At 49.2% G+C, this 52,607-nt stretch overlaps 1 long non-coding RNA gene across 8 annotated transcripts, besides 7 other annotated features; it reads right to left on the minus strand.

Annotated features, from left to right (window-relative positions):
• Window positions 4,266-4,917: an enhancer, noted in NCBI's record as "H3K4me1 hESC enhancer chr11:76308371-76309022 (GRCh37/hg19 assembly coordinates)". NCBI's record gives its function as "activates a minimal SCP1, AML or CMV promoter by ChIP-STARR-seq in naive H9 embryonic stem cells {active_cell/tissue: H9 hESC(naive)}" and the evidence as "EXISTENCE:reporter gene assay evidence [ECO:0000049][PMID:30033119]".
• Window positions 5,548-5,627: a silencer, noted in NCBI's record as "silent region_3783". NCBI's record gives its function as "represses an Ori minimal core promoter by ATAC-STARR-seq in GM12878 lymphoblastoid cells {active_cell/tissue: GM12878}" and the evidence as "EXISTENCE:reporter gene assay evidence [ECO:0000049][PMID:35858748]".
• Window positions 10,702-11,203: an enhancer, noted in NCBI's record as "H3K4me1 hESC enhancer chr11:76314807-76315308 (GRCh37/hg19 assembly coordinates)". NCBI's record gives its function as "activates a minimal SCP1, AML or CMV promoter by ChIP-STARR-seq in naive H9 embryonic stem cells {active_cell/tissue: H9 hESC(naive)}" and the evidence as "EXISTENCE:reporter gene assay evidence [ECO:0000049][PMID:30033119]".
• Window positions 14,296-37,361, minus strand: LINC02757 (long intergenic non-protein coding RNA 2757). 8 transcript variants are annotated; one of them, NR_187243.1, is made up of 5 exons: window positions 37,134-37,361; window positions 35,343-35,420; window positions 34,678-34,740; window positions 33,512-33,654; window positions 14,296-15,177 (listed from the first exon to the last, which is right to left on the minus strand). It is a non-coding gene; the product is annotated as a long intergenic non-protein coding RNA 2757 (long non-coding RNA). The 8 variants fall into 8 exon arrangements; NR_187242.1 differs by having other exon boundaries at window positions 33,512-34,164; NR_187244.1 differs by lacking the exon at window positions 34,678-34,740 and adding an exon at window positions 32,807-32,969 and having other exon boundaries at window positions 33,512-34,164; window positions 37,130-37,361.
• Window positions 15,731-16,429: an enhancer, noted in NCBI's record as "H3K27ac-H3K4me1 hESC enhancer chr11:76319836-76320534 (GRCh37/hg19 assembly coordinates)". NCBI's record gives its function as "activates a minimal SCP1, AML or CMV promoter by ChIP-STARR-seq in primed H9 embryonic stem cells {active_cell/tissue: H9 hESC(primed)}" and the evidence as "EXISTENCE:reporter gene assay evidence [ECO:0000049][PMID:30033119]".
• Window positions 36,426-36,785: an enhancer, noted in NCBI's record as "active region_5292". NCBI's record gives its function as "activates an Ori minimal core promoter by ATAC-STARR-seq in GM12878 lymphoblastoid cells {active_cell/tissue: GM12878}" and the evidence as "EXISTENCE:reporter gene assay evidence [ECO:0000049][PMID:35858748]".
• Window positions 37,244-37,538: an enhancer, noted in NCBI's record as "tiled region #5087; K562 Activating DNase matched - State 8:EnhW". NCBI's record gives its function as "activates a minimal TATA promoter and a strong SV40 promoter by Sharpr-MPRA in K562 cells {active_cell/tissue: K562}" and the evidence as "EXISTENCE:reporter gene assay evidence [ECO:0000049][PMID:27701403]".
• Window positions 44,485-44,804: an enhancer, noted in NCBI's record as "active region_5293". NCBI's record gives its function as "activates an Ori minimal core promoter by ATAC-STARR-seq in GM12878 lymphoblastoid cells {active_cell/tissue: GM12878}" and the evidence as "EXISTENCE:reporter gene assay evidence [ECO:0000049][PMID:35858748]".

The following is a 52,607-nucleotide window of genomic DNA, read 5'->3' on the forward strand; positions in this document are numbered from 1 at the left end:
AAGTGGTGGTTTGGTAATCCCCACGTCTCCCACAGCCACCACCTGGGAATGACCCTCCTCTCTCAGGTACAGCCCAGGTCCACAGGCACCTCTTTACCTTGGGTGTGGCACTGGGGACAAAGCCTCTTTGTTGTATTGTTTGCCCCCACCTGACCCCGCCCTCAGCAGCTTGGATCTGGGGCATACTTGTGGCAACTGTGCCAGCCAAGTGTGGGGTTGCTGATGAGGCAGCAGAGCCCATGTGTCCACAGACTTAGCATGCAGCTCCCAGCCCTCCCTGCACAGCAGATCCACTTGGAAGCTTATAAAAAATATCCCAGTGCCAAACAGAACTACAGACAAAGACCACATGATTATCTCAATAGATGCAGGAAAGGCCTTTGATAAAATTTAACATCACTTCATGGTAAAAACTCTCAATAAACTAGGTATTGAAGGAACATACCTCAAACTAATAAGAGCCATCTATGACGAGTCACAGCCAATATCATACTGAATGGGCAAAAGCTGGAAGCATTCCCCTTGAAAACCAACACAAGACAATGTGCCAGGGCAATCAGGCAAGAGAAAGAAATAAAGGTATTCAAATAGGAAGAGAGGAAGTCAAGCTATCTTTGTCTGCAGACGATATGATCCTATATCTAGAAAAACCCATCATCTCAGCCCCAAAGCTTCTTAAGCTGATAAGCAACTTCAGCAAAGTCTCAGGATACAAAATTAATTTGCAAAAATCACAAGCATCCCTATCCACCAAAAACAGGCAAGCCAAGAGCCAAATCACGAAGGAACTCCCATTCACAATTGCCACAGACAGAATAAAATACCTAGGAATACAGCTAACAAGGGAAGTGAAAGAACTCTTCAAGGAGAACTACAAACCACTGCTCAAAGAAATCAGAGATGGTGGTCGGGCACAGTGGCTCACACCTGTAATCCTAGCACTTTGGGAGGCTGAGGTGGGTGGATAATTTGAGGTCAGGAGTTCGAGACCAGTCTGGCCAACATGGTGAAACCCATCTCTACTAAAAATACAAAAATTAGCCAGGCATGGTGGTGGGTGCCTGTAATCCCAGCTACTTGGGAGGCTGAGGCAGGAGAATCTCTCGAACCCGGGAGGCAGAGGTTGCAGTGAGCCAAGATCGTGCCATTGCACTCCAGCCTGGGCAACAGAGCAAGACTCTCTCAAAAAAAAAAAAAAAAAAAAAAAAGAAGAAGAAAAGAAAGAAAGAAAGAAAAGATGACAAAAACAAAAACAAAAAAATGAAAAAACATTCCATGCTCATGGATAGGAAGAATCAATATCATGAAAATGGCCATACTGCCCAAAGCAATTTATAGATTCAGTGCTACTCCCATTAAACTACCACTGACATTCTTCACAGAACTAGAAAAAACTATTTTAAAATTCATATGGAAACAAAAAAGAGACTGAATAGTCAAGACAATTCTAAGCAAAAAGAACAAAGATGGAGGCATCACGCTACCTAACTTCAAACTATACTACAAGGCTACAGTAGCCAAAACAGCATGGTACTGGTACAAGAACAGACACACAGACCAGTGGAACAGAATATAGAACCCAGAAATAAGACTGCAAACCTACAACCACCTGATCTTCAACAAACCTGACAAAAACAAGCAATGAGGAAATGATTCTCTATTTAATAAATGGTGCTGGGAGAACTGGCTAGACATATGCAGAAAATTAAAACTGGATCTCTTCCTTACATCATATATAAAAATCAAACCAAGATGGATAAAAGACTTAAATGTGAACCCCAAAACTATAAAAACTCTAGAAGAAAACCTAGGCAATATCATTCAGGACATAGGCACGGGAAAAGACCTCATGATGAAGACACCAAAAGCAATTGCAACAACAGCAAAAATTGACAAATGGAATCTAACTAAACTAAAGAGTTTTTGCACAGCAAAAGAAACTGTTATCAGAGTAAACAGACAACCCACAGAATGGGAGAAAATTTTTGCAATCTGTCCATCTGACAAAGGTCAATATCCAGCATCTATAAAAAACTTAAATTTACAAGAAAAAAACAACCCCATTAAAAAGTGGGGAAAGGACATGAACAGACACTTCTCAAAAGAAGACATACATGTAGCCAACAAACATATGAAAAAAATCTCAACATCACTGATCATCAGAGAAATGCAAATCAAAACCACAATGAGATACCATCTCACAGCAGTCAGAATGGCTAATTAAAAAGTCAAAAAACAACAGATACTGGCGAGGTTGTGGAGATAAAGGAACACATTTACACTGTTGGTGGGAATGTAAGTTAGTTCAACCATTGCAGAAGACAGTGTGGCCATTCCTCAAAGACCTAGAAGCAGAAATACCACTTGACGCAGCAGTCCCATTACTGCGTATATACGCAAAGGAATATGAATCATTCTATTATAAAGGTACATTAACACATATGTTCATTGCAGCACTATTCACAACAGTAAAGACATGGAATCAACCTAAATGCCATCAATAATAGACTGAATAAAGAAAATATGGTACATATACACCATGGAATACTATGTAGCCATAAAAAGGAATGAGAACATGTCTTTTGCAGGGGCATGGATGGCACTGGAAGCTATCATTCTCAGCAAACTAATGCAGAAACAGAAAACCAAACACTGCATGTTCTCATTTATAAGTGGGAGTTAAATGATGAGAACACATGGACACACACTGGGGCCTGTCGGAGGCTGGAGGATGGGAGAAGGGACAGCTTCAGGAAGAATAACTAATGGATGCTAGCTTAATACTTAGGTGATGAGATGATCTGTACAGCAAATCATCGTGACACACGTTTACCTATGTAACAAACCTGCACATCCTGCACATGTGCCCCTGAACTGAAAATAAAAGTTGGAAAAAAAAATCCCAATGTCAGGGTCTCACCCCAGACCAATTAAACCAGAGTCTCTCAGGATGGGGCCCAGGCACTGGTATTTTATGAAGACTTGTTACTGGATTCCTATTTTTTATTTTTATTTTTTTGAGACAGGGTTTTGCTCTTGTTGCCCAGGCTGGAGTGCAGTGGCGTGATCTCAGCTTATCGCAACCTCTGCCTCCCGGGTTCCAGCGATTCTCCTGTCTCAGCCTCCCGAGTAGCTGGGATTACAGGCATGCGCCACCATGCCCGGCTAATTTTTTGTGTTTTAGTAGAGACAGGGTTTCTCCATGTTGGTCAGGTTGGTCTCGAACTCGCCACCTCAGGTGATCTGCCTGCCTCGGCCTCCCAAAGTGCTGGGATTACAGGCATGAGCTGCTGTGCCCGGCCGTTATCGGATTATTTGTGCAGCCAGGTCCACCTCAGTGGACCATAATGCAGTCCTAATGGTCATGGCAGCAGGGCCTGGCCTGCACAGTAATTTGCACTGATCCTCCACCCTCCCTGCACCCCAACAGGTTTTATATTATCTCATGTCATGGGTTGAATCACATCCACAAAAATTCAAACGTTGAAATCCTGACCCCCAGAGCCTCAGAATGTGACCTTTTCGGAGATGGGATCTTTACAGAGGTCATCCAGGTAAAATGAGGTCATCAGAGTAGGCCTTTGTCCAATAAAACTGTCCTTGTAGGAAGGGGAAATTTGGAGACAGACACACAGGGAGAACCCTGTGTGAAAACGGAGGCAGAGACTGGAGTGATGCTCTCACAGGCCACAGGACGCGGAGGACTGCCAGCGAGCACCAGGAGGCAGGGAGAGGCGCAGGATGGGCGCTTCCTCTCAGCTCTCGGGAGGAAGCCCCTGGTGACATCTGGACCTTGGGCTGCAGCCTCCAGAACTCTGAGAGGACACCTCCCTGTCGTTTCTGCCCAGTGTGTGGCACTGTGCTATGGCAGCCCTGGCAAATGGATCCATCTCCTTTTTACTGATGAGTACAGCCAGGGTTGGGAAGTCACTCCCGTGAGCACGGTGGCCTCGCTGGCTGGAACTTGTTGCTCAGCCACCTCTTAAATGCCGATCCCCACCTCCACCTCCCCATTCCATCCTCCATCCAGAGCCCTCAGCTCTTCAGGCATTCATCATTTATGCACCTTTGAGGCAGGCAATGCTCCAAGCACAGGGCCCAGCAGAGAAACAAACAAACAAACAAACAAGCAAGCAAGCAAACAACAGACACCATTCCTCCACGTGGGGAACAAACAATAAGGAAGGTGAGTGACAGGTTAATAGTATGTTCCATGGTATACGTTCCACAGGGAAACTGAGGCACAGAGGGGGATAGGGAGTGTGGAATGGTGGACTTTTAAACAGGGCGGTTTGGGAAGGCTCACTGGGAAGGCACCCTCCTGGTCACTGCCCCTTCCCACACTGTAGCCCACTCCATGGAGGCCTCCCAGGCCCTCCCTGCCCAGGCTCTCTACCCAGTATCTCCCCCAGGACTTAAACTGCCCAACCCCAACTCAGCCTCCCCCATGTGCTCCCCACAACACATCCCAGCAAATGCCACCACCATCCATCTGCTTAGTATTCAAACCAGAAACCTGGATGCAAATTAGACCTCCCCAACTCTTGCCCTCACTCCATCTGGCCCTGGGAACTAGAGGTGCTCCCTTCATGAGTGCGGGAGACGCAAGCTTGGTTCCCCCTCCGGTCGGGCAGAGCACCCCAGTGGCAGGGGAGCGGGGACGGCTGTTTCCATAACTGGACCCAGTGGCCATGTCTAATCCCCTGTACAGACTCTGTCCTCTGCCTTCAGAGCCCATGGTCAGGCCCTGAGCCCTGCAAACCCACCTCCTCCTCTGTACCCACCAAATGCTGTGCCCCTCCCAGGGGCCTTCCTTGCCTTGACCAGTGAGAGCCAGTGGATGCCATGGACCAAGGCCCAGCAGCAGTCAGGGAACCCAGTCCCACCCCTTTCTGGACCTTCGTGTCCTCATCTGTAGAATGGGCAAAATTCCTGCCAGGCTGACCCTCAGGAAATCTTGGCTGAGTCAGTGGATGTGAACGGTGCTGCTCTGGGTGGTGTGGACACGTGGACCAGCTGGGGTGAGGGGCAGCCAGGGTGGGAAGCTGTGTGGGTTAATGTGGACCAGCCAGAGGCAGCACCTGTGACCCATGCACATGCGTGTGTCCATGGGAATGGGGAGGGGGAAAAGCCACGTTCTAGGTGGGCTCACCTGGCACCACCCACACCAGTCTGTGACAGGGCAAGATGAAGGAGAAAGAGGCTGCTGCTACCCACCTGCCTGCCTGCCCACTTCCTCCCTGACTCCTGCATGAAGAAAGGTGGCTGAGGGACTCCCCTAAATGTGCCAACCCTCACTGGGCAAGCCTGGGGCTGGGAAGACGTGTGAGGTCAGCAGTCCTGGGGTGGGGGGCCTTCCTTTGCTCCTCTGTGCCCCTGGGGTAGGGTGGGCTGCAGCATCATCTCAGTGCTGGGGGGTGACTAGCTCCCATCCTGCTAGGAGACTTTGTGCCAGCCACCCGGCTCCTCTGAGTTGACTCCCTCATCTACCTAACAGGGGTGATCATGCTGCCTTGGGTGGTGTTGAGAAGACTAAATGATACATGACACTTGGTCCCAGGACCCTCTTGTGACCTCTGGGTCCTGGCACCACTCACTGAGGTTTGCCCCTTGGCTCCTTCAGCATCCTCAAGTCACCCCTAGAGGTCTCTCTAACTGTGCGCTCCAGCTTAGTAGCCACCAGCCGCACGCGGCTACTGGGCATCTGAAATGTGGCTGGTCTGAAACGAGCTGTGCTGTGGGTGGAAAAGACACACCAGGTTTCAACAATACAAAAAAAAAAAAATGAAATACAACATTCATAATTTTTAATACTGATTACATGTTGAAAGGATAATATTTTGATATATTAAGTTAAATATATTATTAAAATTAAGTTCACTTGTTTCTTTTTACTTTCTTAATGTAGCTACTGGAGAAATGTCATTACATCCGAGTCTCACATTCTGTTTTATTGGATGGCCCTGCTCCAGAACCTTGGAAAGGCCACTTCCAGGGCATCTTCCTGGTGGCTCCCAGGAAAAGCAGCCCCTGGGATTTCCAGCAGCTGCTGAAGAATGTCTGCTCCCCTGGTGGCCCCAGGCTGCAGAACACACTCGCTGTGGCCTCACCCGCTCCCCACCCTTTCCCGCACATCCCATAGCCTCCCAGGAAGCTTAGACTCAGCTAAGGGACCCTCCCTGCTGCCCCCACCATGAGGGTAGCCAACAAAGCCTGCGGCCCCCTCCCCCAGCTGCTAAGAACCTCATAGCTGTATGGGAATTACCCTGGCGTCACTTTCTCCTTCCCAGCAGACCCCAGGGATGTGGCTTCCTTGCCCCAGGCCCTGAGTCACCCGCAAGGAATCCCCTCTCCTCTGGAGAGGGTTCTGCGGGCAGGAGGCAGCCTCTGTGGTCCTGAGGAGCATGGCTTCAGGAGTCAGAGAGACCTGGAGGTGAGTCCGGGCGCTGCCTCGTGCTCACCGTGTGGCTGGGGTAAGCCCCTCCTGTCTGCACCTCAACTTCCTCACTTATGAAATGGGCGTAATCACCGCGCCCACCTCATAGAGCTGTAGGGATGTCATCGAGGCATGGCGCTCTGCACAGCTCTTGGTTTGTAGTAAACAGCAGTTGTTAAAGGACCTGAAAGAGTTAGGGATGTGGCCTTTGACCTCAGGCTCACTAGGCCAGCCACAGAGAGGAGGCAGGTGCCAAGGTGGTGGGCCAGGGAAGGGTGGGGAGCAAGTGAGGCAGGAAGGAGGCAGGGGGATGGTAGCTCCCTTTCAGGCCTCAGGCTCTATGTAGCCCAACAGATAGCCCGGCTGGCCCATTTTCAGATGAGGAAAGTGAGGCTCTTAAAAGTGAAGCGACTTCCCCAAGGCTAGTGCTGGGGATTGATTTGGGGGCTACCTGTATCCAAGGCCTGTGTTCTCTCTGCCATCCTGTATTGTGAAGTTTGAGAGGAGTTTCTGGAGGAAATAAACACAAAATGGTTTGAGAAGAAGTTTGAGCTAATATAGTCCCTTTCCTGCAGGTGGTTTTGAGCCTTTGAAAGAAAGTATCCACAACTCCTGTCCTAAATCTCATCCCTGCAAAGCCAACCTTGACCCAAGGGCTTGGGTGCAGGTAGTTCATTCGGGAGGTGATGCCAGGCAACAGTGAGAAACGGAGAAGTGGGAAAGGGAGGGAGAAAACCCAGGAAGGTGGCTTCGATGAGCGGGTTACCACTGTGGGCACCTGGGCTCCATCCTGCTGGGCACCCTAGGAGCTGGAGTATAGAACACACATCATCAGAATCTCAAACTCAAGAGCTGGACGTTGGGGTGTTTGTCCACTTTTCATTCCCTGAGATTGAGGATTGCCCGTGAGGGTGTTGGGTCTCTGGCACATCCCTGCACAGGCTGAACAAGGTCCTTTGGTGCTGGAAGAAGCCCTTGGGTAGACAGACGGAGAGGAGAGAAGGGAAACAGGCGCTTGAGGCTGGGAGCGGGGCTGGCATGGGCAGATTATCCACAGAGTTGGCTCAGCCCCACTCCCGCCTCTGAAGAAAAGCATTCAAATAACACAATGACATTCATCACAGTTAATACTGATATAATTTCTATTGTTTATAATACATTTAACAGTAGAAATATATTATTATAATGATATATTTCTATATTATATTGATATAGAAATATAAGATATTAATATTAACACTAAATATTATATTAAATTAATATTAATATATTATATTTATATATTAATGTATTTCTATTGTGTGTGTGTGTGTGTGTGTGTGTGTATATATATATATATATATATATATATAAAAAATTTAGAAATAACCTAAATATCCAGTAAGAGGGGATTGGCTTAGTAAACTACGGTGCATCAAAAAGACAGAATATTCTGCAGCCAAAAATGAAGACTCTGTTGCTACATGGAAAGGTGCTTGGGAAAGAATATTAATTAAAACATGGTGCGTGCACACACTTCCCACCGTGGAAGGTGCTGTGGTCTGAGTGTTTGTGACCCCCAAAATTCATATGTTGAAACTTAATCCTCAGTGTGTTGGAATTAAGGGCTGGGGTACCTGGGAAGTGACGAGGTCTTTTTTTTTTTTTTTTTTTTTTTTGAGATGGAGTTTTGCTCTGTTGCCCAGGCTGGAGTGCAGTGGCACGATCTTGGCTCACTTCAACCTCTGCTTCCCAGGTTCAAGTGATTCTCCCACCTCAGCCTCCCGAGTAGCTGGGATTACAGGTGTGCACCACCATGCCCTGCTACTTTTGTATTTTTAGTAGAGATGGGTTTCACCATGTTGGCCAGGCTGGTCTCAAACTCCTGACCTCAAGTGATTCACCCGTCTCGGCCTCCTAAAGTGTTGGGATTACAGGCGTGAGCCACTGCACCTAGCCTGTGACCAGGTCTTGCGAGTAGAGCCCTTGTGAATGGGATCAGTGTCCTGACAAGAGAGGCCTGAGGGAGCTTGTTTGTCTCTCCCGCCATGTGAGATGCAGTGACAAGGCAGCAGCTATGAAGCATGGGCTGTCGTGAGACGCTGACTGGATCTGTTGGCACCTCCAGCTTGGACTTCCCAGACTCCAGAACCATGAGCAATATATTTTCATTGTTTACAAATTGTCCAGTATTTTCTGCAGCCAAAAGAGATTAGGACGGAAGGTGAGGGCTCTAGCAGAGAAACAGAACCAGTAAGAGGTACACATTAAGAGATGCGCTGCTAGGAATTGGCTTATATAGTTGTGGGCTAGGCTGGTCCAAAATTCATAACGCAGGCTGTCAGGAAGGGCAGGCTAGAATCCTAAGCCAAAGTTGCTGTCCACAGGTGGAATCTCTCCTTCTTCAGGCCTCTGCTCTGCTCTTAAAGGCCTTCACTTGATTGAATCAAGCCCGCCCAGATTGTGTGGGATAATCTCCTTACTTAAAGTCAGTTGATTTGGACTTTACTTCTACTAAAAACCTCCACAGCAACACCCAGATCAGTGTTTGAATGATGAGGACTGCAGCCTAGCCAAGTTGACACTTAAAACTGACCATCACAGAAGGTATATGGAGCTGCTGTCAGAGTGCTAGTGACAAAACTCACTTACTTAAAACTGATCATCACAGAAGGTGTATGGAGCTGCTGTCAGAGTGCTAGTGACAAAACTCACTTACTTAAAACTGACCATCACAGAAGGTGTATGGAGCTGCTGTCAGAGTGCTAGTGACAAAACTCACTTACTTAAAACTGACCATCACAGAAGGTGCATGGAGCTGCTGTCAGAGTGCTAGTGACAAAACTCACTTTGCGACCAGAGTCTGGCTCCTTCTGAGGCAGGGTCTGGGCTCACCTGAGACCACGGAGGTGAGCGAAGCCTCCAGCGGCATCCAGCTGGTACCAATCTATCCTGAGGCTTGATCTTTCCAGAGCCTCTGCCCCTGCCAGCAGATGTCGGGCAGCCAGGGCGGGGACCACTTTCTCTCCTGCAACCTTGGCCCCAGTGCTTATCACTTCTGGGCACAGTGCCTGCACTGACACAGCGCAGCCCTCTTCCTTCCTCCCCTCCTGGGCCTCCTGGGGCTGGGTGGGAAAGGCTGTGGGGAGGGGAGGTGGTGGCAGAGACAAGGCCTGAACACATGGATCCCATCAGTGACTTCACTCGGACTGGCCGTCACTAGACTTTCCCTGGCCTGGGTGAAGGTCTGGCTGAGGCTGACCTCGCCCTAGGTGTGGGATTTACACAGCCTCCAGCCTCCCAGGAAGATCCGAGGCAAAGGGGAAAGTGCTTCAGGATATGATTGACTGTTACCTTGGGCAAGTCCCTGGCCCTCTCTGCGCTCTCTGGTCTCCACTCACTGACGTGGGAAATGTTTGATGATGCCATTGGCCTTAATCTATTTGTGCTGCTATGACAAAATAATATATACTGGATGGCTTATAAGCAACAGAAACTTATATCTCACAGTTCCAAAGACTGGGAAGTTCAAGAGCAAGGTGCCAGCAGACTTGGTGTCTGGTGAGGGCTCACTCTTTGCTTCATGGATGGCACCTTCTAGCCATGTTCTCATGTGGTGGAAGGAGCTGGCTAGCTCTCTGCAGTCTCTTTATAAAGACACCAATCCCAATCCAATATAATCACCCCCGAAGCCCCCACCTCCTAATAGCATCACCTTGGTGGTTAGGATTTCAACATATGAAATTTGGGGGGACATGAACATTCTGGTCACAGCACCAGTGTTAGCCTCTGTGTATCGTGGGGTTAGTAATCAGAATCGAACTGCCCAAAGGAGGGCTGTGTGGATGTGGGGGCTGGGCCAAGTGGCATGAGCTGGAGCAGCTGGCTTGGGGTAGGGGGTACTTATGTCTGGAGTCTGATCTGCCCTTGTTGGCCTCAGGAGCCTTGTGCCACAGTCCTGGGATGAGCCCGCTAGACCCCTGGACCCTGTAGTATCCACCTCTGAGGCATCAGTGCCCAGCCCAGGGTCTGGCATAAAGGGGGCTCTCAGTGAGTAGGAAAGAAAGAACGGGAGAGAGAGGGGAGAGAGAGGAAGGGAGGAAGGGAAGAAGGAAAGGGTAAGACAAAGAGAGATTGAAAGAAAGAAAGAAAGAGAAAAGGGAAGGAGGGATGGAGGGAGGGAGGTGGGGAGACGGAGGGGAAAAGGACAGGGACTGCAGGAGTGGATGCGTGAAGGAAAGAATGAGACAGATGACCAGGCGGGTGGGTGACAGAGGCAGCAGCCATCTCCTCTGTGGCCCAGTTTTACTGCTGGCTCAAAATGTGCCACTGGATGGGCCTTTAGTGATCTCCAAAACAGCCCTTTCTATAGAAGAAGGAGCTGAGGCTCAGAGCGGAGAAAGGATACTTGAAGTCATGTGCAGAATAGAGGCAGGGACAGACGGGGGCTCTCATCTCATCTCAGGCTCATGGTCCTCCTCTTCCCACCTCCCAAGATCACCCTCAGAGAAATGGTTTCCTAGAGCCAAGTGGGGAGGTGACTGGAAGGTGGGCCCTGGAGAGGAGACCAGGGACAAAGGCCCCTTGGTCCAGGACGGAGGCCTGAAGGAGGGTGTCCTCGAGCCAGGTGTGCAGGTCTGGGTCCCTGCTCCGGGAGGAGGCAGCTGAGGCTGGCCAGGCCAGTGGGCAAGAGCTAACCGTTCTGGTATGACCATGGCTGCCCCAGGACCACTGCTATGGTGGGGACCACCTGGGCCGAGACTCCCCCTGTTCCACTGGTCTCACCAGCTCCTGCTGTGCTGGCATGTTCTGAGCCATGTTCTCTCTCTCTTTTCACACTGTCCCGCCCCCATCCCTGTTCTCCCTCCCTTTTACTCTGTCCTCTCTGGTGTCACATTGTGGAGTTTGGTGTCTGCTCCCCCCGCCTCTCCCTGAGGATCCAACTCTCAGCGCCCGCCTCTCTCCCACCTGCTCCCTGTCTGTGCACGCCATCGGCTCTGCCTCCTGCTGCTGTCAGCCGCAGCCCGCCTCTTGCTTTCAGTCAGTTCCTGTCTTGCTCTGCTCTGTCCTGGTGTCTCCCTCTGTCTCTCTCTGTCTCCTCCTGTCTCTGATGTTCTCTCTGCCTCCATCTCACTCTCCCTCTTTTCAAGTCACTAAAGCCTTGGCAGCCAGTTCTGGGCAGCACATCCCTCTTTCCTTCCCACCCCCATCTTGCCTACCTCTGGTAACAATTACTCTGGGCTGGGACGGAATCTTTCAGTGCCCCAGACAGACCTACAGACAGCACATGGGGACCAGATGGTGACAGATTCCCCAAGAAACTAACCACTTCAGCCAAGGGAGCAGGAGCCCCCAGGAAGGGTGAAGCCAGCTCAAGAGCAAAGACCTACAGTCCTGCAGCTGCCCCGGGACCCCCTAGAGCTACAGCCAGGGCTACTCTTCCCACTGAGCTGAAAGGCGTATGGGTGGGCCCAGACCCCCAAGCGCAGACACCGGCAGCAACCTAAGGCAGAGAAGGCCCCCCCAGAAACCACGTTGTCCTGCCCTGACCAGCCTGGAAACCTTCACACCCTGGCAGCGACCTTCTCAAGGTCACCAGTGACTGGGCAATCGACCAAAAGGCCTGAGTCTGAATCTGGGATGTGTTCCCAGGAGTGGGAGCCACATGATCTGGGATCTAGGCCCAGCTGCACCACATCCTGGCTGTGGGACTTTAGGCAAGTCACTGAACCTCTCAATGTCTTTGCCTGTACATCAGAAATAATAGTAGCACTTGTCTCAAGGATTGATAGGAGGATTCATGAGTTAATATGCATAAAGCACAAGCACAGAGCCTGGCCAGAGGGAGGGTTCAGTCAATGATAAATAATCCATCCACACATAATAGTTACATTATTATTATTAATCTTCCTAAATACAGCTCAGCTCAAGCCACTCCCTACTCATAAACCTACTGTGGATCCCCACTGTCCTACTGAATAAAGTCCAAGTGTTATAGTAGGTAGCTAATCGGACATGAGCAGGGCAGGAGAGGGCCCCTCCCAGGGAATGTCTGGTGATCATCAGATGACGGTCAGGTGGTTGTTAAACTGTCTCTCTAAAATAATAACTGGGCACACCCAGCACCAGGGAAAGGCAGTCTCCCAAAAAATAGAAAACACTTGATCCTGGTAGTCAGCAGCTTCCTGATAAGATCTCAGGAGTTGGGCAGGTGGGCCTAAGCATGCACACTGAGAGGCAAAATGGTGGAGTTCAACTGGTATTTGGCCTTCCTCTAGGAACACTCGACTGGTGAGGGAAGAATAGCTCAAGTGAGCATGCACACAACTTCAGTAAACACATTATGCATGCGGCCCCTCTCAAGCGCTGGTGGGCCACTGTGCATGCAGACAGCCCACCTCAAGGAAAAATCGAGGGAGGGGAGATGCAAAACCCCAGAAGCATGCCAAGGTATAAAACCTCGGGGTCAAAGGTCAAAGGTCAAGCCAGGCACTTGGACCTCTTGAGCCCTCTGCCAAGTGTACTTTACTTCCTTTTGTTCCGACTCTAAAACTTTTTAATAAACTTTCACTCCTGCTCTAAAACTTGCTTCTGCCTCTCCCTCTGCCTTATGCCCTCTCGGTTGAGAATTCTTTCTTCTGAGGAGGCAAGAGCTGATAGTACTGCAGACCCATATGGATCCGCTGCTGTTAACACAAGCACGCTCTAGTTGTCAGTTTCCTGTCCCCATCTTGCTCAGCTTCGTCCAGCCAGCGTCTCTCTCTTGGCATGGAGGCCTTTGTGCATTTGCCCCCAGGACCCTGCCCACTCCGGCGGCCAGCCCCTTCTCACTCTTCTGCTGCAAACTTCTCATTATCTATCTCTTTAGCGTGGCCATGCCCCAGGGCTCAGTCCTTCACTGCTTCTTTCCATCCGCCCCCTCCCTTGGCTGTCTCAGGCAGGCCCGTGGCCCTCAGCGTCGTGGGGATACAGAAGCCGCCCACATCGCAATATCCAGCCTGGCCTCTCCTTGGACTCCTCCCCATGGCCAGCCCGTTCTCTCCTTGCTTTTCACACTTTAAGCCAGAACTCGTGATCTGCTTCCCAAGCCTTTTCCTCCCCCGTCTTTTCAAGTTCCCATTACGCAGGCTGAGGACCAGGCAGTCACTCTGGAATCTTCCCTGTCTCTCACCCGCCACGTCCAAAATATCAGCAAATCCTGTGGGCTCAGGCTTCAGAAATATACCCAGAAGCCACTCTAAGCCGCCACGAGCGCCTCTGGCTGGTCCTCGCCTGCCACCTTCCCTCTCCAGACCTCTCCTCTTAGCAGCCTGCAGGACCCCTTTCAAAAGCAAAACGTGGTGTTTACATGTCTGCATTTGTTGAAACCAAAGAACTGTACACTAGGAAGGGTGTGTTTTACTGAATGTAAATTATATGTTAATTTTCAAAATGGAACAAAAAAAGTGAAACAGCTTGTGTCACCCCTCCTCAAAACCTGCGTAATGACTCCATCTAAATCTTTTTTTTTTTTTTTTGAGACAGCGTCTCACTCTGTTGCCCAGGCTGGAGTGCAGTGGCACGATCTTGGCTCACTGCAACCTCAGCCTCCCAGGTTCAAGCGATTCTCCTGCCTCAGCCTCCTGAGCAGCTGGGACTACAGGCACGCATCACCATGCCTGGCTAATTTTTGTATTTTTAGTAGAGACGGGGTTTCCCCATGTTGGCCAGGCTGCTCTCAAACTCCTGATCGCAAGTGATCTGCCCGCCTCAGCCTCCCAAAGTGCTGGGATTACAGGTGTGAGCCAGGCCCCATCTCACTCTTTGTAACAGTCTATAAGGCTCTATATCAGTGTTTCTCAAACTGTGGACCATGACCATTTAGTAGCCCAGGAAATCAATTTGAAGATCATTACTCATGTTATTTTTTAATGAAACAGAATAAAATAAAATAAAATATATCAGAGTGCACACATATAGTTTATCTCAGTTGTATGTTTATATGTGGATATCTGTCTTGGATTGCCATATAAAACTGATTTCTTATGGAAGATGTAATCAATAAAAATTAAAAGCCGCTGCTCAGCATGGTCTGCCCCCCAGGCCCATCACCCCCTTCCTTTCTCTCTCACCCTCACTCTGCCACAGCCCTACCAGCTCCACACTGTTCCTACACCCCTTGGGGCACACTCCTGCCTCAGGGCCTTTGCACTGGCTGATCTCTCTGCCTGGAACATTCTTCCCCCCATATCCCTCTCTCATTTCCTTCAGGACTTGGCTCAAAGGAAAGAGAAACTTCCAAATGGGCCTGTTTAAAACAGCGCCCCCATTCCCAAGGTTCTCATAGTTCCCTTGTATCACTTTATTTTCTTCACAGCACTATGACTACTTGGAGTATTGTACATTTGTTTATTTGTCCCTTTCTCTCCATGAGAATGTCAGCTCCATGTGGGCAGGGACTGTGTCATTTTGTGTCCGGAATTGGTGGGTTCTTGGTCTCATTGACTTCAAGAATGAAGCTGCGGACCCTCGCGGTGAGTGTTACAGCTCTTAAGGTGGCGCATCTGGAGTCTATCCCTTCTGATGTTCAGATGTGTTCGGAGTTTCTTCCTTCGGGTGGGTTCGTGGTCTCGCTGGCTCAGGAGTGAAGCTGCAGACCTTCGCAGTGAGTGTTACAGCTCTTAAGGCAGCGGGTCTGGAGTTGTTCGTTCCTCCCGGTGGGTTCACGGTCTCGCTGGGCTCAGGAGTGAAGCTGCAGATCTTCGCAGTGAGCGTTACAGCTCCTAAAAGCAGAGTGGACCCAAAGAGTGAGCAGTAGCAAGATTTATTGCAAAGAGCGAAAGAACAAAGCTTCCACATTGCGGAAGGGGACCCGAGCGGGTTGCCAATGCTGGCTTGGGCAGCCTGCTTTTATTGTCTTATCTGGCCCCACCCACATCCTGCTGATTGGTAGAGCCCGAGTGGCCTGTTTTCTCAGCGCGCTGATTGGTGCGTTTACAATCCCTGAGCTAGATACAAAGGTTCTCCATGTCCCCATCAGATTAGTTAGATACAGAGTTTCGACACACAGGTTCTCCAAGGCCCCACCAGAGCAGCTAGATACAGAGTGTCGATTGGTGCATTCAGAAACCTTGAGCTAAACACAGGGTGCTGATTGGTGTGTTCACAAACCTTGAGCTAGATGCAGAGTGCCGATTGGTGTATTTACAATCCTTGAGCTAGACATAAAGGTTCTCCAAGGCCCCACCAGAGCAGCTAGATACAGAGTGTCGACTGGTGCACTCACAAACCTTGAGCTAAACACAGGGTGCTGACTGGTGTATTTACAATCCCTGAGCTAGATAGAAAGACTCTCCACATCCTCACCAGAGCAGCTAGATACAGAGTGTCGATTGGTGCACTCACAAACCCTGAGCTAAACACAGGGTGCTGATTGGTGTATTTACAATCCCTGAGCTAGATATAAAGACTCTCCACGTCCCCACCAGACTCAGGAGCCCAGCTGGCTTCACCTAGTGGATCCTGCACCAGGGCTGCAGGTGGAGCTGCCTGCCAGTCACGTGCTGTGTGCTCGCATTCCTCAGCCCTTGGGTGGTCGATGGGACTGGGCGCCGTGGAGCAGGGAGTGATGCTCGTTGGGGAGGCTCGGGCTGCACAGGAGCCCATGGAGTGGGTGGGAGGCTCAGGCATGGCAGGCTGCAGGTCCCGAGCCCTGCCCCGCAGGAAGGCAACTAAGGCTCGGTGAGAAATCGAGTGCAGCACCGGTGGGCTGGCACTGCTGGGGGACCCAGTACACCCTCCGCAGCCACTGGCCCGGGTGCTAAGTCCCTCATTGCCCGGGGCCAGCAGGGCTGGCCGGCTACTCCGAGTGCCGGGCCTGCCAAGCCCACGCCCACCCGGAACTCCAGCTGGCCCGCAAGCGCCGCACGCAGCCCTGGTTCCCGCTCGCACCTCTCCCTCCACACCTCCCTGCAAGCTGAGGGAGTGGGCTCCAGCCTTGGCCAGCCCATAAAGGGGCTCCCACAGTGCAGCGGCGGGCCAAAGGGCTCCTCAAGTGCCGCCAAAGTGGGAGCCCAGGCAGAGGAGGCGCCGAGAGCGAGCGAGGGCTGTGAGGACTGCCAGCACGCTGTCACCTCTCAATTTGTGCTCTTTGTTGTATCCCAGTGCCTAGAATACTGCTAGAATAAATACCATTCTTGGTTTAATGAAACATACAGTCTGGTTAAGATGGCCTCCTGCAGTTCTCTTTAAATGGTAAAACTCCTAGAAGATCTACGGAAAGGAGAGAGGGCCCACTGGGGAATCCGTCGGGGTTCATTGGCCTGGTGAGCTTTGAACATCCTCTGGATTCATCAGGAACTGGCTTTTCCGTGTTCTGGAATGCCTCTGCTGAGATTTCCTATTGTCCTGCTGGGATCCTGGTGGTCTCTGCAGAACCCCTGGGCCTGGGCCCTGCTGAAGTAAACAACACGGAAATGCTGTGGTTGGGATGTTTTGTTCCAGTTGCCAAGACTTGTGGGCTGAGAGCTCCCGCTGAGACAAAACAGAGGAACCTGAACCAGATGGATGGCAGCTTCCCCACTTGCAGGAGAGGGAGGCCTCCTTGCACGGGAGGCTGCCCTGCTGGTTTGGAAGCCAGCCTTGCCACAGTGCCCCATCCCGTTGGCAGCAGTCAGGAACCCCACTCAGGAGCCTACACCTGCCTCAGAGGCAACTGACTTTTTGGGGAAGGATAGGGCAGGGAGAGGGGACCACACCATCAATAGCTCCAGGTTCAGGGCGAGTTCCCTTTACCAAAATGCTCTTATTCCCCCCAAATGGTGAATCAGAGGCTCAGACCCCTGGGAGAGCCCACTGAGATCATGAAATAGAATCCCATTTCATGGCCAGGAAAACTGAGGGCCAGATAGGGAAGTGACATCCTCAGAATCACACAGCAAGCTGAGGCTAGGGCCTCATCTGCCAACCATCGACCTGGGGGCTTTTTGAACCAAGTAAAGTTACAGGATGGACAAGCTTGAACCAGGGACAGAAAGCACTGAAGCATGGCCACTTACGCATGGGCCCACAGCACCAGAGGCCTTCACGGCCAAGGCGGCCTTTGACTCTTCATAGATGGGCTGGATTTCAACAGATGAAGAAGGCATTCCTGGGTGGGTGGGTTGAGGGGAGAATGGGTTATGTCATTTCAGATGTGGAGAGTTTGTTTGGGGCATGATGTGGAGCAGTGTGGCTATTGTTCAGGTTGAGTGTGTAGGGTGGGGGAGAAGTGGGAGATGAGGCTCAGGCCTTATTTTGACAGTCAGTGGTTACCCTGATGCACATTGGAATAATGTGGGACCAGTGACTTAATGCTTGGAGGGGATCAGGGAACACAGGAGTGTACCTGGAAGGTTTCCATCCAGACCATCCCCTGCCCTTCTCCCTCCGCTCGCCTTGCCCCTCACCCGGGCAGCGCTGTCCCTGAACACAGGTGGCTGCCTCTCCTTGCCAAGTGCTGATGCTATTTTAGGATGCAGAACCTGCCAGCTGAGTAGGGCTCCACCTCCTGCAGGGATGCTGGTGGGTGGGGGAGGGGGTGGCTGGGAAGCAGGAGCAGGGCCTGGGAAAACAGGCCATCAAAGCTGCTGGGCAATTCCCTCCGGCCATGGAGAGGAGAGGGCTGCAGGGTCACAACAGATGGCTAAATATAGAGACACTCGGAGGTGGAAGTGGTTCCTGCCACCCGCAGGGGGCCGTCCAGTTCCTTCTCATGGGGCAGGGAACCAGTGTGTTTGTGAGACTGAGCCCCAAGTGCTGGCCCAGCCTGAGGCTGGATCAGGCACTTGGAGGACCTCAGTCTGGATTTGGTGTCAGATATTTATCTACAGCTGGGGTCATGGCTTGTGTTACCCACTGTATTATTCCATTCATTATCTATTAGGCTCTGACTCTGGGCTAGGACTTGTGATTGGAGCTCTGGCTCAGAGGTCCCTGCTCTTAGGAACAGATGCTTTCCTGGGAAGATAAACTTGTAAATGGCCAACCGTCTGTGGGTAAATGCGATAAGGACTCACCTAGAGCATCAACATCCAGCCACTAGAATGCAAGCTCCCTGAAGGAGGGATTTTTGTATGATTGCTTCACTGCTATATACCCAGCAACCCCTAGATCAGTGCCTGGCACATAATAGGCCCTCAATAATATCTGTTAACTAGCAGAATGAATGGCTCCACCCAGAGAATCTGAGCAGGCTTTATGAAGGGGTGGCCTGGGGCTGGCTCTTGAAGAAAGTATAGAATCTTGAGCTAATCCATCGGGATGAGCCTATCAGACAAACATAGCTGCATTGCAAAGACACGAGAATGTGTGATGTATTCAGGAACATTAGACTTAGTTTTACGTAAGCGCCAAGGTGGAAGGAAGACTGGAACAGATCCCAAGGGGCTGTGAATGTGGCCAAAAACCCTATTATATACCCTAGAGGTGTCCAAAATGGGGTGCAAAGTGATCCATTCATATAGAAAAAACATTCTAGAACTTTTTTTTGTGTGACAGGATCTTGTTCTGTTGTGCAGGCTGAAGTGCAGTGGCACCATCTTGGCTCACTGCAGCCTCAACCTCCCAGGTTCAAGCAATCCTCCTGCCTCAGCTCCTCAAGTAGCTGGAATTACAGGAATGTGCCACCATGCCCAGCTAGTTTTTTTTTTTTTTTTTTAGTAGAAGCAGGGTTTTGCCATGTTGCCCAAGCTGGTCTTGAACTCCTGAGCTCAAGCAATCTGCACATCTCAACCTCCCAAAATGCCATGATTACAGGTGTGAGTCACAGCCTGGCCGAAAATTCTAGAACTTCTATTTATATTTTACCTTCTAAAAAAAGGAAGAAAAATTCAAGCTCTACTAATATTTATTAAGTAGGCTGACATTGGTGCCCTCACCTTGTTCACACCATAGTAGGTCATATGTCCAGCATGGGTTTGGCTGACCATGACGTTGCCATCCCACTGCAACACCTTCAGTGAGCCTGCCACAGGATGTCATCGAGGCACTTCATTTTATAAAAACAGTCATTAAATCATAGCATCTTATCAAAGCGTCTTAACAGAATAAGTGGCTGCAAAAACCTTTTGTACCATACAGAAACTTGCTGGTTATCTCACAGCAAAATACTTAAAAGAGTTATACCTTGAAGATGAGCTTTGCCTTTTTTTCCTTCCTTCCTTCCTTCCTTCCTCTCTCTCTTTCTTTCCTCTTTCCTTTTCTTTATTTTTTTATTTTATTTTTTTTCATTTTTGAGACGGTCTCGCTTTATCACCTAGGCTAGAGTGCAGTGGTGCCATCCCAGCTCACTGCAACCTCTGCCTCTCGGGTTCAAGCAATTCTTCTGCCTCGGCGTCCTGAGTAGCTGGGATTCTGGCTAATTTTTATATTTTTAGTAGAGATAGGGTTTTGCCATTTTGGCCAGGCTGGTCTCGAACTCCTGACCTCAAGTGATCCACCTGCCTCAGCCTCTCAAAGTGCTGGGATTACAGGTGTGAGCCACGGCACCTGGCAGAAATTTGCCTTTTTCTTCTACGAAAAGACAAATGATCCAAATGTGCTGGCTCCTTCTGTGACAATTAGGGGATGCTATCCAGCAGATGCTAAAATGAATGAATACATAGCAGAGGTAAAGGTGACATTTTAAGATTGAATAAGAAAGTAACTGCTTTGGAAACAAAGTCACCCTATAGGGAGAACACTTTGCTGAATAAAATCTTGAGATGATTTTGTTGCTGAAGTTCAGTGTGTTTTGAACTCATTTGTCAAAAATATTAAAAAGTAACACCTTCGGGAGGCGGAGTTTGCAGTGAGCCGAGATTGTGCCACTGCGCTCCAGCCTGGGCAACAAAGTGAGACTCCATCTCAAAAAAAAAAAAAAAAAAAAGTAACACCTTCAACAGGTTGGCATCAGTTAAGCCAAATTCCAACCAAAAGCCTGTGCACAGAATTGAAAATTGCACCTTGTGATTAGTAAGTGCAGTCAAGAATGCACATCCTCCACGTGGCACTTCAGCTCTTTGTGAGATATATTTTTTCAACTATAATAACCATTAAGCCAAGTGAAAAGATACATGGAATTTAGTACCAGATTCTCAAGTGAGTGTACCACTTTATTAATGCAAGATTTTATTTAAAAATGAAGCATACTTAATGGCAATTTTTAGTAATAATGTATTTAGTCAGAGCAAAAGGCTTTTTAATACCATTAAATAAAGTGAAAATAAAACTTTTAAAATTATATTATTTATTTAATCTTTCTCTCATTCTTTTTCCAGTGTCTATTATTGGCGTATGTTTTCAAATTTATCCAAGCATTTCTGTGGCAGCATATGTATATAATTTATAAATAAGCATATGCATATATTGGATTGATGGTATGCATTTTTTTTTTTTACTGATAGGAGGATGAGATTCAGCCACAGCTGAGTGTGATGGGCAAGCTAGGGAGGAGCTCAGGAGGTGAGGGCCAGGATCCACTTGAGGCCATCTCCGAAACTGGAGGCCAGGAGTCTAGAGGTTTCACAGGGACCCTCTTGGAGACTCCTATTGGGGCCAGGGGTCTACGGTCTAGAGGAGAGGCTGGGCATCAATCTGGACACAGCCCAGGAGGCAGCCAGAGCTGGGCCCAAGGTCGAAGATGAGGAAGAGTGGAGGAGGGGGTTCCAGAGGCTTTTGGGAGAAGGCAGAAGTAAGTGCAGGCTGTGGTGATGGATGGGATGAGAGGGTGAGGAGAGCATGGGAGGCACCCTTGCTGCTGCCCGAGACCCTGTAGCATGTGTGAGGGTGATGGAAGTGTCCTCACTGAGATGGGGCATGATGTGGAGGGGAAGGAGCAGTTTTCCAGGGGCAGTTCAGTTTTAGGTATGGTCTGGATCCATGCAGGGTCCCTGCTGGAGAAATCAAGAGACCAGGGGCTCAGGGAGAGAGAGAAGCCAAGGATTCAACTTCCTCTCTATTCTCCCCACAGTGTTACATGTCCCCAAAGGCACAGACAGGGCCTTCTCCTGCCCTATTCTCCTCTTACAGCCCCGCTGAGCCAGGGAGAGCTCACCATAAGTGCTCAATGCCAGCAGCCAGCTTGGGGTGGGCAAGGGCCCAGGTCCCAGGCCACAGAGCCTGAAGGTCGCCCTGGTAACAGGCCCTGTTATGATGCTTCAGGGAGCCAGGGGGCTGTTAGTCAGAGCCATGCAGGAAGGGGCCGTTATATCCCCTCCTGCCCTGGAGTCCTGGCGGGCCAAATCTGGACACGCCTGGGAGTGGTCCAAGGACTGGTCATTGTCTGGCCTGGCCCTGGCTGCCAGTCAAAGGGGACAGCTTGGTCCCACAGAGGCTCCCAGTGGGGATCTGGGTCCAAAAATCAGTCTACTGTCCATTAACAAACCATGATAGGGATGACAGGCAAATCAGACCTGATCCTCGGTAGGGGAAGAGGGGATCCTGTCTGTCACGTGAGATGGGTTATCAGAGGTGGCACCAGCACAGCTCGGGCTCAGCCTTCCAGACACGCCTCAGCCCTTGACGCAGTCCCCTTGGGAGCTCCCTGCACTGATGCCAGTGAGATGGCCAGGGTTCCCATATTTCAGGACTCCTTGTGGGGATCGCTTCAGAGCCACAGGGGAAAGGCAGCCCCTTCTGACCCGGCTGGAATATTCCAGCATACCTTGAGATAGACAGTCCCTTTTTTTCCTGGGCCTCAGTGTCCTTGCGGTATGTCAGCAGACTGCTCAGGGCACCTGCCCCTGCAAGCCCCCACTGTGTCCACACCGAGCCGCGCCCATGCCACATGGCCTCACTGTCACATCTTTGCATGTGCTGCCCTGTCTGCAGGGGATGTCCTCTCCCTTGGGCTTGCCCGTATCATCCTGTCCATCCTTCCCATGGCCTTGCTCTAACGTCACTTCCGGGCTGGTGAGTTTGATCCTTCTGTTGCGGGACCTGTGACTAAGGCAGCGGGAGGCCCGGGGCCCAGCCCTCCATGAGCAGGCCTCCTTCACCCCTCCCTAAGAGTGGGAGAACCCACTGGATCACTGTCTCCAGGCAGGGGTCCCTTCCCTGCTGTGCCCATCCCCCCAACACACACACACACACACACACACACACACACACACACACACACACACAGATGTCCTCTGGGCATCCCCAGGGGAAGATGCAGAGTCTCAGGACTGGCATGCCCCCTACTCGCTGCACAGACTCAGCGGAGCCACGTCCCCTCCTGGAGTCTCCATTTCCCATTGGTAGAAGGAGGGCAGTAAGTGACCAACAGGGGCACACACCACGGCAGAGCTAGTACCCGTGCTCTGATTACGTTTAAGGAATTGTTACTTTTATTGTAAATGTGGGCATCTCTTGTTGGCTCTTTTAGGCTGTTTGATTAATAATTGTGGGTCACACCCCACTCCCCTTGACTCTCCTGTGGGTTGGAGGGGCTGAAGCAGGGTGGGGATGGGAGGCCAGTCCCCCCAGGAACCTGCCCCTCAGCATGAATGTCAGGAAGCTCAGCAGCAACAGCAGGGCAGACCTGAATCACTCAGCCCTTTCCAGCCCCAGGGAGCTCTGATAATAGACCCGGGAGCCCTTCCAAGAAGCAGCCTAGGGTACAGGCACAGGCAAACAGGCCCCATTTGGAATCCTGCCACTGCACGCCCCTGCCTTCTTCCTGGTCCTCCCTCCAAGAATCTTATTGTTCACAATCACAACTGTCTCTGCCCGCCCTGTGGTTCCCTCTGCCACATGCTTGTTCAAGTTGTTCCTGGACTGCCTTCTCCAGCCTTCTGGGCCCAGCCACTGCCTCCAGGAAGTGCTCCTGGGTTCCTCCACCTGGAAAGGACCTTTTCCTCAGCACCGTGTGGGTGTCACTTTAAAGGTCCCAAATAAGGGCTCCAACTCAGGGTGCACTGCGGACCAGGGGCTGGGCCCTTCACCAGCACCATCACATTTCCGTCTATTTACAGACGAGGCAACTGAGGCTCACATAGGCTACATAACTTGCCCTTGATAATTTGCAAAGCCAGGATTCAAGACAAGGTGACACAGAAGCCCGTGCAGTTTCTGCAAACCCCAAGTACACTCCCACATCCATACCCTACCTGAGTGAAGACAATGAGGTTAATGTCCTGAAGGAAAGCTGAGCTTTAAAAAAAATCAAAACAAACCCGAAGTTGCCAGTGACTCTCCTAAGTTCTTTTCTCCAAACTGCTAATGTTAGACACCTCTTTTTCCAGGAGAAGTATATTTCCTAAAACAAGGCGCTGTCAGTGAACTCAAAGACCCCGGAGGAAGACAGAAGTCAACTATCTCCTCTTTCATGACCCTGGGTCTGCTTCCTCATGGGGGACCCTTTTGGCAGCTCCTGTTGGGCCGAGCTGACAACATTCCCAGTGCTAGGGACAGTAATAATCACTGTCCCATTCACGTGATAACTCCAAGATGGACAGAAAGCTAAGGTCTTTGCCTCAGTTCATCCTTACAACAATCCAGTGATGTGGGTACTGTTGTCCTATGTCACTGGGCTGGGGGGTAGGGGGAAACTGAGGCTCAGAGAGGCTGGTCAGTGACCTGATAGACCTGCCTAAGGTTCATGTTCTTAACCTTCCAACCGGGGACCTCCCCTCCCTTCCTTTCCCAGGGCAGTCCCTCCCGCTATGGCCAGGGGTCCTCTGCCTGGGGGAAGCATTAAGGCTCTTGCCAGGGACCTGCATAGTGGGTGGGCCTCCCTCAGGGTTTTCCCTTTTCCAGGGGCCACAGAACTTGGCTGACCTCAGCACCTCGTGGGCTGGCCCTGCCCCTGTGCTCACATGAACTGTGGCACCCTACTAGCGTATTGGCAGCTAGGAAGGACAGAGCCTGGACTTGGAGTCAAGAGCCTGGGGTTTGAATCTGTGCTCTGCCACTCGTTTGCCATGACCTTGGATGAGTTGCTCACCTCTGTAAGCCTCTGAGGGAGTGTCTACCAGGTGAAATGAGGGCACTGGGGGGACAGGAGCGGGAGCACAGTGGGCCTTGCTGGATGTGAGCTGGGTCTGAGAGGGGTGGAGGGGTGGGTGAGAGGAAGCTTGGCCCAGGAGATGGGGCCATTCCAGGTCTAGATCTGGAAGCCGAGGATGAGGGGCATGAAAGCAAGGATGTGCTGTGCTCATCCATGCAGGGAACTTTAGGGAGCACCCCCCTTCCTGTGGGTAGAAAAAGAAAGAGCTTTCCCCTTTGGAATTCGCCCCTCTGTCTCCCCCCACACCACAAGACACAGACCTCCAGCATTTGGGCTGAATTAAGAGCGTCAGACATCAGCTGCTTCTGAATCACGGGCTGCTCCAAGCCAGGAGAGCATGTAGGGCATATCCTGAAGGGAGGTTTTCACACTGTGTCCAACAGGCTCTGGAGGACTTTGGGGGTGCCCCAGATGAGGGGCCTCTGGGCCCCACCCTACCTTCTCTCACACATGTCCCTTTATTATCTTTACAAACTGGGTTCCTTTTATTTCAAGTAAAGAGTGGGGTCTGCATCCAAATAGAGAAACAGAGAAAAACCACCCCTGGATCCAAGGCTCTCATTTTACAGAGTTCAGGAGAAGTCACACAGCCAGACAGTGGGAGGGTGGGATTAGAATCCTGTCTGCCCGGCTCACACATGCATGCATGCCTTTATTCACTAACTAATTCAAAAATAGGTATCAAATGCCCTCCCTGTGCCACGCATGATGCTGACCAGGAGGATTTTGTGGAAGCCAAAATAGACAGCGTCCCTATTCTCACAGTTCACAGTCTAAGAAGATGACACTGATTAATAACAGCTCACACATTGGCACTTATTACCATATGCCATGTCCTTTACATATATGGACTCTTGTGATTACCCTATGAGATTAGTAAGTCCTCAGTTTGCAGAGGAGGAAATTGAGGTACTGATAGGTGAAACAATATGCCTAGGGCCAGGCTGCTAGAAAGCAGCAGAGCTGGGATTTGAACCTTGACTATCTGGCTCCAGAGTATGTGTTCATTTCTACTCCATTATATAGATCAGTGTGATTTAGAACCTATGGTGTTATCTATGTGTTTTACATATATACAGGGGAACCTGGGTAAGCTGAGGTCAGGGTAGGGAGAAGTGCCAGCAAAGGCTTCCCTGAGGAAGTGATGTTGTTTTAAAATGGAAGGACAACATTTACAGGCAATTGATTTTCAACAATGGTGTCAAGACCATTCAGTAGTGTTTGCAATAAAAGATGCTGGGACAATTGGATATCCACATGAAAAAAAATGAGTCTGATCCTCTACCTCACACCATATACCAACATTAACTGAAAATATATTGAAGGCCTAAATGTAAGAACTAAAAATAGAAACTCCTAGAAACTTAGAAGAAACTAAGACTCTATACAACTCTTAAAACTAAAAGACACTAAAACTCTATAAAACTCTAAAAACTTAGAAGAAAACATGGTTGTAAATCTTTGTGACTTTGGATTAGGCACTGGTTTCTAGGATATAATACCAAAAGCACAAACAACAACAGAGAAAAAAATGCATCATATATCATCAAAATTAAAAACTTTCATGCTTCAAAGAATACCACCAAGAAAGTAAAAACAAAACTCACAGAATGAGAAAAAACTTTGCAAATCATGTGTCCAGAAAGAGACTTGTATCTAGAATATATAAAGAACATTTACAACTCAATAATAAAAAGACAAATAAACCAATTAAAAATGGGCAAAGGCTCTGGATAGAGCCTCTAAAGAATAAGTACAAATGGCCAATAAGCACATGAAAAGCTGCTCACCATCACTAGCCATCAGAGAAATGCTGTAATGAAATACCACTTCATTGAGGAGCCCCTCTGCCTGGCCACCACCCCATCTGGGAGGTGTACCGAACAGCTCATTGAGAACGGGCCATGATGACAATGGCGGTTTTGTGGAATAGAAAGGGGGGAAAGGTGGGGAAAAGATTGAGAAATCGGATGGTTGCCGTGTCTGTGTAGAAAGAGGTAGACATGGGAGACTTCATTTTGTTCTGTACTAAGAAAAATTCTTCTGCCTTGGGATCCTGTTGATCTGTGACCTTACCCCCAACCCTGTGCTCTCTGAAACATGTGCTGTATCCACTCAGGGTTGAATGGATTAAGGGCGGTGCAAGATGTGCTTTGTTAAACAGATGCTTGAAGGCAGCATGCTCCTTAAGAGTCATCACCACTCCCTAATCTCAAGTACCCAGGGACACAAACACGGCGGAAGGCCGCAGGGTCCTCTGTCTAGGAAAACCAGAGACCCTTGTTCACTTGTTTATCTGCTGACCTTCCCTCCACTATTGTCCTGTGACCCTGCCAAATCCCCCTCTGCGAGAAACACCCAAGAATGATCAATTAAAAAAAAAAAAAGAAAGAAAAATCTACTTCTGGAGAAACAAATTACCTTCCCATCTCTTTTGTCAGGAAACTCTGGATGATGTACTGAACAAAACAGGGAATAACCTAACAGAGAGGAAGACAGGGATTTTAGGAAACCGGAGATCACACAGGAAGGAGGTAAAGGGAAATCCCAGGATGATGGCAAAGGGAAGTCCCCAAACAACAGCTGCGCAACAAGAATAAAGAACAATCAGAGGACCTCTTGAGCCCAGAGGTCAAGGCTGCGGTGAGCCAAGGTCGTGCCACTACACTGAAGCCTGGGCAACAGAGTGAGACCCTGTCTCAAAACAGAAAAGGACCTATCAGCCCCAAGTGGAGCAGAACAGAGGGATTTGGGAGGAATGTCCTCAGAAAAAGATATTAAAACACAGTTATCTGATGAGTTTGAAGATGTAAAAAGTTCTACTGAAAGCCATTGTACATAGCAATAGGAAGACATGCCATAGATTAAAAAAATAATAACCTAAGCAAATCAAAATTAGGTAACAAAAGTCCAGGAAAAACAAAAGCTTATAGATGGGAAATGTAGACAGTATACATCACTTAACTTAGAAATGAGCCATCATCGAAAATAATAAAAACACTGATTATGAATTTAAAAAAAAAAAAAAGAAATACCACTTCATGCGCACTATGATGGCTGTCATTAAAAAGATGGACAATAAAAAGTGTTGATGAGGATATGAAGAAACTGGAACCCCAGCAGGGGCATGGGCATGTAAAACAGTGCAACTTCTGTGGAAAACCATCTGGCAATTCCTCAAAAGGTTAAACATATTTACCCTATGACAAAGCAATTCCACTCCTAGGAATATACCCAAGAGAAATAAAACATATGCCACACAAAAACTTGGAAGTGAGCATGCATAGCAGCATTATTCATCAGAGCTAAAAAGTGGAAACAACCCAAATGACCATCAACTGATGAGCAGACCAATAAAATGTGGTATCATTCATGCAATGGAATATAATTTGGCAACAAAAAGTGATAAGTACATGCTATACGTGACACATGCTACAACATGGGTGAACCTTGAAAACATGATGCTGAGTGAAAGAAGTCAATCAAAAAGACCACATTTTGTATGATCCCATTTATATAAAATGTCCAGAATAGGCAAATCTATAGAGGCAGAAATTAGATTAATGATTGTCTAATTGGGCACTTGGGGGAGTGACTGCTAATGAGTATGGGATTTTAGGGGTGGAGACGTGATAGAAATGTTCTAAAATTGATTGTGGTGATGGTTACTCAGCTCTGTGAGTATACTAAATCACTGAACTATACACTTTTAATAAATTAATTGTATGATATAGGAATTATATATCAACAAGGCTGTTATTTTTAAAATATGGAAGGATGAAGAGGCACTAACTATGAACATGGAAGGGGCTGGGGTTTGGGGAGTGCCTTCTAAACTAAGGGAACTGCATGTACAAAGGCCCTGTGGCTGGGAATTTGGGGTGGTTAAGAAAGCAAAAGACACCAGGTGACAGGAGCTCACAGGGAAAAAAAAAAAAAAAAGAGAGAGAGAGACAGAGAGGAGAGAAGAGGCTGGAGAGCCAGCCAGACTAGGCCATCCAGGGCCTTGAGGACCAAGGCAGGGCCTCAGGTGCACACCAAGGCCGGTGAGCAGGGTGAGGTTCTTACCATGGTGCAGGTGGTGGCACGCGGCTCCTCATGCCCAGCCTGTCCCGCCCTTCCCCTCTTTCTGACCTCACCCATCTGTCTGGGGAAGCCCTGGCGTAGGATGTGAGTTCTGGAGGAACTGCAGGGATCTCTTATCAGAAGTCTTCATGGAGGACGGGCTTTGTGGCAGAGCTGAGGTTGAAGTGCCACCTCTGCCACTCGCTGAGTGACTTTGGTAAGCTCTGTCCTGTCTCCTAGAGCCCTGGTTTCTGCATCTGCACAGTGACCTGTTCCACCTTCCAACAGGGCCGTGCTAAGGAAGATCCATGCCATGGTGTGCAGTGCTTTGTAAAGAAAGTCTAAAAGGTCATCATCTGTCTGCGCCAGCTGGCTTCTTTCTGAATTCCAGGGTCTGCTGATGGGCTGGGCTGTTGCACCCCCACTCTGGGGCCGATGGGGTTTACTGCGGAGCTGGCTGTAATCCTGAGGTTGGAAAAATGTCTCCCAGGCCTGTGAGCCACTCCTCCCCAACTCCAGGACGCTGGGCAGGGGGCAGGGGGAGGGAATGGGAGAGCCGGGAGCAGACAGGCCGTGTCCTTATCCTAGGATGTGACTAATTAGATGGTGAGGCAGGGTGAGTGTGGACTCCTTGGACAACAGCAAAGTCTGGGGACTTCGCAGCTGGAATCTGTTCACTTGTGCTTTGAACAAACATGGAGGCCTTCTTTGCAACCTTAGGAATCATTCCAGCCTAATCCATGCTCCAGATTGGAAGAGGCGCTGAGGCCCAGAGGTGGGGAGGCCTTGTGTAAGGCCACACGGTCAGTAAGGGGCAGAGGAAAACAAAGAAGCCAGAAGTCAGAAAGGGGAGAGGTTGGCGATCCTTTGGTCCAACCTCCACACGCACACACAGAACAGAAGCCCACAGAGCTCAGATCTCCACAATGATAGGGACAGGCCAGCCTGCAGGCACAGGCTTTCTACTGTCCTCAACCCCTGAGGCCTCTTCTTCAGACCCCTGAGAAGAGGATGCCTTGGGCATCTTCCCAAAGTCCCATTCCTGGTCCTAGTCATCCCTCCTGACCCTCCCCTGCAACGGCCCCTCCCACTGTCCCTCCATCCTTGCCTGACCTAAAGTCTGGATCCCCACAGTGAGGGCTGAGCCGTGGCCTTCACTGGCCCTGAGCCCAGGATCCAACCACCATATGACAATGCTTCGTGTGCCCCCAACAGGACCCATTGCCTGGTTCTACTCCTGACCCTCTGGTATCTGTCAGTGAAGGACCCCATCCCCCACTCTGTGCCCAAGCCAGCTAGACACCTGGGGGTCACCTGCCTCTCCCGCCTTCCCCTGACACCCACCTGCTTCCCAAGGCCTCCCTTCATCTTTGAGATAACCCCTCCCTGCCCACTGCCCTTGCCCGAGTTCAGGCCTCCTTTCTCTCCTGCATCCCCAGCAGCCTCTCTATTCCAACCTCTTCACAGGAGTCAGAGACACCTTTGGAAAATATGGCTCTGCTTGTACCCCTCCTCTCCTCAATACCCTTCCATGGCTTCCCAGCACCCTCAGGGAAAAGCCCAAGCTCCTCAACCTGGAGTTCAAGGCCTTTCTTAATGTTCTGCTGGCTCCTGTTGACCCTGTGAGCGGCCATGCTGCAGGTGTTCCCATTGTGTGCTGTTTCCAACAGGCCAGACTTGGTCCTCATCTGCAAGCCTTTGTCTCCCAGCTCCCTCTGCCCCAGGCTCTTTTCTCCTCCTCTTTCTGGGCTGCGTGGTAAGCACCCACTCACTCTTCAAGGATCTATTCCCCACAGATTTCCCCACAGGTGGCACTGACTTCCCTACATAGAGCCCTGTGCAGACTTAACTGAGCCCCTGTGACACTGGATGTACCGCCCCTCCCCATTCTGGGAGTGCCTCAGGCCCCGGCCAGGTTTTACTGGGCTCAGGTAAAAAGCACAGAAGGAAGGAAGGGAGTGGAAAGGAAGGCACTTATTGTAGGTCCCTGCTCAAGCACCTCCTCTCCTAGAAAACCCCTAGACAGATGGCATCTCCTGTCACTGCCACCCAGACACTTATGGCAGAGTCGCCGGCTAACTCACACCAGAGTTACTCGTGTTGACATGGCCTCTGGAATGGCGGAACTGCAGTCCCATTTAGGCCACACTGATTCACAGATGGTGAAGTGAGGCCCAGAGACAAGCAGGCAGGGCTGGGTGTTACTCAGCAGGCTGGAGCCGAGCCAGGATTTCAATTCTTACCCGTCTGACTCCAAACCCCATGCTCTTTCCCATGAACCCGCTGTCTGCCTCTGTCCCCAGGCAGCGGAAGGCCCTGCTCTCGATACCTGATGTGGGCACTTCTGGACCCTGAGAGCCCATCGTGGGGGCAGCAGAGCCCGGAGCCTCACCTGGGCCCATAGGAGCCGCAAGCTCCTAGGCCCAGGCACAACACATCCAGTGGCTCCACGGGTGTGGTGGGTAAGGGGCATTCAGAGGCCATGCAAAGTCCTTGTGAGGTTCTGGGGTGGGGGCAGCAGGGACTGAGCCTTTGCAGGGCACTCACTCTGCACCCAATCCTTCCCAGGCCTTGTCTCTGTAAAGCTCACTCCAGCTCAGCCAGGCAGAGGTCACTCTATGATTCGACCCCCCACTCCCATTTCCTCCCTGACCCCAGCCCTTATCACACTGTCCACAGAGCCAGGCCTCTTGGGCTTGATTCTCAGCCCTGCCACTCACTTGCTTTGGGAACAAAGTGCCTTAAGCTCCCTGTGCCTCAATTTCCTCCTCCATGACAATGTTGGGAGACAATAGGGTTGTTTTGGGAATTAAATGAGTCAATACTGTGTAAATCACTCAGAACAATGGCGGGTGGTAAGTGCTCTAAGGCAAGCCTCATCATCATCATCATCATTGTCGTCGTCATTTTACCTGTTTGTCTTGCCCACTGGACAGTGGACTCCAGAGGGCTGTGTTTTCTGGACTCTGCTTCTCCCCAGTGCCCAGCCCTGAGCCTAGCTAGCAGGGGGACTTACTGCATGTTTGTGTGAGGACAAACTTTCGACGAGTGAAGTGAACAGACTTGCTCTAGGTCACCCAGATCCACCACCGCGGACCATGTTTCCCTCGTTCTCCGGGCAGGGTGGGCACTGTGCTGCACACATACATGGGGCATATTGGCCAAGATGGCATTCACAGAAAGGGCTCCTTGCGGCCCCTCGAAATCTGAGTGTGACTTAAAGGAAAAATATGCCCCAGGTGTTAGAGAAGGGGGCGCCGGGGCTGGCCTTCCCATCTCATGCATTTGCAGGGCTGCAGAAAGCGGGTGGGGAGGAAGGTGGGGTCTGGCTAGGGGAAGGCCCACCCCACTGCGTCTGCTTTGTGTCTTCCTAGGGCGGGTGTGTTGCATCCAGGGCTGTGTGGAGGGAGAGTTTACATTCCCAAGTACCTTAGACAAGGGTGACTGATAAGAATGTCTCTGGTCTGGGAGCTTCTGCAGTGACTTTATCTCTCTAGATAGGGCCAGGCTGGCCTGGGCTAAGGAGAGAAGGGGAGGGGACCTTGTGGTATCTGGGAAGCCTCAGAGCTCAGGCTTAGCTGCGGCTGTGCCCACCTGGCTCTGAGGTCCCTGGCCCAGCTCCTGCTGCTGTGCCTTCCACGCCCCCACCTTATTCACCCTTGACCAGCTCCTGCCTGGGCCTGCCCAGCCACACTCTGCAGCCTCCCATGTCTTGGTCAGTCTGTGAGCCACCTGAGGACAGGTCCTCCTCAGGAACCTGCACAGAGCTAGGCACCTTGTTTTTAGCATCCAGCCTAAACTTATTTCCTCCCAGGCTCCCTGAAAACCTGCTCCTCCTCTCTCCCTCCCAGTCAGAGACTGGGGTGACGTCTTTGACCCCTTCCTTTTTCCCAAGCCTCATGTCCCTGCGTCCACTTAATGAGCACTCATTATGTTCCAGGCACTTTATTAAATCTCTCCAAGACTCCTCAGGGGCACTATTATAATTCCCATTTGACACAGAGGGATTTGTCATATAGGGTTGGTGACTTGCCCTAGGGCACCCATCTGAAAGCAACAGAGCTGGGCTTTGAGCTTAGTTTGGAAGGCACAGTTGTGGGTGGGAGGACTGACTCCAGGTTCTGTCTGTGGGGTGGGGATGAAGCATGGGTTGGGGAGCTTGCCTGTACCTGGGGAGAGCTGCAGAGGAAGAGGGGGGCTATTCCTGTTACCTGGTGCTGTGTACCAAGCCACCCTGAAAATTGGTGGCTTGAGACAATGACATTTAGTTTGTTCTCAAGTCTGCATTTGGGCAGGGCTCAGAGAGGATGGTTCATCTCTGCTCCTCTGGACATTACCTGGGATGCACTGAAGTCTGGAAACTGAAATCATTTGAAGAGTTGGTTTATTTATATGTCTGGCAGCTGAAGCTTGGGCTGTTGGCCAGAACAACTATAGTGGCCTCTGCATGTAGCTTGGGCTTCCTCACAATATGGTGTCTGAGTCCCAAGGGCAAGCATGCTGACAGAAAGAGACAGAAAGATAGACAGACAGATGGGTGGCGGCTGTACCACCTTTTAGGTTTAGCCTAGTAAGTTTTCATGTCAATTCTATCACATTCTTTTCATGGAGGCCATCTCAAAGGCATGCCCAGTTTCAAGGGGAAGAGCAATGGACTCCATCTCCTGATGGGGAATGACAAGTTTCCAGGGTATAGAATTAGGAACACTCCTGAGATCATTTTTGGGAAATTTCAGTCTACCATAGGGACCTCCTCTTCTGGCCTCTCCTGGGTGGTTCCACTTCCCTGACCTGGCAGGACACTTCTGGGAGCTCGACCAATGCTGCTCCTCTCACCCCAGCTTTGGAAGCATAGATGTCAATGGGGGGAGGAGCAGAGCCAGTGAGTGGCTGTGTACTGAGCACTGGCTGCATCCCAGGCCCCCCCCGGGTGCTTGTGTGCCTTCTTTCATTAGATCCCCACCATACTCCCACATCATGTGCAGTGTGGCTCCTATTTTTTCAGTGAGGAAACTGAGGCTGAGAGAGGTGAGGTGACTTACCAAGACCACCAGGGCTCATCAGGGAGGCTGGGATTTGAAGCCAGGTCTGCGTAGCTCTGAAGGCCTTTTTCTTGCCACTGCACAGCTGTCCACAGGCTCAAGATAGGGAAGACCCCACAGGGAGAGGGATTAAGGATAGTGACCTTAGGATCAGAACAAATTGGGTCCAAACTGAAGCTCCTTAACTTTGAGCAGGTCACTTCATTGCTCTGAGCCTCAGTCTCCTCATGAGTCCAGTGGAGCTATGGCCTCCACATCACAGATGTAAGAAAACATAATGAAATAAAATAATATTTGCTATAAGCTTGGCACAGCCTCTGGCTCATCATGCATGGGACCCAGGCCACCCAGCCCCTTCCTAGACAGGACCTGCTTGCCTGTGGGGAGTGAGCAGGTTGGTGGCTGCCTGAGGACTGGGCCTGCTGCCACTCACCAAGGGGGAGCCCCTGGGTTCCTGTTGGCTATTTTTAGGACTGTGTGGGCAACCACAGAACCACATGTGGGGTTTACCACCGCTTGGCCAAGCCCGGAAGAACAAGAGAATGCTCCTGACGACAGAGGACAGGCATCTGAGGTGGGATGGGCCTCACTTCCTTCCCAGCATCTCCAGGTTGACAAAGGCAGAGAGCCTCTCCAAGCCTCAGTTTCCTCATCTATAAAATGGGGATAATAGTAAAAACAATAGCCCACATTTTTGCAGTCCTCACCATGTGCCAGATGCCAGTCAAGCCCTTCATGGGTGTCATCTCACGTGATCTGTGATTCCCGTGAGGGAGGCTGGAAGAGGCGGAAGTTGCTCAGCTAGAAGAGGGGTCAGAAATGGAACCAGGCCTGGCTCTTTTAACCACTCTGCTCCCAGCCTCTCCAAACAGACTAGAAGAAAGGTCACAAGGATTAGCTAAGAGTACGGATGTGGATGTCTTTTTTAAACTGTAAGAGAATGTCAACCAAACAGGCCCAGGAACAGGGACAATGTAGGCTAGGAGCTTAGGACTATGCTCCGTGGAGACGCCTCCAAAAAAATCAAGCTTTGAAAGCTACTACTGAGAGGTGGACTAAAGACCAGAGGTGGCAGCAAGATTTCCCTGGTCCACAGCAGTTCTCAGAGGAGCCCCAGACTCAGGCCCACCCACTTCCTCATTCACGTGGGTCCCTGACAAGCTTACCTTTTGGGTCCAGGAAACCATGTTCCTGGAAGAGCCACCAGCCATGGTTAGGACTCAGAAGTTCTGTAATTTCCCAACAGGAAAAGACAGAAAAGGGCAACAGGGCATGTGTGTGCCCACACAGACATTTGCCTGCGACCATGTGCACTCACACCACGTGAATCGCACATGCGCACAGGCAAATATACCTATCCACACACTCATAGACCTCCAGCCGCACCTGTTCACACAGGCACACACACACACATACACATCGCACCCATATTCCTGTATTAAGATGCACCTATGGAGTATGTACAGATGTTACACAAACATCCACACACATCCCATACGCTTAAATGGATCAGCATAAATACACAAACATGCATCTATGCACAAAGTATAAACACATGCAAATACACATATTTACATATGTCCAGTCATCATACACTTCCGTGGATAAACAGGTACATGTACTCAATTCACTTATTGTGTAAAGTTGTATACACATTGCAACTCACACAAACACATGCATGCATATACACACACGGGTATACATATGTGCTTAATAATGGTTGGCACAGATCCATAAGCATCCACATGTATATATCACCACCACGCATCATAGCCATCTGCATCAGCACATGCAAACTCGTGTGCACACACCTGCATGCACACACTCTTACCTGCATGCCTGCAGCTCGCCCATGCTGCACACGGTGTGTACACCTTGCCTTTTCTGGCTCCTTTGTTGCTGAGCGATCCTGCAAAGGTGCAGAAACACAAACACCTAGTTCCACTTCACCTGAAAACCCCCAAACCCTGGGTGCGTGGGAGGGTGAACCAGATGCCCTCCCTGTTGGGGGCACAGTGGAAATTATGACCCGAGTTGACTTTTACAACAAGAGCAAAGGTGAGGGGTTTTTCCACCCGGTTACCTCACTGTGTTGGGGCTGACCAGGGCCACCCCTGCTAATCCACCTCCTGTGGGCCCCTCCAATTACCCAGGGTGCTCAGGTTCAACACAGGCTCCACATCTCCTTAGTTTACTCAGCAGTTAATGAGCAAGAGCCTGGACCCACCTGTGTGTCAGGCCCTGGGCTGAGGGTTGGGCTGGGGAGATGCGGTGGATCTGGCCCGGCCCATGCAGCTGGAAGGTGGGAGGAGGCCTGGTTGGTGGGGTCTGTGGGAGGCTCTAGGTCAAATTCCTAAAAATGGATCTGCTTGATGACCAGCTTGCCAACTGATCAGGTTTTCAAATGACCAATTTGCCAAATATACCAAACTTACCAATTTACTATTCATTTTTTCCAAAGTATATAGCAATTGTATTGGATAGATTGACACTGGTTTTCATTTCATCTTCATAGTTCATTTTAAGGAATGTTTAGATGGTCAAAAGCTAAGTGTCAGGGAGTGGTTTCATTTAGTAAAGGCACTTAACATTTGGAATTGGAGAGGGACTTTCTGGGAACATCTACCAGGAATGGGGCATTCTGGGAGCTCTGTAGCAAGACAGGCCTTCAGGGACCACCTGACTCCCCAGAGCCATGTGGCCTGTGCCTGGGTTGTCCTCTGACTGGCTCTGTGTCCTGTGCCAGGCCCCTTCTCCTGTCTGGGTCGCAGTCTCCTGGCTATAAAGAGCTCAGCTTTTGGGCCTTGCTGATGTTTGATGAGACCCTGGAGCTACCTGTGACCTCAGTCTCCGAGTGTGGCCAGGGTCCAGGCCATGGGAGCCAGAGAAGCTGCTGACTCTGCTGAGGGCAGCCCAGCCCTGCTTGGAAGTCAAGGCTGTTGTGTTGGTGCCTGTATCTGAACTGTGACATTTCTGGGTCCTGTCCCCAGCCCCAGGCAGAGGGGCCTTGCTTGCTGTGTGCGGGGAGCATGGGGCTGCAGAGGGTGGGGCCCAACTAACTTTCCTTTCCTGGTAACACGCTTGCTAAGCTCATTTCCTTTTTCTGAAGGGAAATGCCATTGACATCACACCACTGGATTTTCAGTGACGCAAGATGAGAACTCGTGAGCCCTTCGCAGGCAAGAAGGGTGCACGTGTGGGCTGGGCACAGATCTGACCCGGGGCAGATTCGGAGAACCTCTGATCTGAGGCTCCTAGCCCTTGCTTTAGAGATGGGGACCCCTAGGTCAGAGAGGGGTAGAGACATGCCCTGGGTTCCACAGCCAGACAGCAGGGCTGGGGCCAGATCCCAGGCCCCTGTCTCCCAGCCCAGGGCTCTAGATGAAGGGGCCTGACTTGCCCTCTCAACCTATCTTAATAGTGGCACCAACATCCACCAAGTTGCCTAGGCCACAAACGGGTCTCACTGCACTCCTCCCTCCCAGCACCCTCCTCCTGGCAGCAGCACTCATAGCTGTCTCCTGCAGTCCATCACAGGCCACTCCCTGGCTCAGGCCACCTTGTCTTCTCCAGGACCCCAGTCCAGGAAATACCTGGCCACTGCTCAGGCCTCCCTACCTACATCCAGGCTTCTCCCTCCAGTCCATCTTCTGTTCAGCTGCCTGGGTGACTTGGCTAAAACACAGAGCCCACAGTGTCAGTCCCCAGGGCAACCCTTCCAGGGCTCCTTGGCTGGGCATCCCAGACTCTCCGTGGTGCTTGCGCCTCCTTCCAGCAGCTGCCCCTGACACGCCCCTTTGCTCCCTCGGTGCAGAAGCTGCCTGCCCTCTTCAGAGTGTGCATCCTCTCTGCATTTGCTGTTCCTGCGCCGTTTCCTCTTTGGGAACTCCTCCCTCTGCAGGCACGTTCCTGTTTTTGCTCACTCCTGAGGAAAGCTCACACGGCCCGATCTCCCTTCCCCCACCCCAGCCTTGGAGGGAACGTCTAGGTCTTCCTCCCCACCTCCTTGACAGCAGCAAAGACATTTTATTGTGGAAAATTTCAAACACACAACAAAAATAGTACAAAAACTACTGTGTATTCCTCACCCAGCTTCGACCCTCCCCGACTCAGGGCCACTCTTGTTTCATTTCTATCCCCCAACTCCTCCCCACTGGATTACTCAGAGCAAATTTAAACATCAGATAATTTTATCCACAAATACTACAAGGAGTTGGGCGCAGTGGCTCATGCTTATAAATCCCAGCAACTTGGAAGGCTGAGGTGGGCAGATGACTTGAGGCCAGGAGTTCACCACCAGCCTGAGCAACATAGCAAGGCCCTGTCTCAAAATAAATATTGCAGTCTGTATTTCTAAAAGATAAAGGCATGGCCAGAAACTATTATCCTGCCTACATTTTTAATAATAATTTTTTATTATCATAGTATATAGTGGTGTTTAAATTTCCCCAATAAACCAGGCGTGGTGGCTCACACTTGTAAGCGTGATTACTCCAGATTACTCCAAATCATGCTTCTAAGTATAATTACTCCCAGAACTTTGGCAGGCTGAGGCAGGAGGATCACTTGAGCCCTGGAGTTCAAGGCCAGCTGTCTTCCAAATAAAAAAATTCCCCATTGTCTAACAAAGATCTTTTACAGATCTTTTAAAGTTGATTTGTTCAAAATCAGGATCTACACAAGTTCCATACATTGCATTTGATCGTTTTCTCTTAAATCTCTTTCAATCTTTTCTACTTCCTCTCTCTTTTTTGGGGGGGGAGGGGGTGGTTTTTTTTTTTATTTTGAATCAGGGTCTAACTCACTCTGTCACCCACGTTGGTATGCAGTGGCATGATCTTGGCTCACTGTAGCCTCAACCTCCTGGGCTCAAGTGATCCTCCCACCTCAGCCTCCTGAGTAGCTGGGACCACAGGCATGCGCTACCATGCCTGGCTAATTTTTTGTAGTTTTTGTAGAGACAGGGTTTCGCCATGTTGCCCAGGCCGGTCTCAAACTCCTAAGCTCAAGTGATCCTCCCACCTCAGCCTCCCAAAGTGCTGGGATTACAGGTGTGAGCAACTGAGTCTGGTCTCTCCTTATTTTTTATTTTTATTTTGTCTTGAGACACTGTCTCACTCTGTTCCCCATGCTGGAGTGCAGTGGTGTGATCTCGGCTCACTGCAACCTCCACCTTCCAGGCTCAAGTGATTCAGCCACCTCAGGCTCCCAAGTATTAATAGCTGTGACTACAGGCATGTGCCACCACACTGGCTAATTTTTGTATTTTTTTTTTTTTCATGGAAGATGGGGTTTTGCCATGTTGCCCAGGCTGGTCTCAAACTCCTGGGCTCAAATGATCTTCCCACCTCAGCCTCCCAAAATGCTGGGATTTCCTGTTTTAAAAAAATATATATATATATATTTGTTGACTAAACAAAGTTGTTGATCCCATGTAGTTTTCCACCTTCTGGCTGCATTCCCCCATAGTGTTATTTAACACATTCCTCAGTTTCCTGCCTTTCCCGTAAATTGGTAGTTAGATCTAAACACTTGATTAGACTCAATGTGCTAGGAAGAATGCTTCATAGGTGGCGTGTCTACTTCCCTCAGAAGGAACATCATATTTATAATGTTTGGTTGTCTCTCCTTTTGTGCCTTTAGAAGGCTGTGATGATCATTGCCTATATCTATTATTTCATTAGAGAATTACAAAACAATGATGTTTTAATTTTATCATTCTTTCTTCATTTATTAGCTGGAACACTTCTATGGAGAAAAACTTCTCTCCTGATGCTTTGGTTCCCCTAAGGTACAATTGGTTTAGGAAGGACAGAACTAATGCTGGCTGATTTCCCCTTTACTTATCAGTTTTCAGAATAATGAGCTGATTCCCTCACAGTCTCTAGAGGTGATCAGCAAAGTTTTTTTTTGTTGGTTTTGTTTTTTTTTTTAAATTATTATCTAATATTTTTAAATGCATTTGAAAATTTTCAATTTATTGCAGTTATTAACCTTGTTGTCACTCAAATTGTCCCACCTTTGGCCCATAGAGATCTCTTGGTCATCTGAGTCCTTTTGGCCTGACCCTAGTGGTGTTTAATACTGTCCTGACTTTCTGGTATAACGAGATGTCCAGGTTTGTCTTGTGTTTTTTCCGCCTGGACCTGGAATTAGATATTTCTTCAAGAAGCCCTGGTTCTTTTTTACAAGAAGTGGCATTTAGAAACCACAAATCTGGGTGTGAGGTGTGAGATATGCTGAGTTGGTCTTTGCTTTTAGATCTTCTCAAGGTGCAGAGCTAGGAAATTTTTTTCTTAAGAAGATATATATCAAGGGTTCATATTGATAGTTTGAATAAAACCTTCAGCTATAGGGCTTTTACATAAGTATTTTGATTTTGTATCTGAATCTCTTTTGTCTAATGCTGAACATCTTGCTTCCTAACAACATTGACATTATTACTGATTCATTTCTCCTACTTTCTTTCTATATATACATATTATAAAAATATCAGAATAATAACACCAATAGTGGTATTAATAATATGATTACTGAAAATACTTTATAATTTGTCTGTGATTCTTTTATCCTTAGAATATATAGCCTACTAGTCAAGCTATAGTCAAGTTACCAGGTTTCTAAATCACTTAAAATAATTCAGCTTTGCTTGGTGAAGAAAACAATTCAATACACAGATTTATTGATTTCATTTTGCTCTTTATTTGGGGTGATTGCTTTTGACTTTTATTTAGATTTAATTTTGTTTTATTTTTATGGAAAGAATTTATGTACTTCTAAAGCTAACCTATATAATAAGGTATATTCAGAGAAGCCTGGCTTCTACTCCATTCCCTTACCACACTTCCTCCCCACTCCAGCAGACAACAATTGTTTAATTTTATTTTTTATCTTTTAACTGATACTTAATTTTAAAAACACGCATGTATTTGTGTATTCCCTCCTTTTTGTTGGATAAAACGATAACGTACTATATGCATTTTAGTCCACTCTGCTTTTCAGTTAACGTTGTACCCAGCCCGGAGGTCACACTGTCATGACACGCATGCAGAGATCTTCTTCATCCGCCCCCCCCTTTTTTTTTTTTTTTTCTTTGACGGAGTCTTGCTCTGTTGCCAGCCTGGAGTGCAGGGGCGTGATCTCCACTCACTGCAACCTCCGCCTCCTGGGTTCAAGCAATTCTCCTGCCTCAGCCTCCCAAGTAGCTGGGATTACAGGCATGCGCCACCACGCCTGGCTAATTTTTTTTGTATTTTTATTAGAGACGGGGTTTTACCATATTGGCCAGGCTGGTCTCCAACCCATGATCTTGTGATCCACTCACCTCGGCCTCCTAAAGTGCTGGGATTACAGGCATGAGCCACTGCGCCTGGCCTCCTTCCTTTTTCTAGCTACAGAGTTGTCTATTGTGTGGTCAAGCTGCCCCTACTGATGGACATTTGAGTGGTTTCTAGTTTTTTTACAATTACAAATGATGCTGCCATGAATAGCTTTATGAATCTGTCTTCTCTTATTTTTGCCAAGAGGGGATTGCCAGGGTAAAGGGTAAATTCAAATGTAATTTTGCGGCAAAAGTTCCCCTCCAGGTAGGGCTTGCACCATTTTGTTTTCCCACCAGACAATGTACGAGAGGGGCCTCTTTTCCCACAGTCTCGCCCACAGAGCACGTTCTCAAACTTTTGAGTTTTTGCCAATCTAATAGACTAGAAATGATATCTTGGCTTAGCTTTAATTGGCATTTCTCTGATTATGAAGAAGGTTAGACATTTTTCCATATGTTTACATTCTGGTTCATGTTTGGGTCCCTAGTGCCCAGCACAGGGCCTGGCACAGGTGAGTCCCTTCTCGAATGAAGGAAAGGAGGAACAGATGAACAGACAAGGAGGAAATGAACTTTGGAAGAGGGTCGCTGACTTGCCCAAGGTTGTGTCCAGTTATCACCGGAGTTGGGAATAGAATTAATCTCTTCTTTTTCTCTATGTCTAATTCATTTTTCCTGATTATAAAAATAAATAGAAGTTCATACTATTAAATAGAAAGTTTGGAAAGCACAGGAAAGTATAAACATATGAAACATTTTAATCTTTCTACCCTAACTCAATCATTTTCTAGCATTTTTGGATATTTCCTCCCAGATTTTATGCATTTTTTCCGTTACGATCACACTACATACATGCGTTTGTATTCTGTCCTTTTTCACTTAACACTTCTCCACATTAATAACAATTGTTTGCAAACATAATTTTAATGGCTGTACAATTTTTCACTATCTGAATATACATGAATGTATTTACCCTTGCTGTTACTGCTAGACTTCTAGATTGTTTCCAGATTTTTGCTATTATAAATAAATTCTGCCATGTTCTTCTTTGTCCACCTTCTGGATATTTGTCTCTCAGGATTAATTCCTGGAAGTGGAGCTCCTGGAATTTCAGCTTTGAGCTCCAAGTTTGGGGTTTTTCTTGGCCATGCTTGGAGGGGATTGTTTGTAGGAAGCTCTGGCCCTGTGACTTCACAGAGCCCCGGGCCTGGCCTGCTTCTCCACATCTGTGATGTTCGGTAGAGACTCACTTGCACCCACGTTGAATCAGCAGACGGGCAGAGCAGGGAGCACCAGAGCCTGCTGAGGATGAGGAGTCAGAATCTCTTACCTTTTGCCCCCTGGCTCATTCCTAAGGCTAAGGACAGATAACCTGCAACCAACAAGGGGAAACTGCACACGGACAAGGTCAAACCTGGTGGAGGGCGCAGGGCAGGTAGGAATGCTGAGCAGACGTGGTCTGTGCTTTGTAAGCATTCATGGTGCAGTGGAGCAGATGCTGGGGTCAGACCTTCCCATCCTGCAAAGGGTTCCATAATGGACCTATACACTGTGCCATCCACAGAAGGAGGGTTCTGGGAAAGCTGCCTGGAGGAGGCAACAACTGAGTTTAGTAGAAGGAATATAGGTCTTATGTGACAGATGAGGCTGGGGAGTGGTCAGTCATGAGGGGCCCTTTCTGCCAGCCTAAGGATCCTGAATCTTACAGACAATGAAGCAGGGGGATGACAGAGTCAGGTCTGCATTAAGAACAATCCTGGCAGCTGTTTGGGAGGCACAATTGCAGATGTGAACTGGAACTTAGAAAGAGGCCACTACCAGTCTAGAGACCATGACACCTGAATCAGAGCAGTGGCCATAGAGACAGAAAAGATGGATGAAGACAAGAAACATCGGGGATAAAGTTATGCCAATTTCTGGCCTTCCTGCAGTTGATGGGGAACAATCCTGGACCAGGACTCAAGATACCTGGGTTCCAGTCCCAGCTCTGTGTGACCTGGGACAGGTCTCTTGCCTGTATCTGGGTCTGTTTCCACTTTTGTCAGCTCCAAGAGTTCCTATGTTTTGAAAACGCTGTGATCCTAAGGCTGTAAAGGGGCTGAGGTCCTTGGAGGAAAGAGGAGGGGAAATAACTGGAGGCTGAGCAGAGGGAACAGCCAGGGCTGGGGTCTTGGAGTCTGGGCTCTCTATCTCCCCGACCCATCAATCTTGCAGCATTAATGCCAGTGGGATGGCCTGGGTCCAAGCCAGAGGCCAGCTTTAAGGAGGAAGGAATTGTCTCCGCCCCAAGGAACAGAGAAGAAAAAATTCAGAGCTTCCAAAAGCCACCAACAAGTCATCAGCTCTGGCAGTGCAGCCAGGGGTTTTGAATCTGCCCTGGTGTGAGCCAGTGGGAGGCAGGGCGGGCCCATTTCCCCCCTCTCTGTACATCAGAGACTGCAAGATGATGATGAAGGGCATGAGGATGACTTTGGCTACAAGTAAGGGTAGACCCTACTGCCAACGGCCTAAATAAAGCAAAGAGGCATATCCTGTCACACCACTGCAAGTCCAGAGCAGCTCCTGGTATCATCAAGAATACAGGCTTTACCATGCTCTCTGGTCCTTGACTGGTTCCCCTTCCAGCCTCATGAGGATGGCTGTCATCCTCCCCGGGGCTGAGGGTGGCTGCCAGTGTCAATGGGGAATCCATGCTTGCATGGCAATGTCCAGTGCGAGACAGCAGGAGAGGACTTCTCTTCCAATGCAGACCGTAAGTTTTTTCCTTAGGTCTGAATGGGATGACTTGGGTCATGTTTCCAATCAATGACAGTCTTTCCAGGAATGGCATATCCTGGTTGACTTAGATTAATCGGACTCTAGTGCTAAGCCTGGGGGCAGGTAGAATAGCCAACAGAATTGGGGTTCTGCGAGGAAGGAGGAGAGGACCAGATGCTGGGTCAGCAGCTGATGTGTCCACACAATGATGAGCGTTAGTTGCCCCTCTGCTCATGCGACCCCTGCACAACCTGGGGTCAGCAGGACAGGCATCATCTCCAGATCACCAGTGAGGACTCAGGCACAGAGAAATGGAGTGACTTGCTTGGCTCATAGAGTGGGTAAGTGGCACAGCATGAATTAAGAGAAATAAATGCCAACCAAGTAGACCTCAAGCTGCCAGCATAAGCCTCTGACCCCATTCCTCCTGTTGCTGTAGGGGGCTGCTGCCTCCTCTGAGCTGCCACAGCCCCTGCCCACTAGGCCCCAAGGCTGGGGTCGTGGGTTTGAATCCTGGCTTTGAGCTTCTGTGTCCTCCTCTATGACATGGGACCATGAGCCTCACTGCCGATGCCTCTTGGTGTAATCGTTGGGGGAGATTACATGAAATGAGATGATGCTTTGCTAATGGTGAAGTGCTATGGAACCACCAGGCTTCCCTACTCCTGGTGGAAAAGGGCTCATTCCATGGGCCTCATCTGTACCGAGCACTGGCAGAACACAGGAAACAGGTAGCCAGAAGGACCAATGAGATGGCCAGATATGGAATCCTTCAACTGCAAAGAGCTGATAAGGAGACAAGTCCAGAGAGGGGTGGTGGCCTGCCCAAGGTCGCACAGGATTAGAACCCAGCCCCTTGCTCTCCAGCCCTGTCCTGCACCAGGCCTCCAGGGTCGAGTGAGGACCATCCCCTGGACTGGGTGGGGATGTGCAGCTGTAACACACTCCGTGCCTGCCGTCACGTCCCCCAGGTTCTCGGGGGCCATTCTTCAGGGGTTCACTGAGGCGAGGCCACACTTCCCCTCGGGCGGCTTCCTGTTTTGGCCAAACAATGACTCTTGCAGGGACCCGGTGCCAGCTGGCTGCAGCTGTTGCCAAGGCCTTGACTTCTTGCATACAGAGAGGTGAGAGGTCCCGGCCCCCGGGGTTGTGCTTCTGGCCTCCCTAGGCCACAACCCCACACTCAGATGTGGCCTTTGGGTCCCACTGGATTCAGTCAATCCTTCGGGTACTGATCACACACACAAGCACCTTCTGTTTGCCAGGCTGTGTCAGGGCACCCAGAACACAGAGATACATGAGATGAGAGTTAAGTGAGTCTACAAACTTGTATCCAGTACTCACAAGGAGCAGGGCATTGTACTAGATTCAGCTGATACAGATACGAACAAGATACACCCTCTAATCTCACCGGCTGATTCATTTGTTTATCCTCCCATTACCCTGTAAAAGCTTGAAGTTCATCACCAGTCATTTACATGTGCATATGAATTAGTGCAGGCAGCTCTGTTCTGAAGGAAAGTCTCAGGGCATGTGGAGAAAGGATACTAAGGGTGTAGGTAAAAATAATGGAGATGAAGTTTTTTATGATGACTTTTTTAACAGGTGAGGAAATCAAGATTCAGATATGGAAAGAGACTAACTTAAGGTAAAGTGTGGAGTCAGGACCTTAATCCAGGTCTTCAGACTCCAGCCTTGAACATCAGAGAGCTTCAAAAAGCAGCCTACCCGATTGAAAGCCCCGCAGGGTCAGAGCTGCTGCATGAGGGGCTGTGTGTGCATGAGGGTGCTTGCTGCTGTCAAATATGAAGGGGGACTAGATGAAGGGAGGGAGGTCTGGAGTGCCCGCTATGTGTTGGACACATAGGCCTTGTCATCATTCCCTCTCTGCTGATGAGACATGCAGCTCCACAGAAGAGCCTTCTGGAGCCACTGCTGAGCAGTGCAGTGTGGGGAGACTCATCCAGGTTCCATGCTGTAAACGTTGTTCTTTCACCCCCAGCCCATCCTGCTCTGTGCCTGGTTGGCCAACTTCTGTGCATGCATCACTTTTCCGTTAGGTTTGGCCAGCAGATGCCTTGGTGGTCTGGCCCAGGCTTGTCTGCCCCCACTTCAAGCTGGGGGCAAGGAGAGTTCTGGAGACCAGAGAGGAGAAGAAGCAGAGGTCCTCCTGTGCATCCAGGAATGGGCCAGGAGGGAGGGAGAGGACCGAGGTCACTAGGTGGACACCTCCCAAGTCTGCTCCAAGCCTGATCTCCCCGTTGAGCACCACACACAGACCTCCAGTGTGCTCCAGAGACCTTCGTAACACGGTCCCTTCCTCCCCTACTCCTTGCCCCATGCCCTATCCATCAGGGAAGGGCCCCAGATGCCTAGAGTCAGCCCTGACAGTCTCCCTCCCCTGCCTCCAGCCCCTGAGCTTATGAAGCTCTTGCTGAGGCTCAGTGGTCCCATTCTCTAAGCTACGCTGGACTCTAGCCTTCTCTTCAGGCTATAGCTGCCTCCTTGGTCTGGGTCTTATCTACGCTTAGTTACAACAATGGCCTCCTCACCAGTCTCCCTGACCCCATTCTGGCTCCCTTTAATCCATCTTCCACTGGGCAGTCAGTGTGTCTTCCAGAAATACAAATCTAAGTCTCTGTTTTCTGTGCTTAAGTGGAGCCCAAACTGCGTGATATGCCCCAGGTCTTCCTCTCCAGCTCTACCCCTGAAGCAAAATCCTTGTGATGTTCCGTAATCCATCAACCTTTGCTGGCTTCTTGCTCCCTGCTTTAGCCAATTTCAGAATGGCCCCCTTGGAAAGGGGAAATTTCCCACTGGCACCATCACTGTCTTGGTTTGAGTTTCTTCAAAAGCCAAGTGCGAGACAAAGATTTGGGGCAACTAGTTACTGGGGAGGTGATCCCAGGAGGCAGGAGTAAGGGAGTGGGGAGAACAGGACAGGAAGGAAGCAAAGCCATTGCCAGGGTGTGTTTTATCAGTCTCCACAGTGGGCGACAGGGCTGTGTTCCACCAGGACCCCTGAAGCCTACAGAATGCCTTCCAGAATTGCTCATCTGCAGGACTGGAAACTGATGATTGATCTGCTGACTCCAGCCCCCACTGGGTAAGGTCCCTGAGACTTCTGGGCTGTAATGCCTGCCCAAGCAAGGTCAGATGGTGCCAAAGAGCCTGCAGCAGATGCAGAAAGTCACAGCTTGGGTAGGATGCTGGCCATGTGAGGTGAGCCTGGGCTGGCAAGGAAATGTCCACCCCAGCTGCAGCTGATGTGGCATGGGCACTGGAGGCGGCTGCACAGAAACATTCCTTGGTCAGTCAACACACATGGATTGCTGGATCTCAGCTGTTCATGAGGTGCCTGGGTTGCTAAAGAAAAGGCTACAGGCTGGGCACAGTGGCTGACGCCTATAATCCCAGCACTTTGGGAGGCTGAGACGGGCAGATTGCTTGAGGCCAGGAGTTCGAGAGCAGCCTGGCCAACGTGGCAAAATCCCATCTCTACTAAAATTACAAAAATTAGCCGCACATGGTGATGCATGCCTGTAATCCGAGTTACCTCGGGAGGCTGAGGCACGAGAATTGCTTGAACCCAGGAGGTGGAGGTTGCAGTGAGCTGAGATGGCACTGCTGTACTCCAGCCTGGGTAACAGAGTAAGACTGTCTCACAAAAAAAAAAAAAAAAAAAAAAGAGGAAAAAAAAAAAGAAGAAGAAGAGGCTATGCACAAAGTGCCCCTGCGGGACTATGGAATGAACATGGGCTTTGCCATCAGACTTCCTGGGTTCAGACCCACTTCTGCCGGTACCTTCTGTGGGACCTTGAGCAGGTCACATCACCCTTGAGGCACCTTGAGCCACGGTGTGTAAATAGGAACTGTAAAATAGAAACAATAATTTCCACCACATAAGGTGTTTAAGAGAATCAAATGTACTTGCAAAAATGAATGCATATGGCAGTGTGATGCTGAATGCAATTAGTTGTGTCCTCATGAAGCCGGCTGCCCAGGCTTTGCCTCACTCTACTCTCTCGTCTCCTCTTTGCCTTGCTGCACTGCTTTATCTTGTGTTGCCTAGCAGCCCTGGCCTCCTGTGGGCAGTGCTGGTTTTGCCCTGCCCAGCTTTGGGGCTAGCACATCAGCAATCCCCTCCCTGACTCTCCTATCCAGAATAGAAATCGATTTTGTGGAAACACAGAATAAAGAGCAGGCATGGCCTACCACATAGCAGTGACGTGTGTTTTTAAATCCTTATGAACTGTTTCTGTCTCCCCTAGATCCCTCTTCTGACACAGCTGCCTTTCTCACAGAGGAAAATGTAGCTTGAACCCAACACCCCATTTTATTCTTCCACACTCATCCCTGCCGTTTGGGTTCTGGGCTGTCCCCATCTGTTATGGGTTAACTTTTGTCCCCCCCAAAAACTCATATGTTGAAGTCCTAACCCTCAGTACCTCAGAATGTGACCTTGTTCGGAAACAGGGTTACTGCAGATGCTATGAGGCTACACTGAAGTAGGGTGGGAATTAATTCCAATATGACTAGTGTCCTTGTAAAAAGGGGACATGTGGGCACACAGACATATATACAGGGAGAACGCCATGTGAAGACTGAAGTTATGCTGCCACAGGTCCAGGAGCCACCAGAACTCGAAGAGAGGCCTAGACAGATCCCTCCCCAGAGCCTTCAGAGGGAGCACGGCCCTGCTGATGTCTTGATCTTGAACTTCCAGCCTTCAGAACTGCGAGGCAATAGATTTCTTTTTTTTTGAGACAGAGTATCACTCTGTCGCCCAGGCTGGAGTGCAGTAGTGCGATCTCGACTCACTGCAACCTCCGCCTCCCAGATTCAAGTGATTATACTGCCTCAGCCTCCCAAGTAGCTGGGACTACAGGCATCTGCTACCACACATGGCTAGTTTTGTATTTTTAGTAGAGACGGGGGTTCTACCACATTGGCCAGGCTGGTCTTGAACTCCTGACCTCAGGTGATCCACTCACCTTAGCCTCTTAAAGTGCTGGGATTATGAGCCACAGCGCTCAGCCAAGACAATAGATTTCTATGGTTTAAGACAACAAGTTTCACAGTAGCCCTAGCAAACTAATACATTACCTAAAAAGGCAACTTATTTTTCTGCTACCTATATAGTTTTCCTGTCCTTTTCTTCCCATCCAGCCTTTCTGGCTCTGTTGATGTGCTTCTATTTCTCCACTCCTTGATGGACTGAATCCTTGGAAGCAGAGCCTGTGTCATCCTCATTGTTGTATCCTCAGGGCCTGGCAGAGCCTGGCCACAGTTCCCATTCAGGAAAGGTTTGCTAAAGCCTTCTTGAATGTAGTAGCTTTGATGCTTGCCCTTCAAGGATAGTCCAGAGCTGGGCAGGCTACACTATCAAGGGAAGGCATTGCCAGACATGAGCAAAGGCGCAGCGAGGGGCAGGAAGGGGCAGGCTGGGGAGATGGTGAGAAGCCCACAGTTGGCTGGGATGTAGATAATGGTAGTGGGGAGAGGTAGGGTGGAACCAGAAGGTGGGGAAATGTGACGTCAGGGTATTGGGGTTTGTGAATGCATTTAGTTGAGTAAGCAATGGAGCGCTGGGTGCCATGGAAAGGAGATAGAAAAATAGCAGGGCTCTGGGATAATTATTCAGCTACAGAATGGACCAAACACAGGGAGACCAGGGAGGTCTGGGCTGGGACCACAGTCCAAGCGAGAAATGATGAAGGCTTGAACCCTCATGGACACGAGGATGGAGACAAGATCAGAGACATTTAAGAGGAAGAAACACCAACCTGCTGACTGCCATAGAGGTGTTTTCCCCTCTGAGGTGCTGCCTCCAAGCTCCGCCTTCTCCTGCAGATGCCACGCTGAGAATTTCCATGATGTCTGTAGTGACATATAAATCACCCCACCCCCAGTCCCCTCTCTGAAGGCTGACAGTTCTGGTGAGAGAGCAAAGACGCGCGATCCCCACCCCAGGCTGCTCGGGTTTCTGGTTCACAATTCAAAATGTCAATTCATGGAAGGAGGTGATATTTCACCTTTTTTAATATCAATTTTTTTAATTATCAATCATGAGTAATATAAGTTAATAGTACAAAAAAATCTGAAAATACGGTGTCATTGAAATCTTACAGGTATAAGGTGAAAATTACAGTAAAAAATGACCCTGAATAATCCCTTAAGAAGAATGACCTGGGATACTAGAAATTCAGAAGACAAAGATTACATTATTTCATCTTCTTTACCTTTTGACCATGAGCATCAAAGTCTAGTTCAAAGTGGAATGGGAGGGCAGGGTTTGGAGGTGGGTGGTGGTGAATTAAATGCTTGCTGGGTATGGGTCCACTATACTGATAAACCAAAGAAAAGAGAAATCACCTGAAATCCTTCTCCCACTCTTATTTTTTGGAGAGTGTCCTCATTTCAGTCTTTTAATTTTTCCTAATGCATATTACAAGCTAGACTCAGTGGAGTAGAATCATGTAATAGTTTTATTTTTCTGACAACAGTACCTCGCAAGCCTGTTCCACTGGCTTTCCTTTCCCTCAACCTGGATGATGATATCTTGAGCAGATCTTATAGCTTTGGGGGCAGGGGACAATATCATGTTAGATATCAATGAAGAGCCTCATTCTCAGTTTTATTTTTATTTTAAGTTCCAGGGTACATGTGCAGGATGTGCAGGTTTGTTACATAGGTGAATGTGTGCTATGGTGGTGTGCTGCACCTATCAACCCATGACCTAGGGATTAATCTCAGCAAGCATTTGCTATTTTTCCTAATGCTCTCCCTCCCCCTACCCCTCCTCCACAGGCCCCAGTGTGTGTTTCCCTCCCTGTGTCCTTGTGTTCTCATTGCTCGGTTCCCACTTAAAAGTGAGAAAATGCAGAGTTTGGTTTTCTGTTCCTGCGTTAGTTTGCTGAGGATAATGCCTTCCAGCTCCACCCATGTCCCTGCAAAGGACATGATCTCTTTTTTTAAAAAATGGCTGCATAGTATTCCATGGTGCATATGTGCCACATTGTCTTTATCCAGTCTATCATTGACGGGCATTTGGGTTGATTCCATGTCTTTGCTATTGTGAATAGTGCTGCAATGAACATACATGTTAATGTATCTTTGTAATGGAATTATTTATATTCCTTTGGGTATATACCCAGTAATGAGATTTCTGAGTCAATGGTATTTCTGGTTCTAGATCTTTGAGGAATCACCACACCGTCTTCCACAGTGGCTGAATTAATTTACATTCCTACCAACAGTGTAAAAGCATTCCTATTCCTCCACAACCTTGCCAGAACCTGTTGTTTCTTGACTTTTTAAATAATTGCCATTCTGACTGGTGTGAGATGATATCTTGCTGTATCACCCAGGCTGGAGTGCAGTGGCACGATCTCTGCTCACTGCAACCTCTACCTCCCGGGCTCAAGCAATTCTCCTGTCTCAGCCTCCCAAGTAGCTGGAATTATAGGCACCCACCACCACACCCAGCTAATTTTTGTATTTTTAGTAGAGACGGGGTTTCACCATGTTGGACAGGCTGGTCTCAAACTCCTGACCTCAAATGATCCACCCGCCTTGTCCTCCCAAAGTGCTGGGATTGCAGGCGTGAGCCACCTTGCCTGGCCGTGAGATGGTATCTCATTGTGGTTTTCATTTGCATTTTTCTAACAATCAGTGACGTTGAGTTTTTTTCATATGTTTGTTGGCCGCATGAATATCTTCTTTTGAGAAGTGTCTGTTCATGTCCTTTGCCCACTTTTTAAGGGGAGTGTTTGTTTTTCTTCCCGTAAATTTGTTTAAGTTCCTTGTAGATTCAGTTATTTTTTTTTAAGTCTGCCAAATAAGGGTCTGGCATAAAGTGCCTTCTGATGTGGTTCCCCAAGAAAGACACTACCTCACTTCTGTGGTGTGATAAGTGTGATATAATAAGAAACATATATATTTGATCTCTGCCCCTAGTTCCTGAAACAGCTCCCCAAACTCTGGGAATCTCCCGAGTGATAAGAATGTCTTTTGTATGCCAATGAGATGACTGGTGGCTGGAAGCCCCTAGATAATTTCAGCATAGGGGCTGGTCACAGGAAAGATCCAGCCATGATTAGAGGGTTGGAACTTTCAGCCCCAGGCTGAAGGTTGAGTCGCTCACCAAAGGCCAGTGATGTAATCCATCATGCTTACCTAATGAAACCTCCGTGAAAATCCGAAAGGACTGGGTTTGGAGAGCTTCCAGATTACCGAACACCTGGAGGTGCTGGGAGGATAGTGTGCCTGGAGAGGGCATGGAAGCTCCCCCATACCTTGCCCTGTGTATATCTTCCATCTGGCTGCTCTTCTGTATCTTTTCTAATATCCTTTATAATAAATGGGTAAATGTAAGTAAAGTATTTCCCTGAGTTCCATGATCTGTTCCAGCAGATTAATTAAACCTAAGGAGGGCATCTTGGGAACCCTGATTTATAGCTGGCTGGTCAGAAGCATAGGTCACAACCTGGGGCTTGTGATCGGCATCTGAAGTGGGGTGGAGCACTGTGGATCTGACGCTATCTTCAGGTAGATATTGTCAGTATAGCATTGAATCATAGGATCCCCAGATGGTGCCCGCTGGAGAAAATTGGTGGTTGGTGGGAAGAAATCCTGCATGTTTTGGTGACCAGAAATGAAGCATTCTATGGTGAGTGTGAGAGTAGGAAAAATACTGGTTTTTCTTATCTCTTGCAAAATGGCATTCTCACCAAAAAGGCAGAATCTGACAGAGAAACTATCAGACAAAACCAAAATGAAAAACAGTCTATGAAATAATTGGCCCAGAGTCATAAAAAATGTCAGTGTCATAAGAGACAATAACATACCGAAGAACTGTGCTGGATAAAAGGAAACTAAAGAGACATGGCAGCCAAGTGAAATGCATGATCTTAGATCCAGTACTGGATCAGAGGTGAAGATTGCTACAAAGCCTGTTACCAGGGGCATTTTGTGAAATTTGGATCTAGCCTAAGGATTATATAATAGTATTATATT

The sequence above is a fragment of the Homo sapiens genome, chromosome 11 (assembly GCF_000001405.40).
Source record: "Homo sapiens chromosome 11, GRCh38.p14 Primary Assembly".
NCBI classification, from domain to species: Eukaryota; Metazoa; Chordata; class Mammalia; order Primates; family Hominidae; genus Homo; species Homo sapiens.